The sequence below is a fragment of the Daucus carota genome, chromosome 1 (genome assembly GCF_001625215.2).
Source record: "Daucus carota subsp. sativus chromosome 1, DH1 v3.0, whole genome shotgun sequence".
Classification (NCBI taxonomy): domain Eukaryota; kingdom Viridiplantae; phylum Streptophyta; class Magnoliopsida; order Apiales; family Apiaceae; genus Daucus; species Daucus carota.
In genome coordinates this window covers 39,527,325-39,599,144 of record NC_030381.2, presented here as the reverse complement: position 1 = coordinate 39,599,144, position 71,820 = coordinate 39,527,325, and the positions used below count along the sequence as shown (strand labels likewise).

The following is a 71,820-nucleotide window of genomic DNA, read 5'->3' as shown; positions in this document are numbered from 1 at the left end:
AGTATCAGTCACAGTAGTAGGAACATCAATAGATTCTACTCTAACCTTATTATCAGATTTAAAGTTCTCAGTAGAATGACATCTATTGTTCTTGTTCTTACTATTAACAAAATTATTGGGCTTGTTGAATTTAGTTCTCTCAGAGTTGACACCTAAACCAGCTTTAGGCAACCTAACATTGCCTTTCACTTTAATTGGTTTCAGGTTTGTCAGAATCTCATCTCTCATCTCATTACTCTCTTTCATTTTAAGGTCTTCCTGTTTTAGTTCATATCTAATGACAACAGGAGTCTCTAAAAGAGGTTCAGCTTCTGAGGTTTTAAACAAAGGTTTAAGGGAATCTTTCAAAACAAAAGGAATCCCTCTCTCTTCAGCACTCTTCTTAAAAGGAGTAATGTTACTAGCCTTACCTACAGATTTGTTATAGTCAAAGCCTATTCCAACAGTTCTCTTGATCTCTTGTTTATCATTGAGTTCTTTGACTATCAAGGAGGCATCCTTAAAGGCTTTACATTTCACTTTCTCTTCGTCTAGCTGAAGTCTTAAAGCAATCTCACCTTTCTCTAGAACTTTGACTTTAGCACATTGTAATCCTAAGTCCATAGTCAATTGTTCTATTTTAGGTTTTAATACTTTCATCTCATTCATTTTATAAGCATGAATTTCTAAGACTAAAGTATCAATTTTAAGATTAGCAGCTTTCATCCTTTTAATAGCATCATCTCTTTCAAGTCCTAATTGCATAAACAGTTTAGGGCATGTAGGATCTACCTGAAAGCTTCCAGCAGGAGGAGGTGAAGATGATCCAGTAGTAGCCATGAAAGCAACATTCCCTAGCTGCTCCTCTTCATCACTATCTGTATCATCCCAGCTTTTGCCTTCTGCCAGATAAGACTTGCTTTTGAAACCTTGACTTCCAGAAGTACCATGATGCTTTCTAACCAGTGCATCATACTTCTGCTTCAGCTCATCATACGAATCTTTTCTTTTTCCTTGAACCTTGGGCTGTTTGCATTCAGTTGCAAAGTGTCCAGGTTCACCACAATTGAAGCATTTGAACTTGCTTCTGTCCACCATCCCAGTTTTATATCCTCCTTTACTTGTAGAAGATGAATAGCCTCCCTTCTGAAACTTACTAACAGTAGGTTTGTATTTATAGGAAGGGTTCTTCCGGAATCTCATGTTTCCAAACTTCTTGGCAAACAGTGATAGAGATTGATCTTCTAACTGTTCCAGCTCTTCCATTGTATAGAACTCTTCATCACCACTGGTAGAAGCAGTCTGACCCATCTCAGGTACAACAAATTCCTGAGTAGTCTCAGAAGGAACAACAACATCCTTCTTCTTTTCTTCCAGTACAGGTGACTCAACAACTAGAGCTCTCGAATGGTTCTGTGTTTTACCCCAGCCATATCTCTGTTTACTCTGAACTTGCTCCAGTTCATAAGTTTTCAAAACTCCGTAGAGTCTTTCCAGAGAAATCTCATTCAGGTCTCTGCTTTCCCTGATGGCAGTGATTCTGTGTTCCAGATGTTCAGGAAGGGTTAAGAGAAACTTCATGTTGACCTCTTTCTTGTCGTAGAATTTCCCATTCAGATTTAAATTATTTATCAAATTATTAAGTCTGATAAATACTTCTGAAATCCCTTCACCGGGATGAGAACCAAACTGTTCATACTGGGCCATCAGTATCTCTTTCTTGTTTTCCCTAACTTCCTCTGAGCCTTCATTGATAATCTCTAATGTATCCCAGATTTGCTTGGCGTTCGTACAATTTACAACAGCATTGTACATTACTGGGTTTAGAGATTCAACCAAGATTAGTTGAAGAGCATCATCTAAGTTCATCTGATCACTCTCTTCGTCTGTGTACTCAGAAAGTTCTTTCGGAATGACCTGATGAGGTATCAACACACCATCCTCTTCGTGTGCTAATATGACCTTCATCGGAGTAGTAACACCTTTGTCTAAAATCCCGATGTATTTTCTGTTCGCAGTTCGGAGGAATAAGAACATATGCCTTTTCCATAGGCCAAAGTGTTCCTGGCTGAACGGTGGGATTTTAATGCTACTGATCTTTTGCGTACTCATTTTTTAGGAATTTAAAGTGAATAGTGTTTGGAGAGATTTAGATTTTTGAAAGAAAAATATTTTTAATCAAAATTAATTTTTGGAATAAAATTAATTCGAATAAAAAATATTTGGACGTTACAGAGTGTGTATAGGATCTGATACGGAAAAATGGTATCAACCGCTCTGATGCCAATTGTTAGGTCCAGATATGATTGTAGAAGGGGGGGGTTGAATACAATCAGTACCAAATCGTCGCGGAAGTGAATCTGATTGAATATGATTTGTTAATCAGATTATAATTAATTAATATAACAATGTTTGAAGTCGTTATATAATTAATATGGTTCAGTTTTAATGTCCACTAAAGTTCGTAGAATAAATTCGACAGGGTATATTCTAGATTTAGTGATTAAAACAACCGGGTTATCAAAGCACAGAAAACTGTGGATATAACGAACAAGCAAGTTACTAACAACTTGAAAGCTTTACAAATGCTTTGAATACAAAGTGAATGAACACTTTCAAATGAAGAAACCAAGCCATATTTATAGGCAAGGCTTTGTACATGCAAGACAATCACTAGACAAGACAATTACAAGCTAGCAAAGACAATTACAAGAAGGGTAAGACAATCTAGGCTTGGGCAAGACAATAAGGGGCAAGGGAAGACAATCTCAGATTGTCTACCAAGCTTCAACCAAGTCAGTAAGACAATCAAAAGGGAAGGGAAGACAATTCCTTTGTCAGAAAGACAAACACTACAAACGGCAAGACAATGGAGGATTGTCTTGCACACCTTAAGCATTCGGCAAGACAAGACAAACAGATTGTCTTGCTGGAAGTGTGTCTCTCGGCAAGACAAGACAAACAGATTGTCTTGCAGACTTACACATGCCTTCGGCAAGACAATCTTCAAGGATTGTCTTGCACACCATTGAAATGAATCGGCAAGACAATTAGAGATTGTCTTGCTGATTCAATCAAGGCTAATGCAGACAATGAAGAATTGTCTTGGAAGCATGATGAATCCACTCGGCAAGACAATCCAGAATTGTCTTGCTGAGGTGATTTTTGTGATTAAATAAAGAAATAAAATGGTATATTAAAATAGAAAATTATTCACTTAATTAATTTAATCATATAAATTCATAAATTAAATTAATTCGAGAGTGAATTAATTTAATAAATAAATTACATAATTAATATAATTATTTGAGAAGTGAAATAATAGTCTATTAAAATATTTAATCACACAATCTTCAGTAGAACAACTTCCGGTCTTCTTTAAACTTGAATAATTTCTTCTTGATTTGTCGAACGAGCGAACTACCACTTCTGCTTGACTTCAAATATTTAATTTGGATAACTGATACATAGATGTACTGTCTGGTTCATCTGTATCTAGTTAAATCAAATATTCTTCGTCAAATAAACAATAAGAATTTGGTTAGTTCGTCGAGTCTTCGTCTTGTACGTACATCTTCATTAAATGGAATCTTCTGATGAAATAAAGTATAGAAACTTTATGTCTTCTGAATTCCTGGACGTGCCACAAAAGATTATTTGTGCACTGAGGCTTGAACATATTAATGAACTTCTTTCAGTGGCGTGCAGCAGCATCCTGGAACTTATCTGACATATGATTTCCATAAATCATTTGACGTTCTTCGTACTGATTCCGATGACTTGCTATTTACTGAGCTTTCTTATCTGAGTTGAGTTGTACCTCTTTAAATACAAATAGGCTGAACATATGCCTTTCACTTATAGCAAAAAAGTGGAGTAGAAGTGAGAAGTAAATAAGTTAAGAAAGTGTTTGGAAAAGAAGCAGAAGCTGTGAGAGAGAAGCTAGTATTCTCAGCTTCTTAAAAGTGCTTCTACTTCTTTACACAAACGGGTCAAGAAAAGCAGAAGCCAGAAGCAGCTTCTGCTTCTTCAATACAAACAGCCCAATTATTGGCTTGTAAGGGGCAATCATGTGCCACTTTGTTGGCTGCGATATGTGCCATTTTGTTGGCTGTAATTATGTGTCATTTCGTTGGCTTGTTAATAATTGTTACAGTATTTTATATTTTTGGTATATTATTTTTTTCCTTCGTGTCTCACCAAAGATCCATCTTTGGTTGGGACTTTAATTAATTTCCTTTTCACTACTTAAAAGGATATACACATGATTTTAATAATTATTATTTATTGGATATATTATCCTTTATTTTTTAATAATATATATATATATATATATAGGGTCTTACTCTGGTACAAACCACCTTAGCGTACAAACTACAAACTAAAATTAAAAAGTCTCTAAATCAAATCGAAATATAGCACATATGGTATGGAAATTGATCGTTGCGAGATGAACAAAAATACAGTGAAGTCGGATTTCAAAAAAAGTTCACCGATTAACGGGAAAATTCAAATTAAAAACGGAGGGGAATCTGCAGATCATGTGTGACAGGGTGTATATTAACTGGTGTGTGGTTGCCCCTGCGGGGCCATTGGATTAGATTCATCCAAGGGCTTATATTGAGTTTGTAGTTTGTACACTAACTTAGTTTGTATTTGAGCACTTCCCTATATATATATATATATATATATATATATATATATATATATATATATATATATATATATATATATATATAATCAGTCATATATGGACTTATATTCTCCCTGTTTCATTTGTTTATATTTTCAGGATGCTTGGAAGAAGACGGGTTTTTCTTTTCGGACATTAAAATTTTATTATCTAAATTTCCCCGGTCATCTTGTATGTCCGATGGTTTAGATGATAAACTTTCTTGAATGAAAGAATCATCACGGTGAATTGGCGAATCATATCGGTTGAGATTCATTCTCATTTTAAAAATAAATAAATAAATAAATTTAATTCTGAATAATGATCTTATTAATCATTTTGATTAATCGCCAATTTTCTGATTCCCGCTTTTTTATGACAGTGGATATTATTTATTTATTTATTAAATCATAATTATGAATAAAATATACAAATTTGTATATATAATAGATGCATAAATATGAAGTAATTTAATGTATATTAATGATTAGACATTAATGCCTAATCATTAACATACATTAAATTATGTCTAATAAATACATTGGTGTTAAAAGTCAATAATGACCTCTCTATATATTAAAATATGCATTTTAAATAAAGGGTAGTATGGTCATATTGAATTAAATTGATCAAAGTTCTTCTATTAGATATATAATAGATTAGATGAGTTATTTGACTTTTGATTTTGAGTACGTAACAATTCTAAAATTTATTTTTTTGTAAACGAAAATTTCATATTTAAACTTTTATTTGCAAAAATAAATTTTTTTAAAAAATTAATGTAGGTATGCGGTCAATGAATTTTAAAGTGTGTGCTCGAAGTCAACGAGCTCATCTAATTTGGGATGCATGGAGTAATGTCAATAGTTAGTTTCGTGTAACCTGAATCAATCTAATTTTAATCGCTGGAAAGAGGTATCGACAAGATTAAAATGAAAAAAAATGCTTGTTTCACTTTTCTGATAGCGGAAAATGATTGAATGCCTTCTGCATAGTGTGTACCTGGTTCCTCATAAATTAATGTATTTCTGAGTGAAAGAATATCGACTACAATACAGGAGCAGTGGAACCGATTTATGCTTTTGAATAATTTATCCTTTTTGATTTATGAGTTTGATATGCACTTAAACAGTTTGATATGTTTAATAAACTGCTGCTTCAGTGTGAAATCAAAAGATACCACTTAAAAGGATGGGTCAGTGAATGAGAAGACTGGGGTAGAAGACAATCTTGATATAGCAAATACGAACTTCGCAACCAAAACTGGACAAACCCGTAGTCATCCACCAAATGAGACTAAAGAAGCACATCTGCCCACTCTTATCTTACCAAAATAAGTACTTATTGAAAGAACAAGTTTTAAATTTATATATTAAATTTTGAAATCTAATTGGGTGTTTGGCTATCACTTTTAATTCAGGCTATTGGGTTTATAGGTTAGAAGCACTTATTCGTATTGTTTGCGTAAAAAGTCAAGGAGTATTTGAAAAAAATTGAGAATGCTAGCTTTTGTTTCAGGACTTCTACTTCTTTCTCAAACACTTTAACCACTTATAAGTCTTAACTTGCTTCTAATTTTTACTTCACTTATTTACTTTAAGTAATAAGCACTTATTTTAAATTCACCCAATATTTAATAGGTGTTTAATATTTGTTATTGTAAAGATAAATAATTATTTTCAATTTATGTACTTTTTAAGGAAATAAGTAACTTATTTTTGAAAAATAAGATAAACTAAACCGCACAGTCAAGAAAGAGTTATAGAAGGCTTTGCTTGGAGTACAAGCCCTTCTCAGAGTCAAGCCTTCCGTACGCAATTTCCTTGAAAGTTCACTCACTTATTAGTCGACATCATAAGAATCAGCAGAAATATATATATTATCATCATCTGGGATGTGGACTTGTTCCACTGCGTGACTGCGGCATCCAAAAAAATAAAAACATGCCAATACAAATTGATCGGTCATTTATCGTACTCGAACTCAGTCTTTGCAGTATGCAAACTGTTGAAATGTTCTTGCCGGATACACATTTTACTGTAATATTTTAGACATTGATCTGTCGACAGTTGAATAAATCATCAGTAATGTTAAAATGTCCTTCAAATTATGAATGACTGCTAATTTTCTGGATACAAACATGTAAAATGACATTAGCTCGCAGTAAACAAGTTACATATATGGACTATAATCCGAAATTTGAATATATTTAATGATCATTGCTTATGATCTATCATAACTTAGTCGCTGGTAAATCAATAAACAAATGTATGTGAAAATGATAAGCAATCTGCAGGAAATGAAGCTTGTGGAAGCTGTGACAGAAGCCTCAGTGGTTCACAAATCCGCATTTCTTTCTGATCTGTCCTTTCTTTCCGGTTAAGACGTCGAGGCTTCCGAGGTGCACCATGGCATCTGCAAAGTCCTGGATCCAAATTTCGGGATAAGCTATATATTTTTTCACAATTTTTGCTGTCATTGGATGATTTGCAAGGACTTGATCTGAAGTTAGCACTCCCATGTTCCTCTTTAAGTTCTTGTAGTACTGGTTGTCGAGGTGATTCGGGGTCACGGAATCAAGATTCACACTGTTGGTAGCATTTTGAGGGCACTTTTTCTTCAAGAAACTTGCGAACTTGGGGTCCAAGGTTGGATCTTGTGGATGCGTTTTGTTGAAGTTGTAGAGACGAGGCGAGACGAGTCTGCACTGAGCAAATCCAATGGAATGAGCTCCGGAAAGGGCTGTCATTTCTTTCACTGACATGCTTTTGTTGGTGAAAAACTGGAGCATTGGTGGAACATCGAGGAATGGGGGAGGGAGAGCGCTAACTTCAGATTCTATGGAAACAGTTCCGTCTCGACGGCCTGATGGAATGCTGTAGTAAATTCCACCAGCTTTGTAAGTGCTATCTCTAGCTGCAAATGCTATTATGTCAGCGCATGACACGATTCCAGGGCATACAGCTTCAACCTTGGCTTTGATCGAATCAATCAAATCGAGTCCTCTTAAACCCCTGTTTGCAAAATCTTCTAGCTCTGTTGGATTCTTTGAGGACGTTGTTTTCAGAAGTACAGAGGCATCACAACCCTAATGCACAAAACAGAATTATCAATTAACTGTTAACTAAAGCAATAGGCACATGAAGAGCCTAGGTCCCGATATCATAAAGAGACTGTTTAGTGAGGTTTGAAGCCACGGCTCAGTGGATACCAAGTAGAAACTTGACTACCACACCAAACACGACTTATACCAAAAAAAAAAGATTGTACTTAAGACTAGAGATTGATATCTTACCCTGACAAAGCAGTCGTGAAAGTAGAGACGAATGAGTCCAGCAGGGATAGTAGGATCTTTCCTTACTGCTGCACTCACAGCCTTCCAAACTATCTGTTCAGCAGACGGGCAAGACTTCCAATAATAACCTTCTGCCAAGGGTTGCCAGTGAGCTGCTAAAATCTCCAGTGGCGCCAGAATAGCCAAGGCCGAGAACAAAAGCGTGCAGATCATGAACATATTAGACATGTTGATCAAGCTTCTGAAATCTTCTTTGCTAAAGTCTTGATAGAAATGAGATATGCTTAACCTTTACCAAGTTCAGGTATTTATACAGACTAGTCCTGCAGCAAGTATATATCAGTTACAGCTGGCTACTAATTAAGTATTCATCTGTCATCCCAGAATACTTGATGCATAAATGTGTTTGATTGATACATGTTAATTGTATAGTACAAAAAATCAATATTTATATGTTTATGCATTTTATTATGTTTCTTCACGTGGATGCATGAAGTTACTCGTTATTATAGGAGTCGTCTGAGCGTTTCTATTTGCGCAACATATTTTAATTACAGAGCTTCTAGACATAAGAAAGAAGGCTTAGTTAATCTTAGTGTTGAAACAGGACAGACAAGGAATTGCCGTCTAACTCAGATGGAATTGATGCAGCCGGCTGGGACTAATTCAATCATTTGATTACTGTTTCTGGAACTAAAAGCTTATGTATGATAACTGAGCTCTTGTTAGGCTGGCAAATGACTAAAATCACGCGTAACTGAGAAATGCGTGTCCAAAATAAGAAGCTCCAGATCGCATCAAAAATGATGTCTTGTTCTGTGTTTTGTTGTTTGAGTTGTATTTGTGTTACTTGCATGTTGATTATGGCTAAGGTATTGCAGAGGAATGAGATGCCACAGGCAAAGAACATATGGCCTAGTTTACTGCATTCTGGAAAAGCTATGACCCTCTGTAGGTCGTTATGTATGACGTATACCAGTTCTAAAAATTGGTTTAGGTGCTAGGTGGTGCCGAAACATCATAGTCAGTCCGATGAATTAGGTGTATTCTTACAAAAATCGATCCAGATCGATAGTAAAGAGTCAACATCTGCCTAGGCGGTCAATAATAAAATAAATATATTTTATCACTTATACTTAACCTAATATCCTATAAAAAAAAAGATAATATTTATTTATGTTATCTTTACATCATTTGAAAGGAATGTGTTTGATATATATTTATTTGCTCATTGATCCTATATTGTATATATTAAATATGAAAAAATAGAAATGATTATTAAATTATGTATTATTATAATAATCTAAAATTGATATATGTTTCATTAGTATCTTGATTATTTCCTGATTTATCGATTAATCGCTAAAAAACACCTAACAAGTCCAAAGACTTTCAGAACACTGCGTTAAAGTGATTTTACCAAGTATATATCTTCCATGTAGTAAAACTCCTTATCCTTTCTTGGAATAAAAGATTGAGAGCTGAACCTTCTATATATCTACAGATTCAGACACGACTGTTCAAGTAAAGATTGAGACATAATTCCTGTGATTATACATTCTTTCCCTGTGTTCAGACTTAAGTTGCATTCTTCTGTTCTTGCCTAAGCCATGCACCATGCATTTTATGTTACCCCGTTTTGACCTCCGACAACTGATAAACAATACAAACGAGTAAAACTAAACTATACTTCGTACGATATATGTGCATAAATTATAGAATCTGACATCCATTACAAATGGTGAAGTGTACCTGACTACTTCACCTGACTAATCGTTCAATGTTTAATACAATCAGAAATGAGCATTAACAATAGGTGGGGGAACGTGGAGATTTCAAGGTTGCTTCTTCTCCATTGTAACCCTGCCATGTACAAGATTTGTTAGCATATACGAGTGACCATTAATTGACAGGAGAGCATACATTAGCAATAGAAAGGGGCTCTCACACATTTGTAACCAGTATGTTCGAGCTCTTTTCAAAAACAACCAGTTTTTTTTCGAGTTTTCCAAATTAACCGGTCTAAATGTTTCGAGTTTGGGCCACCCAAACGGGAAGGTGGGCAACAACATGGGGCGCCCCTGCCACGGGCAACCCCTGCTATATATTTTGGCAATATGGGTCGCCCTATACACACGGGCGACCCTGCCTTATATAAAAAAAAATTGAATATTAGTAATGTTTTAGCAATTGGCATATTTTTATATATTATTTATATTATTATATTTTATAATATTATAATATATAATGATATAATATTATAAAATTATTTTATATTAATTATATAATATAATATTATAGATTGTAATATTTAAATATTTAAGCTCATACAAGGTAATTAATTTTTACCTTTTGGTGCTTATTTTATTATTGTTAATCTGAAAACGTCATGTAAAATCTTGTTCCGAATGCATTTGACCAAACACAACAAAGTTTACTTATAAAGGATAGTAAAACAACGATAATACGGCTTAAACTAAAAATCAGAAAACAATCACGACGCTACTACAGACCACTTATTCGTCATCGGACATGACACTATCAGAATAATAATCCGGACTGGCAACCAATGCAAGGTATTGGAATCCCAGCTAGTGCACAACGTTCACTGCACACTTCAAGCGTACACACACGCCACTACCACTCATGCAACATGGTGGTAATCGACTCATGGGAGTAGCGTACATTAGGGTTTAAAGAGTACCTAAAGTCATCATCACACCACCATTTTCTACCCACGGCAACAAACAGATCACCTAGTGTGTAATTCATGATTTATGATGAACTATGTCTTGTGCGAGTTCTATGGTTGTGTGTGCATTGTGCATATTGTATGTGATCCTATTTATAGGCATAGCATAACATTGCAACGAAATAATGCTGATATTCACATGATCAACAGTATCTCATAATACAGAGGTTCACATGATCAACAATAGCTCATAATGCAGAGGTTCACATGATCAACAGTAGGTCATAAAGTAAAGCTTCACAAGACACTGCAAAAAGAAAGGCTGCATTAGAAATAAAGTTTTTCACTTTAAAGATTACTGACTCAGTATACAGAACCCACGTTTTCATACTGCCACTCTATAGATTAGACTACACACTGCCAAACTATAGCATGCATTTAAAAAAAAGATTCACATGAGCACAGTTAAAGGACTTGTCAATTCCAGAATTATTATTATATCCAAAAATAAATTCAGCTCAACAATAATCCATTGGCCTATAAATAGGTCATTCATTATGGTTGATACACATACATTCAACAAAACAAACACATAATTCATTCATCACTTAAGCTGAAAATGGATAAGGGCAAAGCAACAATGACCCCCGGCTACGAAAAACGCCTGAAACAGCAACAAGAGAGAAGACAGCCGGAGCTATTGTTGGGAGGGATGCGCAACAACCGAAACAACCAACAACCTGAAGCAGCTCCTAAAAGCAAACCACCACCGGTCGAGCAAAAAAAGCGTCGCACACCGTTGGGACGGATGCCCACGAATCAGCATCCAGGGGGCTCCAATGAGCCTGACAGAGGAGATCCTACAAGAGAAACGCTGCCAGGCTCAACATGACTATTATTAGTAGTGTAGGATGTACAAACAAGTAGTGGAGTTTACAGTTGTATTACAGCTGGTTTACAGCTGTCAATAACCACTTCTCCCGCCTAGATTAGTTAGTCAATTAGTTAGGCCACTTGTATATATATAGCTAGATACTGCTACTCTGTACTTACTTTTATTTTGCAATACAATTTAGTTCTTCACTTCTATAGAATATAACATGGTATCAGAGCTTGCTGGCGCATCCATGGCAGAAATCACATAAGCTTTCCGTCATCTTTACGCTCGCTCAGTTCTTTTCAGGTGTTTTCGTTCTTCATTCTCGATTACATTCTCGTTGTTAGTTTTTTCTCGTTGTTTTGTTCATATTAGTTCCGTACATATTAAGTCAGATCTGTTGCGATTTCTTTTCTCTTCAATTCCGTAGCAGTAGTTGTTCATCTAAGATCGATTTCTAAATCGATTCACTGTTTGTTCATCTGAGATCTGTTTGTTTGCGCTTCTGTGATTGTTTCAATTCTGTGACCTAATTGAACTCATGGCGACTTTACAACCTAATCAAGATCCATCTAGTGTCTATTACATTCATCCTTCCGATACGTTCACAACACAGTTAGTTTCGATCAAATTCAATGGCACAGGTTTTCACAACTGGAAACGCTCTATGATGCTTACGCTGTCTACTAAAAATAAGCTCGGTTTTGTTAATGGCACTATCTCTGCTCCTGATGTTGCTTCGAATGAGTATAAACATTGGGAAAGGTGCAATGACATGGTCATTTCTTGGCTGATTTTCAATCTTGATGAAGCAATAGCGAAAAGTGTCTTGTTCATGAAGACTGCTTGTGAAATCTGGACTGAGTTAGAGGAACGTTATGGATTTGCATCTGCTGCACAGACATATGCCTTGGAACAACAACTTTCAGATGCTGTTCAAGGCACTGACTCTGTCTCTGTGTTTTTCACTAAAATGAAGGCTCTATGGGATGGCTTGGCTGATGTCAGTCCCATACCTTCTTGTACTTGTCACAAGTGTGTTTGTAACATCAATCAAAGGCTGATTCAGAAACAACAAGAACACAAGGTGTTACAATTCATGATGAAATTGTCAGACACTTTCTCTACTATCAGAGGCAATGTTCTCATGATGCAACCTCTGCCAAACATTGCTCAGACTTACAGATTGTTTGTTCAAGAAGAGAGGCACAAGGAGATGTCTAATGCAACTCAAACTGAAGCTATGGCTTTCTATGCTGATAAGAGGAAGTTCCAGAATCAGGGAAAGTTTTCTGGTTCCAAACCAAATTTTAATGCTGGCAACAAGTCAAACTGGAACAATGCTGGTCCTAATGCCAAGAAGAACACCAAACCTAGCTATTTCTGCACTCACTGCAATATACCTGGACACAGCATTGAAAGGTGTTTCCGTATTCATGGATTTCCTCCAGGTTTTCAGGCAAAGCAACAGGAAAAGAAAGTGGCTGCTCTATCACAGTTTTCTGAGACAAACAATGCAACAGCTGGAAATGAAACTACTATACCCACAGATCAGTATAATCAACTCATGACCTTGTTTCACCAGACCAAGAATGTTCCTGATGCTGATCAAGATGATACCAAACATGCACTACTTGCAGGTATTTACTGTATGTTATCATCCAGTACACATGAGTGGCTCATAGATAGTGGTGCCACACATCATATATGTCCTCAACTGGAGAGTTTTACTCATTATGAACCTTCTTCATATAAGGACAATTTCATTACTATTCCTGATGGCACAAAAGTACAGGTTATGCATGTAGGTTCAGTACATCTAAGCAATGACATTATTCTTGAGAATGTCCTACATGTTCCACAGTTCCAGTTCAAGTTACTATCTGTCAACATACTATGCTCAGATTTGCATTGCAGCATTAATTTTACTAATGAATATTGTTATATTCAGGGCCTTTCTCAGAACAGGCCTCAGATTGTACTTGGTAAATTGTCAAATGGACTCTACAGTGTTCAAAACAACCAGTTGCAGACTAGTTCCAGAATAGAAGCTTCTTGTTTTGGTGCTGTGGAGGACACTCAAATGTGGCATCTCAGACTTGGTCATCTACCTTTCTCTCAAATGAAGCTGTTACTGCCAGAGTTGTCAATAAATGAATGTCAAAATTCTACTATATGTCAAGTTTGTCATGCTGCCAAACAAACTAAAAGGCCTTTTCAATCAAGTCATATTAAGTCTGTAAGTGCTTTCCAATTGATTCATGTTGACCTGTGGGGTCCTTATAGGACTAAAAGTACTTCTGGTTGTTCTCAATTTCTTACAATAGTAGATGACTTTACAAGATTTACATGGATTCACTTGCTGAAATTTAAGTCTGAAGTACCTGCTATTCTTGCTAATTTTCTGCAATATGTTGAGACACAATTCAAGAAGTCTGTGTTATGCATTAGAAGTGATAATGCTAAAGAATTTTGTGAAGGGGCATCCAAACAATTATTTTTGTCCAAAGGCATAGAACACCAAACAAGCTGTGCTTACACTCCACAACAAAATGGGGTTGTGGAGAGGAAGCACAGACATCTGTTAGAAACTGCTAGAGCTTTGTCTATTCATGCTAAGCTACCTGATAAGTTCTGGGGGGAATCTGTGATGTGTGCTGCATACTTGATAAATAGAATGCCTTTGAAGTCCATTGAGCACCAAACACCTTACTACAGATTATATGATACTGTTCCTTCTCTTGATCATCTTAAGACTTTTGGATGTCTATGTTATGTCTCTACTCTAGATGTCAATAGAAGTAAGTTTCAACCTAGAGCAACTGCACATGTGTTTGTAGGTTATTCTTCTTCACAGAAAGGATACAGGGTATATGATCTAAAAAATCATTCTACTTCAGTATCTAGAAATGTGATTTTTTATGAGAAAGTGTTCCCTTTTCATGTGATTGCATCACCACAGACTGATATATCCAAATTTCTTTCTGAGATATTTTTACCTAAGGCTACCACTCCTTATATTGATACTGATATTTCTTCTGAGCCAATTCTTGAAATTCCTTCAGAACAGACACACTCAAATGAGTCACAGACTCAGAATCCTACTCCTCCTACATCCAGTACCTCAAATCTGATGGATTTTAGCTCTACTGAGTCAACTGAGTCTACAATCCATACTGAGTCTCCACCACAACCAACTAGAATGTCTACTAGGTCTAAAAATTTTCCTGCCTATCTAAATGACTATCATTGTCAGATGTCATACACCAATACAGCATTGCCTTCTCATTGGTGTAATATTGTCCCTAACACATGTTTACCTGAGTCCTGTGTTAGTTTGATGGCTGCAAATTCTGTTATTACTGAGCCTTCATGTTATGAGGAGGCAGCTAAACATCCACTCTGGATTGAGGCAATGGACAAAGAACTAAAGGCCTTAGAGGCAAATCAGACTTGGGATCTTGTTGATTTACCAGATGGGAAGAAACCGATTGGTTGTAGGTGGGTTTTTAGAGTAAAACTACATGCAGATGGCTCACTAGAACGATGTAAGGCACGTCTAGTAGCTAAAGGTTTTACACAAAAGTTTGGTATTGATTATATGGAGACATTCTCACCAGTAGTGAAGATGAGCACTGTTCGATCTATCATTGCTTTAGCTGCTAACAGGAAGTGGACTATTCATCAGCTAGACGTTAATAATGCGTTTTTACATGGCGATTTGTTTGAGGAAGTCTACATGTATCCACCTCCTGGTTTTAATAACCCTGAGAATAAGGTTTGCAAATTACGGAAGTCCCTTTATGGTTTGAAACAGGCCTCCAGACAGTGGTCAGCCAAACTAGCTGTTGAGTTGGTTCAAAATGACTTTCAGCAGTCCAAAAATGACTATAGCCTATTCATTCATAAAGAAGGACCAGACACCACTATTATGGCTGTTTATGTAGATGATATTATCATCACAGGTAGTAATTCATCACACATTCAGTTCATCAAAGATCATCTGAATAATGTTTTTAGTATCAAAGATTTAGGAGTGCTGCATTACTTTCTTGGCATGGAAATTTCTTATCTTCCAGAAGGGACTGTTATTAGTCAAAAGAAATTTACAAAAGAGTTACTTGAGTGCTGTCCTGACCCCTTATTACCAAAGGCAGTTACTCCATTACCTTTGCATCTTAAACTCAGTAGTTCAGGAAGTCCTGCCTTGTCTAATCCAGAACTGTATAGATCTCTGGTTGGGAAACTAAATTTCTTGACAAATACTAGACCAGACTTAAGTTACTCAGTTCAAGTCTTAAGTCAGTTTATGCATTGTCCCTCCACAGCTCACTATGAGGCTTTGTTGCACACCCTTAGCTATATCAAGTATACTGCAGGTCAAGGAATACTTCTGCAAGGGGCGAATAATCTTACTTTGCAGGCGTATTCTGATTCAGATTGGGCCTCGTGTCCAGATACACGAAGGTCAGTTACTGGTTATGTGCTAATGTTTGGAAATTCTCCCATTGTCTGGAAGTCGAAGAAACAGACCACAGTTTCGAAATCCAGTTCTGAAGCAGAATACAGGGCGATGGCTTCTGCAGCATCTGAAGTCAGCTGGGCAGTTCGATTGCTACAAGAACTGGGGGTCAATGACTTATGTCCTGTAACTCTCCATTGTGATAATCAGTCAGCAATCCATATCGCTAAAAATCCAGTCTTTCACGAACGAACAAAGCACATAGAAGTGGATTGCCACTTTACTCGAGATAAAGTTTTGGAAGGTTTAATTCAGCTTACATATCTTCCGACTACACACCAGTTAGCTGATATTCTCACCAAAACAGTACCTTCTCCACAGTTGCAGAAGTTATCCTCCAAGTTGGGATTGTTTGATCCTAATAAACAACCAAGTCCCAACTTGAGGGAGGCTATTAGTAGTGTAGGATGTACAAACAAGTAGTGGAGTTTACAGTTGTATTACAGCTGGTTTACAGCTGTCAATAACCACTTCTCCCGCCTAGATTAGTTAGTCAATTAGTTAGGCCACTTGTATATATATAGCTAGATACTGCTACTCTGTACTTACTTTTATTTTGCAATACAATTTAGTTCTTCACTTCTATAGAATATAACAACTATGACGTGAAGAAGTGGAGGATTCACTTCCGCAAAATGCGCAAATATATTAATAGGAGAATTAGAGGGGCAAAGATTGGGTGCCGACGGAGGAGGTTGAAATCGAGAAGAAAAAATTTCCTGAAGTTTGCAAACTCTATTCTCGACAACATCGTGAAATGGGTATCCCATTTTGTGATGATCGCTAAGAATATTATGCAGATGAAATCGATAAGGAATGCGCCGAATTGCAGGCTAAACTTGAGGCACGTGAGGAAGCTGAATTTTGGGAGGAGTGGGGAGATGTGCCCAATATAAATTATAACTGCCGTCAAGTACAAATGCCTACCCCGTGGGCCGCTGATGATGATGAAGATGAAGGTGGTGGTGATGATGATGATGGTGGAGATGATGATGATGATGATGATGATGATGATGATGATGATGATGATGATGATGATGATGATGATGATGATGATGATGATGATGATGGAGATAATGATGAGTATTATATCGACATCACTCAGGATTGAGAACATTGATCAAATTGAACTTATGTCATGTTCTCATTTTAATCAAATGTAATTTTATTTGAAAATTTATGTAATGTTTGTGTTTCCTTTAAGTTTATGTAATGTTCTTTATGAATGAACTTTGTTGTGTTTTGTCAGTGGGAGAGAAGATATTAATTGACGAATTCGGATTAAGAATAATAAAAAACAAGCACTAAAAAGAAAAATACAGATTAACACCCCTAAATGGAAATTACACAGAGGGGTCAACATTGTACAATGGACACCTTCTGCTACGTCTAATGTACCCTTCTTGCTTGCAGCGGCCACATTTGTGACCTGTACGGGAACTGTCCATCTCCATTCGTTTTCTGACGGATTGACCCCTTTCTCCTCGTTTCTGCCTTCTCTTTCGCAAAGCCTCGTTGGGTACCACAGTTCCAAACATTCGCCACTACACTGGCAAATCAATATCCCAATACCCAGTCCCTAGTAATGGATATATCATTGGCTCCCACAAGTTCAACAAAGTGGAGTTGTAGTGGAACGGGCCAATCCACAGTCTCCAGTTTAAATGATTGTGGTTGCAAGCAGCAATCAAATGTGAACACGGCAGGCGGTGGCAAGCCCATTTCCCGCAAATGCATGTACGCTGAGTTATGTCAACCACCTGCGTGTTCCCGCCCTTATTAATCCCTTTAAACCTGTACATTTGCGTCTTTACGGAGAACAAACCGGTTCTTCGATTAAACGTTTCGACCCGGTGCCCGTTCGATTTGGTTGCAATCTTCTCCAACTGATTTCTCGTCCTGAGACAAAGTTCATGACCTTCGCTCATGCCCTCAAGCACTGCGTTCCTCTCCTTGTTGACCGTCCTAACAGTTTAATAAAACAGGAATTCAATCATTGCGGTCACGGGTAGGCAGCTCTAGGTTCATGAATAGTCAATGCCTGTGTTTGCAAATGCATGTTTCCCTCTCGGTCTTCATCGGAATCAGCCTACAAGAAATCTTCACTTTCCGCAACCTCCTCCTGTGAAAGTTTGCAGTCCGAATCATCACTGCTGCTTATGGCTCTTTCCGAGCCATAATCTTCATCTTCCTCCTCGTTCTTCAGTGCAAGAGCTATAGTTGCACCTCTTTTCGGCGTTTGACGACGCGGTGATGGCTGTCTTCCACTCAAATCGTCCTCCTCCACAACCTCTTCAACAACAAAACGACCCGTATTACTCGAGCCGCCACCAAACTCCCCAACCATCCCGTAGTTGTAGCTGCTAAACCACCCTGGCATGCCCCCGAACTCGCTTTGTCCATAGTTCCCCCCATAATCGCCTCTAAAACTCCCACCGTAGTTTTCAACATAATTTGCAATTTGACCAGCTGCAGCGGTTTGTCCGGATTGTTGGGTAAATGGCCCTCCATACTGTTGGCTCGGTTGAGCAATACTCTCAGCCTTGGTAAACAATGATACGTCTCCCCCCAAATGAAATCTCACGGGGATACTTAATATTCTACTAACATCGTCGTCCGATTTAACAGACTTGACAAAGAATCCCGAAACGAGGTTACCAACCCCGATTCGAGGATATTTGACATCCCAATGATGCCTACTTATATGCATCAACCCGAACACCATATCTCGTAATTCTTCAAGTGAGGTGCCCAATTTCACATACATCATTTCTTTCGGATCTAAGGTGTAGAGAACATCGTTATCTTGCTTTATGATTTCACCTCCCCAAAAGAAATTAACGTTTACGTATCCATCCATCTTTGTTTTGGGTTTTTTTGGTGGTTTTGGTTTTGGTGGTTTTGGTGTTCTGATAGATTGCCTATGAGATTTTCTTGAAGTGATGATGGTTTTGTGCATAGGCAACAACAAATGCTTCAGCTTTTAAAGACGCATTTCAAAATTAACCAATGTGCTTCCACTTATTATTGCCTCCACTTATTGGTTTGCAGTAAATCTATCACTGAGCAAGCTGCATAAATTGATATTATTGCATGCTGCACTATGTGTTAAATATGAGGGATTTGACCATACGAAAAAAGCTGTTGCACACTAATCAAAAAAATAATTGCATGACTTTAATGAAACTTGCAGAAATTTAACCCTTTAATGAATGATTAATTAATAATATATATATTAATTAATAATATTTAGATTATATTATTTAATCCTGAATTTAAATTATATTATTTAGATTATATTATTTAATCCTGAATATATATATATATATATATATTATTTAGATTATATTATTTAACCCTGAATTTAAAAAATATATATTATATTAATATATATATATATATATATTAATATTTTTTTTGAAGAGCCTGAGAAAAAAATAAAACGTATGGTCAAATCATCTCTTTGCAGCAGCTTTTTTCGTAGTGCAGCATGCAATATCAATTTATGCAGCTCAGCTTGTCCAGAGAATCATTCATTGAAGGGTTAAAATTTTTACAAACTTCATTAAAGTCATGCAATTATTTTTTTTGAAGAGTGTGCAGCAGCTTTTTTCGTATGGTCAAATCCCTCACATTTAACACATAGTGCAGCATGCAATAATATCAATTTATGCAGCTTGCTCAGTGATAGATTTATTGCAAACCAATAAGTGGAAGCAATAATAAGTGGAAGCACAGTGGTTAACTTTGAAATGCGTCCTTAAAAGCTGAAGCATTTGTTGTTGCCTATGCACAAAACCATCATCACTTCAATCAAAACCTCATAGGCAATCTATCAGAACACCAAAACCACCAAAACCACCAAAAAAACCCAAAACAAAAATGGATGGATACGTAAACATTAATTTCTTCTGGGGAGGTGAAATCATAAAGCAAGATAACGATGTTCTCTACACTTTAGATCCGAAAGAAATGATGTATGTGAAATTAAGCACCTCACTTGAAGAATTACGAGATATGGTGTTCGGGTTGATGCATATAAGTAGGCATCATTGAGAAGTCAAGCTTAGTGTCAAATATTCTCGAATCGGGGTTGGTAACCTCGTTTCGGGGTTCTTTGTCAAGTCTGTTAAATCGGACGACGATGTTAGTAGAATGTTAAGTATCCCCGTGAGATTTCACTTGGGGAGAGACGTATCATTGTTTACCGAGGCTGAGAGTATTGCTTAACCGAGCCAACACTATGGAGGGCCATTTACCCAACAATCCGGACAAACCGCTGCAGCTGGTCAAATTGCAAATTATATTGAAAACTACGGTGGGAGTTTTGGAGGCGATTATGGGGGGAACTATGGACAAAGCGAGTTCGGGGGCATGCCAGGGTGGTTTAGCGGCTACAACTACGGGACGGTTGGGAAGTTTGGTGGCGGCTCGAGTAATACGGGTCGTTTTGTTGTTGAAGAGGTTGTGGAGGAGGACGATTTGAGTGGAAGACAGCCATCACAGCGTCGTCAAACGCTGAAAAGAGGTGCAGCTATAGCTCTTGCACTGGAGAACGAGGAGGAAGATGAAGATTATGGCTCGGAAAGAGCTATAAGCAGCAGTGACGATTCGGACTGGAAACTGTCACAGGAGGAGGTTGCGGAAAGTGAAGATTTCTCGGAGGCTGATTCCGATGAAGACCGAGAGGGAAACATGCATTTGCAAACACAGGCATTGACTATTCACCTAGAGCTGCCTGGTTTGGATCCTACGAGCCTGTGATAGTGTCCAACACGGACGCACTTATGTCACTCAGGTTTGATCCCGCCACCGATGAGCTGACCGAAGAAGCTCTATTTGCTAGCAAGGAAGTGCTCATATCTGCTGTGAAACAGGCACACATAAGGACAGATCGGAACTACATCATGGAGAAAAGCACCCCGCAGGTCTACAAAGCAAAGTGTGTGGTTTCAAACTGCAAATGGAAGCTAGGGGCCGCGAAAAAGAAGTCTCACGGCCTTTTTCAAATAACTAAATGTCCATAGAATCACACATGCCTACTAGATAGGCCGACGCAGGACCACCGCAAAATTTCTGCAAAAATGATTGGCTATGTAATTGCTCCCTACGTAAGTCGTACAACCTTGAATATCATTATATGACTGACTATTTTCGTTTATTATTCATCGTTAATGTTAATATGTTTTGTTTCAACAGGTGTCCCAGACCCCTTAATTGAAGGTAAGCAACATCATCACAAAGGTCAATGATGAGTACCAGCATTTGGTCAGTTACATGAAAGCATGGAGGGGGAAGATGGCCGCCATGGAGAGCGTTTATGGTAGCCGGAAGACAACCTACAACGAGCTCCTTCGGTTCCTGAATGTCATGGCCTGTACAAATGTCGGAAGTGTAGTTGTGGTTGAGGTTGTTCCACATCATATCGAGAGGGGTACATCGACATTTGTTCGTGCATTTTGGTGCTTGAAAGCAAGCATTGATGGTTGGAAGAATGCACAGCCGGTTATTTCCATTGATGGTACATTTCTTAAGAGAACGTATAATGGGAAGTTGCTCGTAGCGGTGGGAGTCGACTCTAATAACCACCAATATCCCATAAGCTTCGCCCTTGTTGATGAGGAAACAACGAAAAATTGGTCTTGGTTTCTACGTCTTTTGCGAAGACATGTATGCCGAGATAGACTGGGGGTTTGTATTATATCTGACCGTGCCACGAGGATCCTTGCTGCAATGAATGACGAACGGAGTGGTTTTACCCCGCCTTTGGGCTTTCACAGTCTGCCTCCATCATGTTAGGAGCAACTTCTCAAAGGCATACCCTGGAAAGGAGCTGAAGATGTATATGTAGCTAGCCGGCAGTACGCCACAGATTAGGAAACATGATGCCTACATGAAAAAGACTGGGGAGATTTCTCCTCAAGGCTTGAGGTGGCTGCAAGGGATAAATCCTGCCCTCTGGACAATTTGTCATGACACGGGCCATGCTCGTTACGGCCAAGCCACCACAAACATGACGGAGAGCTTTAATGATAACGCGCGCGTGGCTCGGCACCTACCTGTGACCGCAATGATTGAATTCCTGTTTTATTAAACTGTTAGGACGGTCAACAAGAAGACGAACGCAGTGCTTGAGGGCATGAGCGAAGGTCATGAACTTTGTCTAAGGATGAGAAATCAGTTGGAGAAGATTGCAGCCAAATCGAACGGGCACCGGGTCGAAACGTTTAATCGAGGAACCGGTTTGTTCTTCGTAAAGACGCAAAGGTACAGGTTTAAAGGGATTAATAAGGGCGGGAACACACAGGTGGTTGACATAACTCAGCGTACATGCACTTGCGGGAAATGGGCTTGCCACCGCCTGCCGTGTTCACATTTGATTGCTGCTTGCAACCACAATCATTTAAACTGGAGACAGTGGATCGGCCCCTTCCACTACAACTCCACTTTGTTGAAATTGTGGGAGCCAATGATATATCCATTACCAGCGACTGGGTATTTGGATATTGATTTGCCAGTGGAGTGGCGAATGTTTGGAACTGTGGTACCGAACGAGGCTTTGCGAAAGAGAAGGCAGAAACGAGGAGAAAGGGGTCAATCCGTCAGAAAACGAACGGAGATGGACAGTTCCTGTACAGGTCACAAATGTGGCCGCTGCAAGAAAGAATGACACACTAGACGTAGCAGAAGGTCTCCATTGTACAATGTTGACCCCTCTGTGTAATTTCCATTTAGGGGTTTTAATCTGTATTTTTCTTTTTAGTGCTTGTTTTTTATTATTGTTAATCCGAATTCGTCAAATAATATCTTCTCTTCCACTGACAAAACACAACAAAGTTCATTCATAAAGGACATTACATAAACTTAAGGGAAACACAAACATTACATAAATTTTCAAATAAAATTAAATTTGATTAAAATGAGAACATGACATAAGTTCGATTTGATCAATGTTCTCAATCCTGAGTGATCTCGACATAATACTCATCATCATCATCTCCACCATCATCATCATCACCACCTTCATCTTCATCTTCATCATCATCAGCGGCCCACGGGATAGGCATTTGTACTTGACGGCAGTTATAATTTATATTGGGCACATCTCCCCACTCCTCCCAAAATTCAGCTTCCTCACGTGCCTCAAGTTTAGCCTGCAATTCGGCGCATTCCTTATCGATTTCATCTGCATAATATTCCCAGCGATCATCACAAAATGGGATACCCATCTCACGATGTCGTCGAGAATAGAGTTTGCAAACTTTAGGAATTTTTTTCTTCTGGATTTCAACCTCCTCCGTCGGCAGCCAATCTTTACCCCTTCTAATTCTCCTGTTAATATATACTTGCGCATTTTACGAAAGTGAATCTTCCACTTCTTCACGTCATAGGCATGTTGAGCCTGGCGGCGTTTCTCTTGTAGGATCTCCTCTCTCAGGCTCATTGGAGCCCTCTCTGGATGCTGATTCGTGGGCATCTGTCCCAACGGTGGGCGACGCTTTTGTTGCACGACCGGTGGTGGTTTGCTTTTAGGAGCTGCTTCAGGTTGTTGGTTGTTTCGGTTGTTGCGCATCCCTCCCAACAATAGCTCCGGCTGTCTTCTCTCTTGTTGCTGTTTGAGGCGTTTTTCGTAGCCGGGGGTCATTGGTGCTTTGCCCTTATCCATTTTCAGCTTAAGTGATGAATGAATTATGTGTTTGTTTGGTTGAATGTATGTGTATCAACCATAATGAATGACCTATTTATAGGCCAATGGATTATTGTTGAGCTGAATTTATTTGAGGATATGATAATAATTCTGGAATTGACAAGTCCTTTAACTGTGCTCATGTGAATCTTTTTTTTAAATGCATGCTATAGTTTGGCAGTGTGTAGTCTAATCTTTAGAGTGGCCGTATGAAAACGTGGGTTCCGTATACTGAGTCAGTAATCTTTAAAGTGAGAAACTTTATTTCTAATGCAGCCTTTCTTTTTGCAGTGTCTTGTGAAGCTTTACTTTATGACCTACTGTTGATCATGTGAACCTCTGCATTATGAGCTATTGTTGATCATGTGAGCCTCTGCATTATGAGATACTGTTGATCATGCGAATATCAGCATTATTTCGTTGCAATGTTATGCTATGCCTATAAATAGGTTCACATACAATATGCATAATGCACACACAACCATAGAACTCGCACAAGATATAGTTCATCATAAATCATGAATTACACACCAGGTGATCTGTTTGTTGCCATGGGTAGAAAATGGTGGTGTGATGATGATTTTAGGTACTCTTTAAACCCTAATTTAAGCTACTCCCCCGAGTCGATTACCACCATGTTGCATGAATGGGAGTGGCGTGTGCGTACGCTTGAAGTGTGCAGGGAACGTTGTGCACTAGCTGGGATTCCAATTCCTAAACAAAGGGCTCGTACTATGCCTCGAGAAACGCCGCACCAGATGGAGGCCGCGCTCTTCAGAGCGAGAGAAGAGGAGAATCGCATGAATCTGCAACTGCATCGTCAGAGTCTATACGATGATGCTAGGATGTTTCGAGAAGAAGGGGACTGGTTTAAGGAACAACAATACCTTGCATTGGTAGCCAGTCCAGATTATTATTCTGATAGTGTCATGTCCGATGACGAATAAGTGGTCTGTAGTAGCGTCGTGATTGTTTTCTGCTTTTTAGTTTAAGCCGTATTATCGTTGTTTTACCATCCTTTATGAATAAACTTTGTTGTGTTTGGTCAAATGCATTCGGAACAAGATTTTACATGACGTTTTCGGATTAACAATAATAAAATAAGCACCAAAAGGTAAAAATTAATTACCTTGTATGAGCTTAAATATTTAAATATTACAATCTATAATATTATATTTTATAATTAATATAAAATAATTTTATAATATTATATCATTATAATATTATAAAATATAATAATATAAATAATATATAAGAATATGCCGATTGCCAAAACATTACAAATATTTAATTTTTTTTTTTAAATAAGGCAGGGTCGCCTGTGTATAGGGCGACCCATATTGCCAAAATATATAGCAGGGGTCGCCCGTGGCAGGGACGCCTCATGCTGTTGCCCACCTTCCCGTTTGGGTCGCCCAAACTCGAAACATTTAGACTGGTTAGTTTTGAAAACTCGAAAAAAAACTGGTTGTTTTTTAAAAGAGCTCGAACATACTGGTTACAAATGTGAGGGAGCCTGAAAGAAAAGGAATGAGGTAGATAGTGTTTGTACTGTATATAACACTGATCATATTACTAGCAGAGTAACTAATTGTCACCTAATTAATCGTCTAGCTTCGGAGAGAGATGTGTTTCAAATCAGATATAAGGTAAATTTTAAAAGAGATTAAGAAATAGTAATATGTATAGAAAGTTTAAATTAGAGAGAGAGTTTTTAACATAACCTTAAAAATGCATGGGGGAAGATCCTTGAGAAAACAAAGTCTTTTGCTTTTACGAGGAGTGCATATAGTCCATAACAAGGAACATGAAACAGAGCCATACCAAAATACCTGCAGGGAGCAAATTTTAATCATAATAGTTTAGATGTTTGACAATATCTGGATTGATTTGGGGGTGGTGGGTGTGGGTGTGTGTGTGTGGGGGGGGGGGGGGGGTGTTACCAGGCAGGTGCCCATGGAGTATTTAGCTCGAGGAAAGGATAAGGCCACCTATGAGCGGAAATGATGCAAAATCAGTTTACAGATAATGAAAGGAGAAACAAAAAATTAAACACTATAAAGTCAAGTCATAATGTTTATTTGTAAGTTTTTATAACAGGGAAGTCCTTTTACCATGTAACTCCACAAGCATGAATTGTCCACTGAAAAATAATATAGGCGCCAGTCCACAGCACAAAATATGTGAATCGAGACCAAGGGAATGGCTGAAACGTCGACGCATACAGATTAGTAGTGCTTGAGAGTAGAAAAATGAGTTGGAAAGCAGTCTCGTATACTATATTAAAATTGATATGCGTTCGTCTTGTCATACAGTCATGGAAGTTGACTACTTACATGATTGTTGAAGGCTGAATCCAGGAGAAGGAAAACAACATTCACAGAATGCATTAGCCCAATTAACTGCCCATAAAAAAATGGTTAAGAGAGAAGCAGAATATCAGTATTAACAACTGAATCATCAGGACTATAAAAAGTAGTGTCATAGATGCAAATGGTTAAAAATATAATGCAAAAATAACTGCATTGCAGCATGATATTGTATTTATAAGTTGGTTTTTTGTTTGCCCGCAATACCATTTAAGTTGGCTGCTTAAGGATGCAACAGTAACTGCATGCTATTCTATAGGAAGCAACCAGAAGTTTACCATACATTATTTAGGAAACTCTTTGTAAATGATACACAATATCTATTTAGTCTAAATCTTGCAAGTTCATATGTAATGCTAGAAGCACACAAGTTGCAACAATGTCTGAAATAGGGAAACGGGGGGCTGAAAAATGATTGTTTGGTAAACTATAGAGCTCAAAGCAGTAAAACTACTAATAACCAAAGCTCGAAGTTTAGACTAGATCTGATGAACCTATGTTAAGAAAGAAGAAAGTAACAGCAGAACCCACCACGGTGAGTTTAAAATCTTTCCCTGACATCAATGGAACTAAAATGAACCAAAACACCAAGTCTGTTAGCACGACAGCACCAGCACATGCCTGTAAAACAGTAAAATCAACTTCAGCATAGAGCTATAAATCATATATCTTTGAGCTTAGAAAATGTCGTAGTTGCGCCATATCCTTATATGAACAAAGGTGATGTTATGATCTACGGGATTGCAGATATCTGTTAATCTATTTATGGCACTGTCTTTTACATCCTAGTCAATCCTACATGCTAATGGTTCTATTTTCTGTATTAGCTCTTGTGTACATAAAGGATGGATCACTCTTAGTCTAATATGTAGGAGGGGATCAAAAGCAATGGCAAACTACCAAACAGAAGTGATCAGTCCTATATGCGGTCCAGATACAGTACCTTGCAGCTAGTATGCTTAGATGAATTGTTTAAATCATTATTTGTAATTTATTGGGTCAAGTGAGGCATAATATAATGCTTGTTTTACGAAAAAAAGAACTGGAAAAGTTGAAACCAATAAATTGCATTGACTGACATGATATATAGAATGCATAAGAATTTCCAAAGCTCCTGCTTCTTGACCACTTAAGCTTTTTGTTTCTATGGCCTTGACATTTGTAGTAAAATTATTAGCCTTCTCATGGTGATCCTTCTTAGAGAGCGTATCTCCGTCAGCAACCTGAGTAGAAGGTTTCTTTGAGTACATCGAGCACCCACGGGAGGATACAATAATTCCAATCTGCACGAAAAATGAATTAGCATAGGAAGCGAAGTCTAAGTGCAAGCAACATGTATCTATAAGGATAAATAGAAGTAAATCCATTTCAAAAAACACCAGTGAAAACCAAAAGAAGGCATACCGCAAAGTAAAGCAGCACCAATGTAAAAGTCCACCTGCAAATCAGTTCGGCGAAGTAGATTTTAATAGATTTGTCACACACATTGAAGTTCATCATATGGACATGGCCAATTTAATCAAATTGTAATCTAATAAACTCCCAAAAAATCTAAAGATCACAGATAAATATTATAAACACACATTCCTATTACAGTACAATACATCCACTATGATTCTGGTAATACATCAGCCCACACTAGTTGGATGTCTGGCTGCATAGCTACGATTTGCAGATAAAGTTCTGCAAAGTAGCGCGCATAGAAAGACTCAAAGAATCAAATGAACAAAGTCAAATCACATCATTACCAACAATGACAATGCAAAAGCATTAGGCATAATCTCTGAAACTGATTGCTCAACCGAACAAACTCTCTTACTTTACCAATGCAATTACATAAGTAGACATGAACTCCTGTTCCAAAAAGAGTTAAGCAGCACAAGTGCAAAACTCACTGACAATATTCACCAAGAGTAAAGCTATATATTTCATTATTGCAAAATAGCAAATTAATGGAAAATCAATTAATTTCCCCACTAAACATACTATTAACAATTGAGTTAGTTATGAACAATGACACTGAAAAGGTAACAGTTAGTTAAGATATGTCCTACTAATTTTCAACAAAAAGAGATACTATTATACTAACAAAACATGCTACTATTTCTAATCATTTCCAACACTAAGTTATCAAGACCATAAATGACAAAAATTAAAGCAAATGAAAGAGTTTAAGCTAAGAGGAAACCATACTGTGTATAGAAATAGAAGACAAAAAGACCAAAAGAGGCCACAGTCTGATACAGCAAGAAAGCCATGGAGCAGAAAGCTATGACCCTGTATAGCAAAAGCCACTTGGGATGAAGATTTTTCCAACATGGTAGCCATAAATCACAAGACTTGAGCTGTTGATGACCATTTCCACTACTTCTGATGGTAATTTTAAGTGAAATTCCTAATGGGATTATGATAATTAAGGCACAAACAAGAACTTGCCACTGAAGCCAATAGTCTAATCCCACAGCATCACCTACTGTGTTTAAGGCCATTTGATTGATATCTTGCTAATTATGCAGTGTTGATATATACATGTAGTCTAAATTCTGAAGTGTTAGTCTTTTAGGAAGTCCCACTGAATTGGAAATCAAGAAAATGGAATGGGGTTTCTTGATTTGTGGGATTAGTTGGTGACATAAACAGAAAGAGAGTGAGGTGTGACTTGTGAGCTTGTGAGCAGATGATTTTTCTGACTGGTGAGTTGTGAGTTGAGTTGTTACTAGTGTATTACTACTGTTTTGGTCATGGTAGAATTTAATGATAGATCACAGAATTGAACTACTGTACTAGATAGCCTTAAAGATTGCGTGGTAAAAGCTGAGACACTGACACATGGTTGAATTTATTTACTAGGCTAAGAGCAATTCCCCTGGTGCCGAAAAGAGCGTTTATCCGACGGGATCGGCTAAAATTAGTTGGCTAAATTAGACATGGGTTATTATCGACATGTAATACACGTGTTTCGATTGTATTTGTTATATTGATTGGCTATAATTTAAAAATATTATATTATTAATATTTAAATTATTATAGATAGATTATGTCATTTCAATGTATAAATGATGTGAAATCTTCTTACAAACTCGTGTAAAAATTCGACAAATATTGTCATCCAAAAAATAATTATAGACAAGAGAAAACATACTTTGAGTGTAATATTTTTAAGTGATTATTTAAAAAAAATTCATGATTGGAGTTATTCTCAATAGTATTAGATATATAAAGCCGGAGTTTCTTACTAATTTTGACAGCGAATATTCCAAAACGCAGTTCAAAATAATAGATATGTAAGCAACAATTGTGACGTCCATCACTAAAATACTAGACCTTAAAATGACTTGTGAAAATGAAAAAGCTAAACATGAATGAAATGCCTAAACATGTACTCCCTCTGTCCCTCTCATTTCTTTACAGTTATTATTTTGAGATGTCCCTCTCATTTCTTTACGTTACTATAAATAGTAAGTTTTTCTCATCATTACACCCACTATTTACCCCCACTATCTCATATTTAACAATAAAAACTACTATTACACCCACTACTTTCCTCCACTATCTCAAATCTATTTTACACCCACTACTTTCCTCCACTATCTCAAATCTATTATTAAATATTGATAGGTCCCACCACTTTACCCACTTTTCATCCAACTTTACTCATTTTCCATACATTGTCTTGATCTCCGTGTCCTCCTCCAATGTAAACAATTGAGGGGGACGGAGAGAGTAGTACTCCACAAGAAGAGTAGCGTTAAACAAGCAAGGTAATGACTGTGATGACCAAGCCCACCTACCGAAAATGAATATTCATCGGTACCATTTAATTTTATACGTTTCTTTTTCACTGCTCGACACGCACTTTATAAAATATAATTTTATAAATTATTTTTAAAATTTTCTTTTTCTGAATAAAAATATAACATTCAAATTTTTATATAGAAAAGAAAAATCTTAAAAATAAGTTATAAAACTATACTTTACAGGAGTATTAAAGTCCGTGCCGCGTTTCCGTCCCCCAATGTATATAACTCTGAGGAACGGAGGGAGTAACAGTTAACAAGTCACATTATGCATCATGCATGCGTACTTACATAGAGTATCACATATTTCTTCGACACAAATAGCTTTCGTTTATTTTATAATCATTCCATTTCTATGGATTTATTTTTTTGACATTCCTGTTAATTTTCTATATCTTAAATTTTTTTCAAAAAATATTAAACATTTATAACAAATAAATAAATCTCCTCTATTATTTTCTTCCACTTTTCTGATCTATTAATTAGATATTAACAAATTATATCAATCTCCTCTATTAATTTCTTCCACTTTCTTGATCTATTAATTAAATATTAACAAATCTCACTATATTATTTGCTTTTTTGACTGTCAGTCAAAAATATAATTTCCCAACACCTTAATTACTATTAGGTCATCTCCAACTGTGGAACCACTTTTTGGCCTAAATCTTGGTCCAAATTTAGACCGAATCATCTTTCCATTCCAACAGTTTGGCCTAAATTTTGGTTCAAATTCATATATCAATATATTATTCTCCTAACTATTTGTATGTTATTATTCTAATCTTTTTTAACAATAATATAAGATTTCATAATAATATTAAACTTAATAAATTCATTAAATTAGAAAAAATCACATTTAAACAAAGAAAATAAAAAAAATTTAACATTTTACTTAATAAACTAAAATTTAACATTTAAGTAAACAAATATTATATATAATTTATAATTATATTAACATGTAATTATTTAATTAACTAAATATATAAAAGATAAAAGATTATTATTATATTACTAAAACAATTTTGGCGAGTGAATAGAATTTAGGCCGGTACTGTTCACCGGCTGAACAGACCTAAATTTGAACCAAATTTTAAGTTATTGTTGGAAGAATTTAGACCCAAATTTGGATCTTTAGGTCGATTTGCTTTTAGAACATCCGAAGCCTAACACTTATATATAGCGGACTAGCGGTAGTCTTTAATCCAAAGTGAAGCATGAGAAAATGTCTCAAATCGAATCCTAAATATTTTCGTTAATGTTATGAAGCGGTCTTTTATATATTTATAAAATCAAATTCAAAAAAAAAATAAGTTACTAAAATAATTAAATCTTTTAATTTTTCAAATTCAGATTTATAATCAGAAATACAAATCTATACTATACTATTAAAGCCGAAACATTAAAAGTTTGATCGGTCGGTACTTGCTATTAAAGCCCAAACATTAAAAATTTGGTCGGTCGGTACTTGGGCCAAAATACGGGCTTATCTATATAATCAATTATTATGGGTCTATCTATATAACTAATTACTATTATTTTTAATTTGGGTCAAAGTACGGGCCTATCTATATAACTGATTATTCCTTTTAATTTGGGTCAAAGTACGGGCCTATCTATATAATCAATTATTCTTTCTAATTGAAATATATTATTTTTTTATATTTCTGACTAAAAAACTCAATCTTCTAAAATAATATTGAGAAACATGGTAATTAGGGGTGCCCATGGGTTATCAAAACCCGCCCAAACCGATCTAACCGACCCAACCCGACTCTAAACCAACCCGAAAATATTTAACCCGAATTTTGATTGGGTTGAAAATTATTAAAACCGATTTAAATGGGTTGGTTTAGGGTTTTGCCTATAACCCGCCCATTCTAACCCGTCCCGCATATTTTATTTAATTTTCATATATTTTATTTGTTTTTACTGAAACAATTTTAGGTGCCTTTCTATCTAAACTAAAAATATATTACATATTACTTAAATTTATAATAAACGTGTGAAACAATTTCTAATTTGAACGAATCATGAGTTCCGCTTAATAAGAATTAAGTTATTGGCAAATAAACTTGATAATGAGCTCACCTTATCTCGAAAAAATCGTGAAATTACAAAACTAAGTGACCTTACCTCACACTCATTTTCTAATAACCTATTCTACCCAACCCAAACCGACCCAAACCGAAATAAATTCTAACCGACCCAACCCGATGAAATTTAAACCGATCTTTAGTTGGGTTGGAAATTAAAAAAACCGAACTAAATGGGTTGGGTTAGGGTTTAACCTATAATCCGCCCAACCCGACCCGCGGGCACCCCTAATGGTAATTACTTTTTTTTAACTAAAATATATTATCTTTTTATATATTTTCTAACTAAAAAATCAATCTTTTACAATTAATACGGACATGTGCGACATATTTATACCTAAAGATGTGTGTCAAAAATCTAAACGTCAAATCTATAATCTATACAATACTATTAAAGCCCAAACATTGAAAGTTTGGTCGGTCGGTATTTGGGTCAACTATACTATTAAAGCCGAAACATTGAAAGTTTGGTCGGTCGGTATTTGGGCCAGAACACGGGCCTATCTATATAACCATTTTTTTAAACTAAAATATATCATCTTTTTTTATATATTCTAAATTAAAAAAATTCAATCTTTCAAAATAACATCGAGCAACATAGTAATTACCTTTTTAACTAAAACACATTATCTTTTTTAGATTTTCAACTAAAAAGCCGAGTTTCTATAATCAACACGGGCTACATTAACATTATTTTAAAATATTTTAATGGTTTCATTTTAAAAGTAACATTATAAATCTATATTATACTATATATTATTAAACCCGAAATATGAAAAGTTCAGTTGGTCAATAGTTCGGCCGGTCACTCGAGTTTGATGAACCAGTTAGTATTCGACCCATGAACGTCTTTCATTAATAAAATATTATAATATATTTAACGCTTTTTAAAAGTAACATTTAACGGGAGCCACACTTTTAAAATCGGAGCTAAACTTTGGCCACCTTTCTGAGAATTTGAAACTCTGGCCAACTTTTTGAAAATCGGTGTAAATTTTGGCCACAACTCTGAAGTTTACTCTAATTATTAATAACGAAAATTAAAAGGTTGATAGGTTGGTTTAAATCCAAGTTTATAGGTATCCTTAAATTATAACATGTAAAAAAACATATTTTAAGATTCTTATAAAATATATATGTTCGATCTAATTTTTAGTCAAACCGAGCCGAGTCGAACACTGGAAGGCTCGGCTCGAGCTCGATAAAGAAGTTCAGGGTTCGAGCTCGAGTTCAAGTTCGATCAAGCCTTTAATTTCAAGTTCGAAGCTCGGTTCGTAAACAGTTCGATAGGCTCAAGTTCGGCTCGAAAGCTCGAATGGAGTAACCAAATATTGACAAAAACTCGAAATATGATCGGTTTGGCTCGAGTTCGATTCGACTAAATATATAAATTATAAATAAAATATTAAATATATATGTAAAAATATATTTATAATAAAAAAATTAAAAAAGAGTAGAGGCTCGATAAGGCTCGTGAACCTTATGAGCCGAGTAAATTGAAGCTCGAGCTTGGCTCGGTAAAACATCCAAATAATTCGAGCTCGAGCTCGAGCTCGGCTCGATTATTACCGAATCAAATTCGAATTTTTACAAGCCGAGCTCGAGTAGCTCATGAACAGTTTGGTTCGTTTACACCCCTAGGCTCAATTATTAAAAATTTATTCTGACTGTTAGATAAAAGATTTATTTAACCACATTATTCTATCATAATTTTATTTTCAAAATAAAAAATTAAATTTAAAATATATACAATAAAATAACAAATATTATAATCGTCCGTGCATTGCACGGGTTATAAGGTAGTATGTTATATAACTTAGAAGCTAAGAAGATCTGTTTAACATCTCAGCCAACACCACGATGAATTAGATTAAAAACAATTTAACTATATTCCGATCTAATAAAAAAATGAATCTAAATATTCGATCCTCGCAACCAAACACATTATGTGACTTATGTCAATAACAGCTCAGTTCTAACGTCACACTTTCATTTCAACCCATACCACCAGTCAAACGAAATGACCAGTTAAAAATATAGTTGATGTGGCAACTGCCAATAGACCGCACTTCTATTAATATGCAAAGCCCGTTAAAATGTTTTGATTATACTGGACCACTTTATCCTGCCTATTGCTAATCCATTTACCAATTTAACATTTGGGCCTGACTTATATGTACAGGCCATTAAGTAATGCGTTAAGCAACGTAGATATGATTTGCACGAAACATTTGACTTCAGATTTGGTCAGTACACTTCCAAGCAGATCTTAAGCCTCCTTGTCCCGCTTAAAAGTGTGACTTAAATTTGATCTAACTTTAAACACAAAAATATTTATTTATATAATATATTATAAATCAAATTCAAGTCAGAAATAAATCAGAAACCGACTTATAACCAGAAGTTAGTTTGAGTTACTTTTTTTGGTGAATTGATTTTTCTAAACTTTTTTAGATAAAATTACTCATAAAATATAAATTACCTATAAATTATTTTTATTTTTGTTATTATTATCATTATTTTTTTAATAACTCACAAGTGATTAATAAATCAAAATTATCCAAATAGATATTTTAAACTCCCAACGTATTAATAAATCACATTAAATCGTAAGGTATATTAAGTCATAAATCATATATATACTCAACCTAACAGACTGCTTGTTAGGTCATGCATCGCTTTTTATTCGTATTTTTAACATACATGCTATAAATGTGTAACAACTAGCTATATGCATATTCGTATTTTTAACATACATGCTATAAATGTGTAACAACTAGCTATATGCATATTTTACTTGCGTAGATATGTATGTATATGAAATTAGTAATTTTAGGTTATATTATAATTTGTAGAAATTTAATTCATAATTTATAATTTTGTGATTGCTAAAGAAATGGTATCTTAACTATCTTTACAATAAAGGTGTAACATTCTCTCGTATAATATAACTGCTCATGATACTTATGTATACGGTAATTGGTAAGTGATTTTTGATATTATAATTGCTAAACTAAATTGTGAAGTAGATAATTTTTATATAATCTGTGAGTTATAATACTTTGCAGTGGAATGTAATGTAAGAGGAAAAGATGGTAGGAGTGCCGCACAAGATCAACAGCATAATTACACGTTTGCGAAAGGAATAGATCGTTGCGGTTCGAAAAGTCAAATTATTATGATTCGATTCTAAACATCGTAATTTATCTCACAGTGATCGGATCCGGTTAGATCTCAAAATTATTTAAAATTTAACTTGCCTATCGATTTTAACTTGAACGCATATTCGAAAATTAGTTAATCTATGGAGTATTGTATAATTTGAAAGCAGGAAAATCAAAAAAATATTTATAGTTTCCCAGTTCTGCTTTGATAACAAGTAGCTGTTGATAGCTATTTTATCAAATTACATCAGCAATAATTAATTTAGATATTCAGGTAGTTGCATTATGAGATTCGTGGAGCGGCAGGCAATAGCCTTTCATTTTCTTCACATATATATATAATTAAACGTATTCACACACCCGTCTTATATTTGACGATATTCGAACTCTTGATTTCCCTAGCCAAGCAACAAGAAAGCAAAAAGGAGTTGACATATGAACAGTATTGACGTGGGAGTTCCATAATCTATATAAATAGTTGTAATATAAATAACAATTAACTAAATAGAGAAACTGACATCGAGGTACATAACAAATGTAGCAAATGCATTATATATAATCTGTCTCACATTCGCCATAACCTCGTGCTCTGAATTTTGTTTAACTTGAGCTTCTCAATTCTCAAGTTAACTATTTATAACTGCAGATCCAAGACCCCTTTTTCAAATTCGAGCAACCCATCAAATTCATCTATCCAATGTCTAAGCCAAGGCAAGTCCCCAGGCTCCTCCTCATAAAATTAAATTTTTTATTTTTTTTTATTTTTGTGATTTTCGATAACGAAAAATTTCGATTTTGCAGGTTGGAGGGCAAGGTAGCACTTGTTACTGGCGCAGCCAGTGGAATCGGTGAGCAGACGGTTCGATTATTCGCGGAAAATGGAGCATTTGTAGTTGTTGCAGATGTTCAGGATGATCTAGGCCATCAGGTTGTGGCATCAATAGGTTCCGAAAAGGTGAGTTATCAGCATTGTGATGTTAGAAATGAACAAGAAGTTGTGCAAACGATAAATTTTGCTATAGAAAAATACGGAAAATTGGACGTTTTATTCAGCAATGCTGCGATCATGGGGCCTATGACAAGCATTCTAGACCTCGACATGGAGGAATTCGACAACACTATGGCTACAAATGTCCGCGGTGTCGCGATAACAATCAAGCATGCTGCACGAATGATGGTCGCCAAGAAAACCCGCGGATCGATCATTTGCACAACTAGTGTTGCAGCAAATCTTGGAGGGGCTGGACCGCATGCCTACACAACGTCGAAGCATGCGTTGGTAGGCCTTGTGAGGGCCGCGTGCAGCGAGCTGGGAGCTCACGGGATCAGGGTGAATTCGATTTCACCATTCGGGGTAGCGACTCCTCTCTCGTGCAATGCTTATAATGTGGAGCCGAGTGAAGTTGAGGCCAATGGTTGTGCATTGGCTAATTTGAAAGGCATTGTGTTGAAAGCCAGACATATTGCAGATGCAGCTCTGTTTCTTGCATCTGATGAGTCTGCTTATATTAGTGGACATAATCTGGTTGTTGATGGGGGGTTCTCAGTGGTTAGTAATTCTTTTTCTTCCTTCTGATCAAAGTGTTTGATGAAGAATCGGGTCAGTTTTCGCGCAACTCGACTAATTTGAAGAATTATTAGCACACTCGTACCAACCGAACATGACAGCCCACTTGTTTCCGTGCCTCCAGTGAAATTAAACATGTGATCTTGGATGATAAGTGCCTAAAGTCACGATCTCTATCAACTGGGACATGGGTGGTGGGTTTGACGAAGAATCTTTACATGCATTCACTTGGAATTGTGACAGTGGTATTATAATTTTTATGAATTTTAATGTTTGTAAGTCAGAGTTTAATTTTGGATTTACCAGCAATTGGTCATGTGCTTTTTCTCCTTGTAATCCGCAATGCTATTATTTTGCTACCTTCCACTTAATGAGTTGATGAATCTTGTCTGCCCATGTCTCAAGCCTACTTCTAACTAGTCCACCACCATGTTACACTGCTGCTTACTAGATTATTGGTCTGTGCAGCACAAAAGACAGATTTCAGTTTGCATATTTTTCTTCCTGCCTTCGTTTTTGTTTATAACAGGGAGGTCAACCCCTTCTTACTTTCATCTGTCGTGAAAAAGAACTTCAAAAAACAGTAATGTTGTATTTGGTTAGATAGAATGGAATCGAGTGAAATGTAAAGAGTAAAATTATTTGAAACTAATAGAGATAAGAGTAAATTTGAAAGAAAAAATAAGTGAGTGTAAAATCGTTATCATAAAATTTGAGAAGAAATTGAGAGTAGGAGATAACAGAGCATTTTTCCTCAAATTGAGGGTGTAATCTCTAGCACATGACATAAGATATAAATTGGGGGAAAAATGATATCTCTTAACAATTATTCAATCCAATTATCATTCTATACATTCTGCAGTCATTAACCCCAACCAAAACAAATTCTCCTTATAATGTAGCGGAACAATGACAATTTGGATCTGTAGCTTTCCACAGGACCATAGATAGTCTTGACCTCGGATCGAACTACGAACACAAGTGAGCAGGTAGCCGGCAAGGGGGCTGCCGTTTTAAATCAATCTCTGACCACTCAGGGATGATGGCATTGCCCGTTAAACCGCCAAACTCGACTTCATAAATAATGTTCTAACTTTATAATCAGAGGGAAAATAATCGAATCGACTCCGTTCATTTACACTCAGGGAAAGCAAACATCTCAGAAACAGAAGTCCAGGAAAAGCGACTGAGGTCACATAAACGAGAACGGATCACAATCCTTGATAATTAGTTATCTCAACGGAGGCAAGTGCTCAAATAGTTGTACTTGCCTGATTGCATGAAAAGCCAAATACAAGTTCCATTGCGTTCTTATTGTAAGGAAATAATATATTATATCGAAATTGTTTTCTATACAAAAAATTGTTCCAGAAATGAATGCTGCAACGTGCATCAGAGAGTGCATATGTTGGTAAAATAATAATATCATTTCCTCTTGAAAAATAGTTGTCTCTGGCCCTCTGTCCTATTTTGCATACAGCAGACATTGATTAATAGGAGTATTCATAGATCGTAAATGTGTATAATGGGAAAAGAAAACATTTGCTTACTGTAAGAGCGCTCCACGAGCTGGCCATTTTTGTTTTAAGACGTGCACTCCACAACTCGATGCCATATTATATTCTAACACTACTATTTAGGGGCCGTTTGGGTGAGCTTAAAATAAGTGCTTCGGGCTTAAAATAAAAAAAGTGGAGTAGAAGTTAGAAGCAAATTACGACTTATAAGTGATTAAAGTGTTTGAGAAATAAGTAGAAATCCTGAAACAAAAGCTAGCATTCCTATATTTTCATAAGTGCTTCTTCACTTTTTAAACAAACAAACACTAAGAATAACTTATAAAGCCAGAAGTTGGGCTTTTAAACTGTACACAAGCACCCACTTGTTATTTAACATTCAGCTCTTTCTTAGACCGTTGAAAAAATTAATTTTTTGTAACCGTTGCATATAAACAGAAAACAGTTGTACCAAAAAAAAAGTTGTACCAAAAAAGATTATTGTAAGAGGGTCATGTTCAAAAGAGAACCATTGGAGAGAGAACCATAGAACCCTTACCTTATAAGCCAGGATTCTGCAACAGAACTTAAGTATGAGTTAGGGTTCTGCAGCAGAACTTCACATTCAAAAAATATCAATATCTATATATTAGATTTTAAAATTATTTTTGAACACACACAACGATGAAAAAATATGAAAAAAACATGTATTTAGATTTAGATCTTAAAAATTTATTTAAAATTTAGGGTTCCACATCAGAACCTTAGTGGTTCTATGGTTCTATTTTAAGGAAGGACTGGTTCTCTCTTGAGCGCGGCCCTATTATAAGATTGTTAGGATATCTCCGAAAAACTATTCAAATAAGTTTTTAATTTTAAATTTAGAATTTTCATTAATAAAACATCCTTTGCTCTCAAAAAAAAAAAGTTGTACCAAAAAAGATTATTGTAAGATTGTTAGGATATTTCCGAAAAACTATTCAAATAAGTTTTTAATTTTAAATTTAAAGAGGTGAAAATTTTGTATTTTAAAAGACTCTCACTCTCTCTCTTAATCTCTTCTCCTTTTTAAAGAGTATCTAGTGTTCTTAATTTATTATATTTAGTGATCTTATTTTCATTATATTCACTTCTCTGCGTTCTTTTTTCAACTTTTTTATGAAATAATAAGAAATATAAATAAAGAATAGTAGAGTTGGAGTTGTCACGATATTTAGATTTAGAATTATAATAATTTTTAAAATCTTAAATCTTGTTGGGAGCTCTCTTAAAAATGATTTAAAAATTTCATAGAAGATGTTCATATAATTATAATAAAAATAAGAGACGTTCCACCACAATATTTCATTTTTCTATAGCTGAAAGTGTTTTCACATAAAAATTTACTGAAGTTTTATATAATTCATCTATAGCAAAATGATTGCTAAAATAATCTCAGGATCCGACCCTATAAATAATAAAATCTCTATTATTTTTTTCTCCGATTTTTTAAATCAACCTATCTTCCGATGTATGGAGGGAACGAAGAATAAGAATCGAAACTCTTCATGTCGTTTGTTTAACGGAAGCTGTTTTCTAACTTCTATTTTTTTACCCGTTTTGTGTAAATAAATAAAGGTATTTTTAAGATTTTGAGAATACTAATTTTTCTATGGGAACTTATTCTTTTCCAAACACTTTAATAACTTATTTATTTCTCACTTCTAATCAACTTCTTTATTTTAAATAAATAATCACCTTTTCTTTATTTTAAATAAAGAGTAACTTTTTTTAAACTTGTCCGGTCGACCTCTTAATTTCATCTACCATCCAAGACTAGTAGGGTGGCTAGGGTCTACCACCATGATCAGGTAAGTCGCCTATGTGCAATCCTGATTCTTCCAACTTTACTTTCAGAGTTTCAGTCTGTTGCAGCTCTCAACTGATCCATACATCATGGATTACGTACTTCCATTTCTAAGATTAGACACAGTACAAGTGATCCAAATTCTGTTTTCATATCCTCTGCTCATAATATCAAGAATACTCGAAGTGCGCGCGCACACACACCTTATACGTTACAAACTTGGAGATATATACAGCCACAAATAAGTATTATAAACGTACGTTAGATAAAATTACTTATTAGAAAATATAATAGTACACAACAGACCTGAAAAATACTGATGAGTACACCACCTCCGCAAGCTTGCCAATCTATGTACATCCGCCAACAATTGATATCGCTAACACTACAACATTCCCTACAAAACTGCCCGCTCACAACTGCTGCTTCGGCTAATAATGAAGCAACCAAATACATTTGGAATGAGTTTGACTGTACATTCACTGGTTGACACCGCCATCCAACAAATTCCTCAGGCTACAGAGGGCTTCGGCAGAAAGGCTACAACATTTCAATCGCCTCTGAGGTGTTGGTGATGCTTCCCTGTGATCGAGGGAAGTGAAACAAACAATTATCACAGTGAGATTATCAAAAGTGTTGAGACGCAGAGCTTCCATGACCAGGTCTCTAGCACACTGCCCAGGGTCATCGTGACGCCTTAATCCCCGGCGCACAAGGCTGATTGCCTGCTGACTTGACAATACATCCCAAATTCCATCACAAGCGATAATGAGGAACTCATCATCCTCTGTCAGCACAATTTGCTTCACATCTGGCTCTGCAATGAGAGGCGATGGGTTGCCCCTTGATAATTTCAGGTCCCAATCACCCAAAGCCCGAGTAACTGATAGAACACCATTAAGATAACCATCATCAATAAACCCACCCAGCTCTTCAACTCGTTTCCTTTCCAATGCATGACTTGGTCTGTGGTCCTGTGACATTTCAATAGCCTCCCCTTTTCGGCATAGAACTGCTCTACAATCTCCAGCATTAGCCACCAATAGGCGACTGCAAGATAGAATATTAGTCATATTCTGATATAGCAAATCATGGGACATGGATATAATAGCCTCATGCACACGCAAGTCTTAATTCTTAATAATGCAGGGAATAAGCTATTACCTTCCTAATACAATAGCTGTCAGTGCTGTTGTCCCAGATGAAGTACTCACACTACAGTCATCAGCAAGAGCAGCATCAGCAAGAAGAAATGCTTGGCGAAGAGAACTCCCAACTGCTTCCAGAAATGCATCATCAACTTCAGACGATTGTGGAAAGTTGACATCCTCAAAAAAGAATTTGTTTACATTCTTCCGGACATAAGCTGCTGCCTCAGGTCCTCCATGACCATCAAAGACCTGTACCATAATTACTTGTATAAGTTTGCTCAGAAAGCGAGGAAGAAGTAGAATTATTAATACAGACACTCAAACAACCTACCCCGTAGAAAGCATTTGGCTTAGGAAATATGACATCTGAACCCAAATACATCGAGAGATCATCTATCTTTATGTGTTGATCTTCCATGTACCTCCTAGGCCCAATATCAGCAAATCCACCTGAGCGGATGGTAGGAAGATATTGCATTATCTCAGCTTCTGGAGATTTCATGACCTATAAAGTAAGGATTTTGGTCATGTTACCCGCATCAAAATATTAGTTATACCTCCTACTAAGTTTAATTGCAAGAAAAAAAACAATAAACCACCAAGAATGCTAGCAAAACAACAAGCATACTTCCTAGTGACAAAATACGAACCTTCCAAAATACAGATAGTAATCCTAACTCTGGGAGGGGAGAAATGATACTAGCAATGCCTTTAAAGCCTAGGAAGATTTTAAAAATAATTCCCTTATTAGTTATTACCATGAACTAGTACTGTACCACTAAAACCCAGAAGATACACAAATAAAGAGGTATCAGCCTCATCAACATTCAAATGCGCACAACTAATCTTAATCGACACATGTATAATGCATGACCTGTATAAACCATACTTTTGCATAACCTGGATAAACTACAGTTTAGGAGAACTAAAAGTAAATATTTAATTTATTATTTATTTTAAATAAAGGGAGGGACTTGACAGTTACTTTACTGTGACATCTCATCACACGTCATCGTATAAATCCCAAAATCATTTCAACCTTATTGATTGACAAAAGTATAACTCATAATGAAAAACCCTAAGACTTAATTCCTCTGACCTCCTAAAGATCATTCATGCACATAATAATATTAAACCAGTAACTTGGTATACTGTGTACTCCATCTTATTCACTCGTGTAACAAACCATTCCATTTTCGCGAATTGTTGATTCAGGAGTAACAATTTTAAGATGGAAATACTCAATTTATACCAAAAGTCGTGTAATAGTAAATGCAATTAACATACAGATATGGAATGTTAAACAGTAAGTTTGTTTGTCTGTTAAACTAAATGCAGCATATAGCAACCTCAACAAGAAATGATAACCACGTTACTTGAATATCTATAGACAAGTAGGAGCCACTAAGATCTATCATTTGTAAGATCACACTGAAGACCTATCAGTTGTGCATAATACGAGAGGATCCTACAGCATCACAAAACATTCACAACCCACTTATATGACACACAAACAACCATGCTTAGAAGACAAACTTTAAAAAAGCCAATAAACAGAAAACAAGAATCCCAAACAACAAAGATACATGATTCAATTGACCCTGTCCACTTGCAGTCGAAGTTTGAAAGTTTCCAAAAACCTGACAACTTAACAAAACTCACGTAATACCATACATCTCAGAGGTCAACCCATCTACCCCTAACATGCTCTAATCATTTATTTAACCCCGGGGTCGATCCGGTGTTTGTAACCAAATCCCGAAACAGAGTGTTAATCAAGACTCAAGAGCCATCTTGACATATAAAGATGACCCCCCCCCCCCCCCCCCCCAAATTTTTTTTGGGAAACTTGGCCATCGAAGGAGTACAAGCCATCGGGTTAATATCCAAACTTATCCAAATATCCTCCAAAATTTAATCTATACAACAAGCTTAAAGATTGTCCTAAAGATCTACCAACAACTTATTTATTGATAATCGGCAACTTAACAAACAAAGAGCTAGATTTTTAATAAACCCTTGATCAAACTTTAACATTTTTAGCTAAAACAAACATTTGCAATTCTCCTAACTAGTATTCATCCAGCTCAGATCAAAACTAGAGCTAAGCTTTCACCAAATCAAGCAAACCCCTCCGGCCTCCACTTCAAAACAAAACAAATTACTTCATCTTAAGACCTAACCATCCAACTCAAATCCGATACACAAAAAAGTCAAAACATACATACGAAAAACACAAAAATTCAATCATACCAAAACCCCAGCTAGATCATATAACTATAACCAACATATACATACAATAACCAAATCTTTTCAATCATACCAAACAAACCCAACTAAATCACATAGTCCTCTCTCTCTCTCTCTCAAAATCAATCATACAAAACAAACCCAACTAAATCATAGAGCTGTCTCTCTCTATCTCTCTCCCTCTCTCTCTCTCTCTCACACACACAGACAATAAAAGTACAAGAAAACGGGTAAACTTACCGGAGGAGAGAGAGCTGTGAGCGACCCGGATGGAGAAACCGGGTCACAATTAAAACCCGGATCAGAAACACCAACTAAATCATTTATCTCTCTCAAGTTACTACTGGATCGTGATCCATACTGCACTGTGGGGATTATAATCTGCTGTATTATCACCTCTGCTTCAGCACCCATCTAACCAATTTCAATCTGTATCTATATATCTCAATTTATATGTATACGTGTGTGTATAGTTAAGAATCTTTTAAAAATGGAGTTTTGTGAGAGAGAAGAGCTTCAAGTTGTTATTTATACATGGGGGTTGGTGAAGGGGAAGATACCGGCTGTAGCCAGTTGTGATTAGCTGATGACAGACAGGTGTCGGGTTTTTGGAGGCAGATGACGTGGATCAAGGAAATAACACGCAATGCGAAAAGAGGTCACGCGGCATGCACGTGACGTATTTTGAGGTGCAGCGAGAGGGTTTTCAGTTTAAATGACGGAACTAGCCAGTTGACTTTGCATCAACTTTGGTTAGGGCTGTAAAATTATGGAGCGATACCGGTACCCCTCTGCTCAATTATCTGATCATATAATTTTTAGCTTGTCCAGATTTGAGTTCGTGACATAATTTTGATATAAATGATCCTGGGTATCTAAGATCCGGATCTAAACCGAATATGATCCAGTACCGTATTATAATATTATAAAGTATAATAATTTATAATTATAACTTATAATTATACATTATTATATATCATTTATTAAATATATATATGAAGATATAAACTTAAATAAGATATTAAAATTTTATAAAATGATGACTATTTTATTACAAATGTGATGGATTTAAAATATGATATGTATACGAGTTCGAATCGAATATGAACCGTGGATCATATTCAGGTATTCGGGTCGGATCATATTATGAAAAATTATATGAGACTGAATCTGAGCGGGTATAGGCGTGCTCATATCCGAGATCATATATTATACGGGTTTAATTTTTCCGCCAGATTTGGATCGTTTACAAAACAGATATATGAGACATATATCGTATTTTCGAACCGGATATAAGCCGAGCCACCAGATAGTCCGTACCGATTTAGAGGCCTAGCTTTGGTGGTTGCTACTTGGCTACTTGCTAATGAGTTTTTCTTCCGAGAAAAGTAAAACTACGTGAAATAAAAAGTGAATTTTGAACTGAAATTATATGAAAATTATATTTATGTTATTTTTTTAGAAAATTAATGAAGATCAATAGAATTAATATTTATATTATTTTGGCAAAAAAATATAATTATATTATTTATCATTTTTTATTTGTTTTTATTTTTATTCAAAATTAAGGAGAAGAATGTTAATGCACAAAGAGCGATCATAGTTAATCGAATTATGCTGCTCTATTCGGAGAATATTTTGTTCTTTTTAAAATTTTGAATAATTTTTAAAATTATTAAGAGTTTTCTCTATGCAGCAAACCCACGCAATAAAAGGATATATGCCTATATATTTATAAAATAAGTAGTCTTTTGTTTTGGAGAGCCTATCTTTGAAAATTTAAGTATTTATATTTTTTAAAATATATAATTTTTATAATAATTTTTTGTATAAATATTAAAAAAAGTGTTTTACTTTTTATTTAATAAAAAGAATAAGGCTAATTTACAACTCTTTTGGGTAAGGCGACAAAAACGAACGACCAGGGCACCAGTGTCCCATGGACACCAAAATTCACACACATGTAGTATATAATGATAAATCTATACATTTGATTTAATTGTATTAATCTTAAAACCATGTTTTTTTTTTAAATAAAAACCATGTTTTTATTATGTTATTATATATTAATTTGGATATATGAAATTTTTTCCTTTAGGACCTTAAAAATAGAGACATCATTTTCAAACATCATCTAGGGCACCCGGATCTTTGGGGTCGGCCTTGTCTGAAGACTGAAATATAAGTTTAAATGAAGATTTTATATTTCTATCAAATAAAAAATAACCTCTAAATATTAACTCCAGAAACAATACAAAAAGAATATTTTTTATATAAAGGTTAAGTACTTATCTATTTATAAGAAGGTATTCGAAAGTTCACTTTCATTCTAAGCACTCCATTATTAGTTGTCAACTATATAATATACTATAAAATGTAGTCGGTTTACGTAACAGTCATGCTGATTAATAATTTTTTGCTAAGCTTTGTGTCCGAAACTAATAGCCGTCTCTTGGCAAAACAGGAAGTTATGCAAAATTCATAAAAAGCAAAAAAAGTAATAATTGTCTTTCACTTATCCTCAAGATAAATTAAAGGTCAATGGTTCATCAAGTTGCTAGTATATAGTTTTTTGAGGTAAGATCATTCATAATCATAGATACCCCAATTTGAATTCAGTAGCATGTATAGTTGAAGCTGTGGAGGTGTCTTATTACAGTAGGTATATGCGAGTGCATAATTCATCACTCAACGCAAATTATATAAGCGAAGCAACGTGACATGTATATAGGTGTCAATCGCAGTATGGTGCCCCCTCTTTGCGTTTGTAGATTTTGAGCTACTCATCACATTCCCTGTACGCCTCTTTCACCATCTACTTGAACAATCAGTTGGCCCCATTTTCTGCTAATCCACGAGCTTCGTTCAAAATTGTTGGATGTTGACGATATATATATATGTTTGAGGGTGTTAACCCGGATCATAAATGGAAAAATAAATAAATTGGATTTTACTATAGGCGGACAAACAATTATATTAGTAAAAATTGAATTTTACTATAGGCGGAGTATTTGAGAGAAGTTAAAAAACAAATTTGTGCGGCTTGATTAAGGACGGACTATATTATATTAATCCGGAGTTAATGGGTATTGCTCTGGTGACGAGAAGAATAAATTATAAGTTTAATTATTTTTGGATGACATGATCGTCTTGAATGTAAGAATATAATGTTGAATGAACTTCAAGTTAATAGAATCATTTCTTTTTCTTCAAAAATATTAGGAATGTGGACTCATTTGTGTTTTTTTTAAATCTTTTTGACATTTAATCAGTGTGTTGTATTTACGGACATTTGTGATCACATGGGGAGGAATTTGTTATCCACCTATCTTAGGAAAGAAGACCATTATTTCTTTGTGGTTTCAACAGGTGTAAAGAGAAGAGTTGAAAAGTAAAACCGTCAAGTATATACTATTATGCAAATTATAGTTGTTTGGCCGAAACAACTGCTCTGACCTTTCTAGAAATGAAATTATACATTGTCAACATAATTTTAGCAGGGTTTGACTATTCGTTCACACCGTTGACCTAGTATAACCAAACTTTTACTTGTTCTTACTCGTCACGGAACATGTATTTAATTGTATTTGTTTTGTTTCGTACACACCTGATTCATGTTTTTTATGAAAGAATAGGATATATATCAATTATTGGAGTTCGGCTGGTTTGGTTAAAATCCCGATTCGTGATATGTAAGTAAATATATCAACATGCAATTAAGTATAAAAATATGCTCACATGCAATATAAATAATAATGGGTGTAGAAAAAGTAGGGTTTGGGTGCTGAAACCACTAATTTCTTGGTTTTATTTGTCGTCGGGCAGGTTAACAAGCCCTTCTCGATACCTTGATTTTAAAGACTTCGGTCATTTTGCAGACCATGCCAGTTGAACTTTAAAGAAAAGCTCTACCTTCTCCCACGCCATAGTTTTTTTGACACTCACTCTGTCTCTGTCCCGGGAGCTTCACAAAATATAGTTTACAAAATATTTTTAAAATTTATTTCCCTCGATAAAAAATTGATATTTAAATTTTAAGAAAAAACAAAATTTAAAAAAAATTATGCAATTATATTTTATTGAAACCTCAAAATGTCCGTAAACATTGAGCGGAAACAACCTGCTGCTAAGACGGAGAGGGTATAAATTTTATATTGTTTTAATATCAAAATTACATCATTTTTAAAATACATTTCAATCTATTGACATTATAATTTATATTAAAAAGTTCTTTTTATAACATAAATTTGTTTTTGACATATTGAAGATATGACATAAGTTTAACAAATATGTTTCATTAATAAATATAATGACATTGTTGGAATTACAAATAAAAAATATGGTGAGACAAAAAGGATGTGTGGGACAAAAAGGTAAGAAAAAATGGAAGGAGTTTTTTTCCCGAAGGAGTTGGTTATTAGTTTCATATTTAACTAGTTTTAGGTGGTTGTGTCGGTATTATAATATTTGACAATTTCAGGTTTTTTAAAGATCAGTTTTGTACCATTTTACAAAAACCTGCTAATTTTTTTTTTCTTCATGTTTTTTTAGTGGGCTGCTCTTTGCATGGTTGTCTTGTTTCCGTGACTTTTTGCAGGAAATAATTGGTATTCTGTATGGGCCAGCGGCCAGCCCGATGAATATTCATGAAACAACTTATTGCACTAAAATATAGGGATTTTTTTCCTGAAAATCCGAAGTCTAAAATTTTGTTTGCGAAGATATTATATTTTTTCAAATATTTTGTGAAAAGTATCAAAATTTTAAAAATATCTATAATAATATTGTATGTATACATACAAATCATAGTTTTAACCCCTACATGACAAATTAATTGAATTGCATGTAGTTGCATTTTAAATACTTAAATTCATAATTAGGATTAGTTTATAATATTTCTACCTAATTATTTTAATTAAAACAGATCTTCAATAATTTAATTATGACTTTTTAATTTTAAGGCTTATATTAATAAAATTAAATATTAAAATTTATTTCAATGAAGTTAATTATATTAAATATAATATATATTTAAAGTAAAACACATGTAACATGTAACTTTGCAGTAGTAATTTAAGACAAGTAATTGGAGTATTTATTAATTTTAATATAGAACTTAGAATATGTTATTTTTTTATTTTTGAATAAATCAATAATCAATAAACTAATAAAAACAAAAGATGAAAATCGATTATTATAAATGGTGGCGTGGTTTACTTTTAATTAAAACACATACTGGCATATTTAAGTAATAAAAAATTTTAATGCTCAAGTAAAATTTAAGATTTTCCTGTGAAGTTGGTTTAGTAATTATCCTCAAAATATGGTGACCCAAGGTCGTACCCAATAAAAGTAATTTTTTCTCAAATAAATAAATAGGTGATGTGAAAATTCATAACTGAAATTGCACCTAAAAAAGTATATAAACATATTAATAAATAATTACAATATGTAATATATAATATAATAATCGGGTCGGGGATCGGGCCGACAATCGGGAAAAATCGGGTCGGGGATCGGGGATCAGGCCGGAGAATGTTAAAAACAGTACGTGACCCGATCCCCGATTTTTTTTCCAAAGTCGTCCCCGACTCCCCATTCCTCGACTCGTATCTAAAAAAATCCCCGAATCCCCGAAACATTCGGTGCGGAAATCGGGTCGGCATCGGGCGAGTCGAGATTAATGCTCATTCCTAAAAAATTACTCATAAGTTACTCACAAAACACTTTTATTTTTAATATTCCACAATTCATTAATAAGTTAAAATTACTAACACATATAACACATATTTTACGAATGATAAGTTAAGAGAGGTGTATTGTATTGAGATTTTAAAGCATTTTTTTGCATTCATGAAATCCGAGGGTATTTGATTGGGATTGTTTGAAATCCATTAAAATCTTGAGGTATTAATTGGGATTTTAAATTATGCTACAAAATCCGGTGGTATTCAATTGAGATTTTAAATTATGCTTTAAAATCCGATGGTATTCAATTGAGATTTTTTAAAATCCATTAAAATCTAATGATATTCAAATGCTGATGGATTTTTTTGCATTTCATAAAATGATGGATTTTGTGACATTTTTCAGTATATTTTAAATTTTTTGAAATCCCAGTAAAATCGATGGGATTTTGAAGCATTGTGCTTAAATCCTATAAACTTTACAATATTTTATCAAGAATCCACACAAAATCAAAATCAAACACAATCTATTAAAATTCATAGACTAAAAACAATCCATTAAAATCTCAATCGAATACACCCCGATAAATCATGTACTCAAAACACCCCGATAAATCATGTACTCAATGTTTTAGTTCTTTCTTTGACTGTTATCAACCCACAGCAGCAAAATAAAGAAAAAAGAACAAATCCGAAGCAAACTACTTGTCCCCTCTTTACATCTCTCTCTCCCCTCTCTCAGTTTGTGGTTGAAATCTCAATAACCCATCATGTTCAACTAGCAGTACTTCAAGTCTTGGCTTTTATTACTATGATCAGATGTTCTATTTACAAACCCCCCCCTCTCATTTTGACCTTTTATTGGTAAATTTCTTTTCTTTTCTTGTTTTACTTGTAAAGTTTGGATTTTTATCATGTTTACGGTTGTGTAACATGTGTGTTTGTGTGTCTGGATCTTTCTTGTTTTGGGGTGGTTTTGATTTTGTAGATCTTTGTTAAAAAAATTTTCTGCTTATGGGTTTCTAGTTATATTGCAATCTGTTTGTAAGATCTTTAGTTTGAAGGTCGTGTTATCATCTGAAGCGGACCATATAAATGTATGTGTTTGTGTAAATGTGTATAAATTGATAAAAAGGCTATTTTGTTTTAATTAAAAATTTCCCCCATTTTTTAGCTTCTTGAGTGTTACATATGAGAATGTTGATAGATGATATGCATTAGAGTCTGGCTTTGATTACATGTTTGTAATTGAAAGTACACGTAAATGGGTTAGTCTCGATAAGTGACTTTTCTTTGGCACTTGTGACTTCCAAGTGGCTGTGAAAAAATTATGCTAACACCGTGTATGAAGTGCGTATCTTTGGTAGGTCTGAGCTGTGAACAGATATTGGAATAGCATTTATTAATGCATTGATGGTTTTCCGCTTATAGATCATTATATATACTTTTGAACACTTGGGGGTTGGGAAGAATTCTTGTTCTATTTTTTTGTAGCAGCTTGTTTATAACTAGGGATAGTGTTGTGGCTTTTTTTTATGCAATGAAACAAGTGCTGCTTAAGTTGGAAAGCTTCTTATGGTATACGCCTATACGGTCTTTGGGACTAATTCTAGATAAGGAAGACATGTTATGATCCATAATTTTTAGTCTTGATTTCCATTTTGGATTGGGTAGATGAACCAACATTTGCTAATTGTAGGTCATGTTGATTTTGTTTCTACAGTTAAAGTAGGATTTGGAAAGCATCCTGTTCTATATAATCAATCTGAGCAGTGCTGCCAATGGCTTCAGCAAGTGTAGTTCCCACATTGGGAACAAAAGAACCTACCGAAAACAGTGCTGGTGTTGATAGGTTGCCCGAAGAGATGAATGATATGAAAATTAGGGATGACAAGGTATCTGGGAGCAATATATATATATATTTGTGTGCACACTTCAAAATCTTGCCATCGTTGCTTTAGTATTATATTATTATGTCTTTAAGTAATATATTGATTATTAATGTTGCTGTTCCAGGAAATGGAACCAGCTATAGTTGATGGCAATGGGACGGAAACTGGGCATATTATCGTGACAACTATTGGTGGTAGAAATGGCCAACCAAAACAGGTATATATTGACAATTCATAAATTTTACGTTTACTACCAAGTCAAATTATAGTTGTCGGGGATTGTAGTGTGAATTTGATTAATCTGGTGATCCAGACAATTAGCTATATGGCTGAACGAGTTGTTGGGCAAGGATCATTTGGAGTAGTATTCCAGGTTTGTTTCCACTTTCCAATGTTGACTTTTGTATTACTAAGTTTCCCTGTTAACAAGGGGTGCTCCTTCATCGTTTATTTTACTTGGTTAATAATAGTACAAACTACATTTTGCTGTTTTAGGCAAAGTGTCTAGAGACTGGTGAAGCTGTTGCTATCAAAAAAGTTCTTCAGGACAAGAGGTACAAAAACAGGGAGCTTCAAACCATGCGTGTTCTTGATCACCCGAATGTGGTCTCTCTTAAGCATTGCTTCTTTTCAACAACGGAAAAGGAAGAACTCTATCTTAACCTTGTATTAGAATTCGTCCCAGAGACAGTTCACCGTGTGATCAGACATTACAACAAGATGAATCAAAGGATGCCTATGATCTACGTGAAACTTTATAGCTACCAGGTGTGCTTTATACAGCATCAACAAGACGCCCCCCCCCCCCCCCCCCCCCACACCCCCCCCACCCCCACAAAAGCAAACAGGCACACACACACAAAATGCATATAATATATAAAAATGAAAATCTCTTACTCCTTAATTATGTGTTTAAAATGATGTTAAAATGTGTGCTGTCGCTTTTACGGTGAATATGTTGTACTTACTTGTTTAGTAAATTTCCATTTCCTTATAAATTCAGGAACTCTCTAGATTGATTAGCATTTCTATATATGATGTCCTATGCAGATTTTGAGAGCACTGGCTTATATTCATGGCAGTATTGGAGTATGCCACCGAGACATTAAACCTCAAAACTTGCTGGTAAGACTACTGATGTAAATTTTTAAAAACTGTTTGATCAAAACAGACTATTAGTCCATCATATAGCCTCACCAACTAATAGTGATATTATCCCCATGATGGCCTTTTTACATGGGTACTCGACTGAATGAGCTTATAGTTGACATAATCTAAGCATTCCTGAGATTCACTGCATCATGTAATGAGAACAGTGAACGATAGTGTTTCAGTTTAATCTGACATATTTATGCTTGTACTAAATGGAATCTACATCACAGGTAAACCCACACACACACCAAGTGAAACTATGTGACTTTGGAAGTGCAAAAGTACTGGTTAGTATCGATACATCCTGCAATGGTAGATTATTTTTCTCATCGAATTTCCAAAGTAATTTTAATGAATGTTGTCAAATTGTGCACAGGTAAAAGGAGAGCCGAACATTTCCTACATCTGTTCTAGATACTACCGAGCCCCAGAACTTATATTTGGTGCAACGGAGTACACTACAGCAATAGACATCTGGTCTGCCGGGTGTGTTTTGGCCGAATTGCTGCTTGGACAGGTAGATAAGATCAACAGTATGTATTGTTTCTTTGCCTATTTGGGACCTCGTTATATTTGATTCTCTGAATAATGCTTTGGTAATCTCAGCCCCTCTTTCCTGGTGAGAGTGGAGTGGACCAGCTTGTGGAAATCATCAAGGTTAGTTGTCACCTGGAGCTACAAGTATTTTATACGTCATGACATACTTTTCCCGCATATCTTATGGGCTTATGTAGGTTTCCTGTCATCTCAGCCTATAACTAAAATTTGCTGAATCATATTTTGATCTTTGATGTTGTCCACATTCTATAGTAACTGACCAACTTCCCTAATATATCGTATATACCATCATACCTGATTGGGAGGCTGTCTAATTTGTTGAGAAGGGACCTGAGTACGTCTATTTTTGCAGGTTTTGGGCACCCCTACAAGAGAGGAAATTAAATGCATGAATCCCAACTACACCGAATTTAAATTTCCTCAGATAAAAGCGCATCCATGGCACAAGGTCTGAATAACATACTCTATTGGAGTTTCTTGATTTTTTTTTCTTTTGAATGTGTGATGCTCATTAATGTGTTGGTGCACAGATATTCCACAAGCGCATGCCTCCAGAAGCAGTGGATCTCGTGTCACGGCTACTGCAATATTCTCCGAATCTTAGGAGTACAGCTGTAAGCTTATACTGTCAAACTATGACATGTTCTCTTTACGGATAGATTGCCTGTGTTCGGTTTTCTTATTTATTCTATGCCTTGTTTTCTGAAACTATGTTGGATATCTATTATTTTCACAAGTGAACATCTTTGTCTTATTCTGTACTCTTTTTTTTTTTTGCCCCATTGCAGTTGGATGCCTTAATGCATCCCTTTTATGATGAGCTTCGTGACCCAAACACCCGCCTGCCAAATGGACGATTTCTTCCTCCGCTGTTTAACTTCAAGTCTCACGGTAAGGTCTTCGGAGACTGTTATATATGATCCATTTTTTGTTGCATATTTTAACTAATTGTTATCTTTTTTCTGCTACAATTCTTTAGAGCTGAAGCATGTGTCGCCTGAGATGCTGGGAAAGCTGATCCCGGAGCATGCGAGAAAGCAAAGTGCGTCGATCAGTTCATGAGCATTCGTCATTATCTATGTATCAATGTACTGTAGTTGTAGACAAAACATAAAGCTTATGCTCAATATGCCATCATGTGGGGGTATTCCGACTCGCGACAGAGTTGTAATAGTTACCGGTATGCAAAGTTTTATAGTATCTTTAATTAGAACATCATGTTTATCCTTATTTGAAACTAGGGATTGTTTCGGAGTTGCATCTCAATATCTTTTAGATTTTTACGCACCTATGTTCTTGCAAGTTTAATGTCCGTGTTGTAGGCAATCGATGTACAGGGCAATATATGATCAATCAGTTCTGTTGGAAGAGCCTATATGCTTTGCTTTTATATGCAGTGGTGGTGTATGTCTTAGAAGTTTGGAAAAGTTAATGGAAATAATAGTGGAGAACATGATTACTTTTCAGTACATGCTTCAAAACTTTATATACCCATGCGCAGTTTGTTTTTCCTTTACTTTTTGGGTTCGAAAACACTTGAAATGGGTCGGTTGCAAGAGCATATAGGAAATGTATTGAGAAAGCTACGGAGGTTAGGCCATTTATGAGAAAATAGCAAGCTGAAGTCCCCTATTTACAGGTGCATAATAGTTGAATATTTGAACATATTATATGTCATCACCATAGCGCTGAAATATCTGATATTGGATCCTTGTGTTCGTAAACATGTCAAATATCTGATTTTGGATCCTTGATCCTTGTGTTCGTAAACTTGTCAAATATCTGATTTTGCATCCTTGATCCTTGTGTTCGTAAACTTGTCAATTTTGTTATTTTTGATTTTGGATTCTTGTGTTTGTAAAAGTGTCAATTTTGTTGTTCGAGTTTATCATACATAGCGTCATAGCGAGATTCGAAACGAAATTCATCCCACCAATTCAGAATAGGATCCACAGAGAATGACATCTACCTCATTCCATTGAAACGAATAATAATATCCTACGGAATCGAAATGATATTAGAACTTGTTATACAGTCACTCGACTCACTCTCACTCCGTCATACATTGTCACCCTTGTGGGTTAATGGAGAATCACACATAGTATTTTCCCACGAAAACCAAATCATATAAAATATGCGCTATACATCATCATTTCTTATCATGTTAGTTCAAGTTGTGTAGTGATTTTTCAGTACTTTACAAAGAGAAACATGTTTAACTCGCTAATTAGGGTAAGATCTATGAAGAGTTTCTTATAGCTAAATATAGGAATTTGGAACTTGGCTATCTGCCTTTGGTAGGATCTCTGAACGGTTCAGTTCAAATGTAAAATTTAGGCACCGTTTGACATTCTCGTTACAAATAACAACTTTTTTATTAAAATATACGTGAAAAATTGTTTGATAAATTTAAAAATAATTTTTGAACAACAATCTTTAGCTCAAATGTCGCTTTGACGAAAAGATGGACCTCCATATTTTTTAAGCGATGGTCCTCCAATATTTTTAAGCTTTTACAAGATGCTACCAAAATTTATTATCAAACTTCATCAAAAATATTACTATATTATCCAAATATGCAAATACCAAAAAGTTAACAACAAGCTATCTTATTTCTATGACAACACTTTTTAACCGGCACTTTTTATCATAATAGAGCGATTTTTACCGGAATTTGTGAGAACGATACTTTTTAATTAAGAAATCATTAATAAAAAAACATTTATGTTCTCGAAATATTTTCTCAAAACCAAGTTTAGAGAAAATGGGTACTTATCATTACAATTGAGTTCTCGAAAATTCGAAGAGCACTAAGAATTTAACGACACAATCATTTAAGTTATTGAATTAGGGTAGTATCCATAGGATGATTTCTAACAAATTCCACTAAGATGGAATATATAAATCCACGAAAACGGAATGCTACTAGAACGTGAAGTACATCATCACTTTGATCACCCAACGTCAAGTGACTCAAGTTGTGTAGGAGTAAAAAATATCCTATTACACTAAAAACAAGATATGTATATACACAAGAGATAAGTAAAATCAATTGAATCTTTCACATCTCACAAAAATTACTCAATTAGGATAGGAATTTGGATGCATATAGGGTGACATCGAGTATATTCCACTGAAGAATATCTGGATATAGGCTTGAGGGTGATGGAGTAAATGGCTGTTGAGCATCGTGTTGATTATTTTTGTGCATATTTCTCTGGTAACGACAATGACATGCAACTCAGTTGTGTCCTGATATAGCCCAACTCAATTCAGTCGGTAATGTACTATGCAATCTGCACACTTGGTTCAGCAACCGGTACTGTCGTTCCCTCTTAGTGGTCTCAATTTTTCCAATCTATTGTGATCAGGGATAAACATCAGGTCACTTCATGTGCGAAGGAGCATAGCTGATCATAAGAGTGCATAGTTTTTGTTTAATCAACTTTTTAACCAAGTGACTTGAATAAAATAAATAAGTAATGTTAGCTGTTTTTATAAAAATTTCGATGTATTGAAAAATTCATGATTAATTCTTTAAAAGTAAATACTTTACTGATTTATCAAGTACACTATGATTTGACTGAAAATCATTGATTTATCGAAAAATTCTCTGACAAATTTACGGTTAATCTTGAATCGGTAGATAAATTGATAAGTTACGATTCCAATTTTTATAATTATGGACGTTTCAGAAAAATAAATACATACACTGATACACATCAGTTTGTAATCCATCTAAGAAAAACATCTAATCTTTCATATTAAACCTCACAAAAACAAAGTCTAGCTTGGTAATATACTATCATAAATTCCAGTGTCTCCCAACACCAAACTGCAGCAAACTTTACATGATCATCTTGCTAAATGGCCATGCTGCATAAAAAAAAGTTCCCTGATAACTAATGATTAAATATTAAGGTCCAAGTAGAGTCTACAGGTAAGAATCTTACGACATGTATATCTGGAAAAATATGCTAATTGAGGAGAAGAGGAATGTAAATAAAAGAGTTATGGGGAAAGAACATGGCGGGTCTTAAAAATTCCCCACATAACCGATACATTTGTAGTGTTACGCCATCCTCCTTTTTCTACATTCCGTGCAAAAAGAATTTAGGTGATGTTGATTTGCGAAGTTGGTCGGTTCTGTGGACGGTCACATAGGTGCACATAACCAAACTTTAAAGTCCCTCAACAATATATTATTTTTTCAAGTTCGCCACACCAATGACAGATTCGAATAAAATATCGATAAATATTGAACAAGCCGAGCGGAGTTAGAATTCGATTTCTTTTAAACTAATCAGACTAAATCAAAATTTAGAACCAAATGATATTAAAATATGATAATAAAAAGCTGAAGATGTATTACTCGGGGACACTTTAGTTTAACTTAAAAAGTGGTATATTGATTATTAGTAAAATTTTATTTATAAAGTAATTTTTAATTTATGTGGTTAGATAATTTTTTTTTTATATTTATAACTTATCAGATATAAAAACTATTAATATAATAATAAATTATTATAAATTATATAACTTAAAAAGTGGTGTATTGATTATTAGTAAAATCATGTCCAACTACAAAAATGGATCGTAATGTTTGAAGAAGACCTCGATTAAAAAACCAATAAATTAAATGAGATTGAACTCGATTTTCATATGCAAACTATAGGATTCATTTACTGGCCTAGACATCTGAACTCATCACTCTTACACGACAGGCTTATCATCTTGTGATGACATCAATCTCCGCTAAATAAAATGGCATACGCCACTCGACCGTCCTCCTCCTCCCTTGTGTATCATTTTTTAAACAAATCATACCAGCTCCTCGAAATCTTACTACATTTTACGATATGACAAAAACTTCACCGTATAAGTGAGTCAATCAAACGTGTCGACATTCATTTGCTCGAACTCGTTGCATAAGATATTTGAATTTAGATTGGCACAATAATCAAGTCGAACTCGACCTGAAATTATCCAAATATTTTATTTTATTGAGCGAGCATTAAATTATTCGGTTTTATTATTTATAAATAATAAATATATTACTATATAAATATTTAATACATATAATCATTTTATTTATTAAATTGAGTCCGATTAGAGTTGAACAATTCGAGTTTTTATAAATTAAAATCAGTTCGAACTTCAAAGTTGAGTTCATGCTCATTATACTTCTTTTTATTGAGACGGACTTCGAACTTCAAAGTTCAAATCATGATTTTATCGAACTCAATTTCAAATACCGGTTATTTAGTCGATTTGAAAGTGTTCGACTCAACTCGGCTAGGTTATACTAGAGTAAGAAACCGGGGATCATTTTCCTGCCAGGTTCATCTCTTTGCAAATTTATCGAAAAGAAGAGAGACCAAGGTTCTATCTTCTGCTCTCACTTGCTTGGCTCTTCTTTCACCTCTATTTTTTTTTCTCGAAATATATCATCCTATCCAAGCTAATCAAACAGCATATAATATTCTCTAAGGTACAAGTTCACTTTGTTAGCCCAAGGCGTGACCACAATCGAAATACACACTATTATTGTATGGTGCACATAATATTGGAATAGACTTCAACCACCACATCTTACTATATATACATGACTTCACCAGCTGAGATATTGCATGCAATTGCAAGTACCTCTGCAAACTAAACTTAAGTTACTTAACCAATTAAGTTGACCTTTTGCAACTTCCCTTGCCCTCAGGACTCATAAAGCCTTATAGCATCTAAAAAATCCACATTTCATTTTCTCTGATCACTGTCAAAAACTTCAGCTTCTTGTCTATTCAAATTATGGCATCTATGCGCTTAACACTGCTGCTTTTATTCTTCACACTCAATTTTGTGATGTTTCACAGCCAAGCTAGATATCATTATCATAAAAAGCGCAAGCATTCGCCTCCAACGTCGCAAATTTCTCAGCCTCCGTCTGGTGCACCAGCAGCGGGAGCACCAGGACCATCTAATCAGCCTCCGAAGGCTGATCCTAATGTAAATCCTGGTGTTTTTGACGTCAGAAATTTTGGTGCTGTCGGAGATGGCATGACTGATGACACAGAGGCATTCAAGGCAGCTTGGGACGCCGCGTGCCAATTTGAATCCGGAGTTCTTCTTGTTCCTAAGAGTTACTCTTTTATGATTCAGTCCACAATTTTCACTGGCCCTTGTAAAGGTGGTCTTGTTTTCAAGGTAGACATTGTTTGTATTATTGATTAATTAATTGTCCTGTTTGTAACAGCTTTGCCACTTCTGCACAGAAAGTTAATAATTTTTTTAACTTAATTGAAAGGTTGATGGCACAGTAATGCCACCAGATGGACCTGAATTATGGCCATCAAAGAATAGCAAACATCAGTGGCTGGTCTTTTACAGACTCGACGAGATGTCGTTGCAAGGCGGTGGTGAGATTAATGGAAGAGGCGAAAAATGGTGGAACCTCCCCTGCAAGCCTCATAGGGTGTGTATCTCTTTTGATTCATCAAACTGCAAATTTGGAAGATAAAATTGTCGTAATAACAATATAAACCTTATCTGCAGGGACCTAACGGAAGCACATTGCCAGGACCATGTGACAGCCCAGTTGTAAGTAAAAAGTTCACCTCACAATATCTACATATTTCATATAGAATTTGGCTTATGGAATTTCTTATCTTATAGGCTATCAGGTTCTTCATGAGCAACAATTTGACAGTGCAAGGACTTAAAATCATCGACAGCCCTCAGTTCAACTTCAGATTTGATAAATGCACCAATGTCCATGTCGAATCAATTCACATTACAGCTCCAGCTCTGAGTCCAAACACTGATGGGATTCATATAGAAAACGCCAACAATGTCCGGATATATGATTCCACAATATCTAATGGTAGCTCAAGTACTTTCTACGTCATTTACCAATCATTATTTTGGCTAATAATATTCTTCTTTTTACAAATTTATACTAATAGTTTGATGATTGATTCTTTTGCAGGGGACGACTGTGTATCAATTGGATCGGGATGTTATGATGTAGACATAAGAAACATTACATGTGGACCTGGCCACGGAATTAGGTACATTTAAAACTACTTGCTACAAAGTTTCTTGATGTTTGTGGACTCAAAATTTATAGAATTATCTTTTGTTTAATGTAGCATTGGGAGTTTAGGCAACCACAATTCGCGAGCCTGTGTTTCAAACATCACGGTCAGGGACTCGGTGATAAAGAACACAGACAACGGAGTTAGGATCAAGACATGGCAAGGAGGTTCTGGCGCAGTATCTGGAATCACATTCGACAACCTTCACATGGAAAATGTTAGAAATCCAATTATGATTGACCAATTCTATTGCCTCACCAAAGACTGTAAAAACGGAAGCTCAGCTGTCCTCGTGTCCGACATTCAGTACTCGGGTATCAAAGGAACCTATGATATCAGAAGCCCTCCTATGCATTTTGCCTGCAGTGATTCAGTTCCATGCACAAATATAACACTTTCTGATGTGGAACTCCTTCCTGCAAAAGGAGAGATGGTTCTTGATCCGTTTTGTTGGAATGCTTATGGAGATTTCGAAGCACTAACCATACCACCAGTGTCCTGTTTGTTGGCGGGAAATCCTCGTTCAATCTTGGAAAATTCATTAGGCCTTTGCTAATTAACTACCTATATATTGTACAGATTTTGCATCAATGTGTTGATCATGTAATACTTTTTCCTTTTTCAGATTAACCAATCATGATTTCCTGTAATGTATATGTAATCTGTGAAGAGGGATCTTATTATTAAACCCTTCACATCATTATGAGTGTGACTTACATATATAAATGAAAGCTTTCGGTTTTAATTATTAACTTATTTGTCGGTCGATATGTCCTGCAACTGATCTGCACTCCACAAATGATGGCCATTCAGCAAACTTCTCGGAGCTAGCGAGAGTCGAACCCGGACGTCTTTGGATAATGCAGGATAAACTCATCACTTAGACTATCCAATCACGCTCGTCGCCACAAGAATTTTATTGATGAATAATGTTGAGTAATGTAACTAATAAGAAGAATTCAATCATATGTATTATGAATATTTTCAAAGATTATGTTCACTTGTATGGAATGTAATGGAACGAGGGGAGAATAGAATGGAATTTGTATTATAAATTACGAGTGATTAATGAAATTGTTTATAATGTTCATTCCTTCAATCATTCCATTTTAACTATTTCAACTAAAAATCTAATCCACATATTTGAAAGGAATGTTCATTCTATATATTCATCATTTTTTCTTATCATCTTCTTGATGAAAAGTTTGAACTCATTCATATTTAATTATTATTGTCTAATATTTTCTTCTTTCTCCATACAACTTGCTTATATATATTCGTTACATTCTATCCAAATGAACATAACCTAAGGATCATGAAACATTCGTGGAATGATGTGTGAATCATAAACGCAACATTACCAAATTCTGAAGTTGGTGACTGGCCACACAAATAGACAACTCCTTAATTAAATCTATCCCAAGTGATTGTCTATATTATAACTATGATCATAAAACGATAACATCACTACTTATCTGTAATATATTGTATTCGTGTGCCCGTTCATCATCTATACATCAGTTGAACAAATTGACAAAGTGCAGCAGTACGGATTAGTTTAATGCTCAAGGTTAGGCTAGCTAAAGGCTATACTCCATTACGCTATAGATATATTGTAAACTTTCTCATGCGTGCGTATCAATGTAGACCAAATTTTAGTACACACACAAGACTACAAGGGAAATGATTCTCGTCTGCCGTTCTTATTCATAGTGTAAATCTACGAGCACCGCAGTTATGCAGATGAGCAGATATAATAGGTAACTCATCATAATTGTTTTTCCATATTTTTGTATTAACAGAAATTCGGAAATCACTGGAATAATAGAGATAAAGTTCTAAATAATGAATATTGTAATTGACTGTCAATGTAATAGGTTTGTTGCCTGTTTAAATTAAGAGATATAACCATTATAACTGTTGTTTTATATTTTCATATTAACAGTAATTCGAAAATCGTTGAAATAATAGAGATAAAGTTCTGAATAATTAATATTGTTATTGACTGTCAATCTAATAGGCTTGTTGCCTATTTAAATCAAGAGATATTTGGTTCAACTTATAAGTCAGAAACTATTCATATTGTTTGCGTAAATATATTATAAGTTAAATTTTGATTTTTAAGTCATAATTTGAAGTTAAAAATCCTCACTTCTTCCATGACTTATTTTGTATTTTTGAAATTTGATTTACAAAAATGTCAAGAATCACTTTAAAAGATTCTATAATTATTTATTATTATATTAATAATTTTTATACCCCATAAGTTGTTAACACCAAAATTTTTTATCCAAACACATCAATTAGAAATCACAACTAACTTCTTATCTGTAAGAAATAAACACTTCTTTTAACTTAAAACCAAATTACCCCAAATTTTATATATCTTTCGACATTTTATCAGGGCGTCCTTCTATCTCATAATTTTGAGCAAAGCGGTGCCTGAATTTTTAAAATTCTGGCAGCAGTCACTATTCGGATGACAAAAAAACGGCATCTTGTGAAATGTTGCTTTATCTACTTTTATAAAGTGTTAAATTTGAGAACACACATGTATTTGTGTAGGGTTCGGAAGGGTAGGAAAAGGAATAAGAAAGCTAAAAGGAGGAATAATCTATGGAAGTGAGCGAAATCGAAATCGACAAGATTGGTAGTCCCATAAGTGCACTACGGTGAACACTATTCTATTTACATTTCGGGGACCATGCACACATTTCTACGGATTATGCATTTAGAGCTGATCATGAAAGCAATACATGATCGAAAGATGAACGAACTTGGGTTCGTTAGGTGGTCTGTAAAAAACTCAGGGCGGTCGGCGCATGAGCAAACTACCAAATTTTAATTGGCACCACCGAATATCACCAAGCCTTTTTCTTCTCCACCGAGAGTTTTTTATGTTTACACTTATACTAGCTAGACATTCTCTGAGTTCGACTTGAGCTTAAGGGCCCGGAGTGCATTTCAACAACTTTAGCTTTTCGTTTTTGTCCATGCCATGCTTCCTTTTGAGTGTTGTAATTCTAAAAACACGTACATCTAAAATTTTAAGTTGTCAGTCCAAATGGATCTTATACTGTATTTCAACATTCCTCGCTCGAAATCTTATTTTTATTATGAGAATATTGAGGGTGATTGAGAATCGAACTTAAGATCTCTGTCATTCCTAAACTCTGATACCATGTTGAGAACTGATCCATATAAAATTTTAAAGTGTTAGAGGAAAACACGAAATAGGTCCTATGATATAATTCAACAAGTTCATTTTCCCGAACCAAAAGCCAAGAGAAAAAAGTTTTTGTTAAAGCTTTTTAGTTAGTTTATGTATTGTTGTAAAAAGTATTCTAGCTCCTTCTATGTCCATTGTAAGTGGGAATTGCGGTGGTAAGTTGAACATTTTACGATCACACATCGCATATGCATGAGCTGCATGAACCCTATACTGTGGTTCAGTCACTTTAGCGAGGAGCCAGCCCGAATCTTAAAAGAGATTTACTGGAATCAGCACCAAAGATTCGCCAAAAAGATGAAATGGATCATGTAAGGAAGATGAAATCAATAATTTAAGTATGTACATTTTTCATTTTCAGATATCGAGACTCGGGGAGAGGTGATACCAGAATCGAACCCGAGATCATTAGTTTCATCAAAACCCTGTGATTTAGGTCTTGAGAAATAAATTAAGGTTTTGTTGGCTAGCCTATAGAGTGGAAGGAAGCATTTGTTATTTTTGTTTGGGAAGAAATAAATGGAGGGGTGACTGTTTATAATGATAGTAAGAGTAGTGTAATATTACTAAAACAAAAGCTGCAAAAAGTTGATACCAGGAAAAGCAAGAACGTTGTACCAAAAAGAACACAAACATTCTAACACCTACCCACTACAATTAATTAATCAATCATATCTATATTCTTCTTCTATGATTACTATAGCTTGTGTGTGCGTTCCTTATTTTCTGTAGGATAATTGTACAAGTCAAAAAATGTGAATCATTAGAGAAACAGGAAAATTATAAGCTTTTCTAGGGGTATCTGAATTAGCGGATTAGGGAGCATGGTAGGCGTATGTTAGTAGTTGAGACTTGAGAGCAATGGGCGAAAGAACGCACATAATCTATCTTATATTTTGAAGTTAGAAACCGTAAAATTAAAAGAAATTAAAGCATATCCAACCCTCCAGAAATATTGGCTAAAATTCAATAAATTATATAATATATAAGAATCATGAATAATTATGTTGAATTTTGTTCAATTCAACCTGTATTACTCTAGTCTAAAAATATAATCAATTTATTGATATGGGCTATATCTGACCCGACTCTACATATAACAAGATTTCATATCATCAAATATTATATTAAAATGACATATTTTATTAATAATAATTAAAAATGATAATAACATATCATTTTAGAAATATAAACAATCAATATAGTCATTTTTATCGAACCAAGATGTTCCAGAGATTGAGATACTCTCACAAAGTTCAAACAGTTTATAATATATAGACCATAGAATGAGAATGACATACTTGTAAACATACGCTCCACCCCCGTCATTCGGAAAAGGAAAAAAAATCAGTAGACCCGACCCAACCCAACATTAAGCCCATGTCGTCTCTTCATTACAAAAGTGTCACCATATAGATAAAATTTTCGATACATTTATTGGGCCACGGCCAATTTATCCTTGATAATTGTAATAGCCCACATGAAACCCACGGGAAGATCTAGAACTCGCAAGAATTTACTATAAATATTAGCCACTTTTTTTGGTAATTATTTATTTCCACGTAAAAAAATATAAAGTAACAATTTTCGTTAGGAGTTTTTCATTTAATTGAAAGATATGCAAAAATTTAAGTTCTTGCTAAATGTTGATGACGAAATACATTTCAAATAGAGATATTCATGTTGTAATTTCTTGATTATTAATATAATACCTTTTCAATTCCGCAATTATTCTATTATACTATTATTGCGTTCCATCAACATTTTGTTTGTTGTCCATGAACTCGTATACGGTACGAATAAAAGTCATTGAAATAATAGTAAATTTTTATAAAAGTATAGAGACGAAGCAAACTTGATAAATGTATGGGCAAAGATGAGAGTACCAATAATTTCCATATCTGCATAATGAAAATTGCTTTTGCGAAACGTAAATTACAATACAAGAAGTCGGTGGATGGAATCATCGAGCAGGGCATCTAAAGAGGCAAGAGCAGCCCAACTTGGCTGTAAAATGTACCTAATATAGAACAACCATTTCATATCTTACTTTTCTCAATTAGGGGTAACCATTTTCGACATCTTTACCTTCCAAACCCAATTCATAATGAGGATGGCTTTTAGTGCTTATTGCCTCTCCTTTTGCCTTTTTATAATCTTATTGATTTGACCACTTGCATTAATAGACTATTATACTGAGAATTTATTTCAATTTTTCACATTTGAGTTAGGCATTCAGTTCAAAGCTAAATGTACAAAATAATAAAAATTAAGGGTTGGTTTGGTTGAAGAGGGGGTATGGGGTTGGAATTAGGAATCATGTTAAAGTGGTATGGAGCTGAGGTATCATTTCTGACATCATGACATCATGTGTTTGGTTGAGTGCTGGAATGAATATGGTTGAATTAAAATATGTTATGAATTATTAATTATAATTAATTTAAAATATTATTAAATTAATACATATATATATTTTTGAGTTATAAATTTATTTTGTATTAATTATTTACATGAAATAATATAAATATAGATGAAAATAAAAGGAAAATATTTGATTCCTGATACCCATGTCTCATACCCACCTTCCTATTAGAGTATGAAAATCTCATATCTCGTGGGTATGAGGAATGGGTTTGATCATTGATGGAATAAAATTTGCGACCAAACGTATGAGTTTGGAATGAACAAAACCCATACCTGATATCAGAAAAACTCGAACCAAACGACCTCTAAGAAAATCGACAAATCGTAACGTCGATCAAGTTTTATTGCTTAAGTGACTTTATCACTGAGTCTAAAATCAATCATATAAGTTGATCGGTTTACTTTTTAAAACCGACCGTTTCAAACTGTAACCCGACCATATTTGTCGGTTAGTTTAATCAACTCTTTTTAGTAATTTGTTAATATTTTATTAATAAATTGTGAGGAATGATGTAATTTGAAAGTAGTGGGTGCGAGCATTTTTTATATTATAAAAATTAATTATTCTTAAAAAGTTTAGAAATGTAAAAAACTGAGAGAAACAATTCAAAAATAAAAATGTAAAAAAATAAATGAGACGGAGGTAACAGTTCTTAATGGTTTATCTATTTATTTTTACAAAAAAATAATATTAATACTAAAAATATAATGACCAATTCACGATTATGCTTGTTCGTTAAAATATAATTGCTATTTTAATTGGAAGATAAAATTGCATTTTCATATACTGCTTATATCATTAATCCCTCCGTTCCATTGAATTTTATACATTAATTTTTTGACACGTTTTTTAAAACGTCTTTAAAGTATATTTTCACAATATTTTTTAAAAATACTTATTTATTTGAATAAAAATTTGATGTTCAAATTTTTATTAAAAAGAAAAAATTATCGTGGAACTAAAGTCTCAAAATGCATTAACTAAGGCATTTGTTTGTAAATAGACTATTACGTATATGAATCCAAAATCAGTTACTGGAGTTTGTTTTATTGACGCAATAGAACCGTCATGATATTAACGTAAGCCTCATCACAATCTCAACTACAGAATAACCTTTCCATATAATATTCGCAGAGGCCCTATTTGTCATCCATAACAGCAAAACAATTATTTTCTACCAAGCAGAAACATGAGCACAGAGAAGAGCCCTGAGGAAGATCACGAAGCAAAAGACATGGAAAAATTCTTTGCTTTGATTAAAAATTATCGCGAAGCACGCGACCGCAGAGTCCAAGAACTTGATGCTATGAACAAGAAGAGGAAATGCAGCGGTACTGATAAAATTACTGGCTGGATGCCTTCGTTCGAGTGGGAGGATTTTAGGCATGAAAATGCGGAGATTTTGCGAAAGTCTATTCGAATGGTTCCTCCTCCGGCTGCTGCGACTCGTAATGCGAGTCCTAATTGTGCTACTAATGGTAGTAGTGTTAGTGATACGCAAGGAGAGAAAGAAGAAGATGGTCTAGACTTAGACCTAAAGCTTTGCCTTTAGTGTTTTTCAGTCTTTGTTTATGTTAATAAATAATAATGCTGAATTTGTTTGCTTTACTTCTTGTTTATTAGTAATCTATAATGTGATCTATGATGTAATTAACAATTAATCCGTTTTGTATTTGTGTGTGCATGCGCTAGATGTATGCTCGCGTTTTAGTATCGAACTCATGACAGGAACTTTTGTAAATTGATTCCTGTAGTATATTTCTCCGTAGTCTGAAATGGGTTGGTTCGGCTCGAATTTAAACAATCACCGGGAATTAAGTGAGATACAATTAACAATTGCAGAAAAATATACGCCTTTCTCACCGACTTGCAAAATTATTTACAGAAATTGTGGCGCTGGTTAAGCAACTAAACCAGCTCATGACCTTTTTATGTGATAATAAAAAAGAATTCTATAAATTTCGATATCTTCGCAATGAGATGCGAAGACATACGCGTCTTGTAATTGAGTACCGGTATGGCCAGCCGGGGAGCCATGTTTTTTCCTATGCATAAAAAAATTGTGTTACTGTAATCAGCTTACAGCTATGTGTAATGCTCCTTGATTGTTGAGGATGAAAAGAAGCGTAAATGGCGAACAAAATTAGATAGAAAGTCAGAAAGAACAAGTGAATTAAAATATTTGGCACATTTGGTCATGACATCGGGCAAGGAATTTTTATCCAGAAAACATGACGAAAGCTCATTTTTTGTCGAGAGTGGATCACGGGCACCTTTCTTTCGACATAACTTTGCCTTTAAATCCATAACTAAATATGAGAATATTGAGGGTTGCAGGGAGTCGAACATTTTAAGTGACCGATTCTCTATAAAATTCGAGACTAGGAGGTAAGAAGGAGGTGCTTACGAGGATCATATAAACGAGCCTCAATCGTCCCTCTGCTGCTATTATTGTGTGAAGGTTGATTATTTCATCCTCAAGCGCAATGCCTCTCGTGCTATTTGTCACTCTTTCAAAATCCCAACCTATGAAATGCCCTGCTTTTGCAGTTCTTAGCAAGAGGGAATTTCATGATTCATGACTGGCCTACAATTTCTGAGTCTTGTGAATTGAACTCAGGAACACGAGCACACTAAGACCTTTTACAATAATGGCATTACTAATGTCTGACTCTTTTGAGAATGTTATGCAGGAACAGCATGGTGTGGAGGTTGATAATGGTATCTGCTCAGAATATGCATCCCACCTCCTTTACCTGTCTTTGAACAGATAGTGCATTATTCTATGTCAAATTTGTATTGATTCTTCTGATCACGTACTCATCTAAATCAGGTAAGCATAATGACTTTTTCAATATATATACGGAGAAAATATTAATGTAATAAAAAAAATTTGGATCTAATAATTATGGATTAAAATTGCTTTGTGCTACTTATTTAGGTCAATTGTCTAATTACTTATTTAGGAGCACTTTTTCCATTTGTTTACCACACTAATTTGGTTTTGATTTAGACTAGTTCCGGTTTTGCAATGTTCATGAACCATAATTTTGAATGTTCAACTTTACTCATAGTCTCCTACAGTCCTACTCCTCTGTTGGGGGTAGAATCACGCACTTAATTTGTATACTTTTTTATTACTTCCTCCGTCCCATTTTAACTGCTTTTGACTTTTTTACACGTATTTTAAAGTGTTAAGAAAATCACACCTAAATATAATTATTTTTTATAAAATTTATATCAAATAAAAGTTTAGAATCTAAACTTTTATTTGATGTAAGAATTGAAATTTTTCATCAGAGTGTAGATATTAGTTTTTTACATCTCAATATACGTGTTAAAAAGTCAAACATCAGTTAAAATGGGACAGAGGGAGTAAATTATTTGTTTAACGAAAACAAAAGTGTGACCTCGTCGCTCACCACTTATATTACATATTTACAGTAATCGTGGCGCTAGTTAAGCAGCCAAACCGGCTCATGAGATTTTCTTTGTAATAAAATACTACAGCAGCATAGATTAAGAAAATCGATAACTTCTCAACGAGTTAAAAAGGCAAACGCGTCTTTTAATTAAGCAAATTTATGGGCCTGCTGGGGAGCCATGTGTTTCCTTTGCTGAAAGAGTTTTTGTAATGATCATATATCTCATATCTGCATTTGATAACCTGCTATATACATAATGCTTCTTGATTGTCGAGAATGAAATGAACTATCATGAAGATTATGGATGAAATTTTGCCTTTTGGTGCATAAACTTAATTCAATTTTTTGTTAAGTGGTGCAGAAAATTTTCATAGTAAGGTTTGGAAAAAGGAAGCAAAATGAAAATCAAAGTTATTCATAGTTTTCAAATCTAAATTGAGCATGTTTGGATAAACTTATTATATTAAATATATTATTTTATTAATTCAAATACTAAAAAAATATTTTTTTTATTTACATAAATACCTTTTTTTCTAAATATTGTTTATAAATCTTTTCTAAAACAGAAGTTACTTAATTTCTGAGATATGAGGCAACCAAACGAATATAGTCCGCAGCAGCAATACTTACAACTGGGAGAGTGGGTAGTTGTATTCATAAGCCATACATCAGGATTCAACCGCACTCCGTTGTAGTCTAGTTGGTCAGGATATTCGGCTCTCACCCGAAAGACCCGGGTTCAAGTCCCGGCAACGGAATTATTTTTTTCAGATTTTAGTTTAAATTTCCTTTCCTTACCATATCGTCGTGTATTTCATTCTTGGTACTTCCTATTAGGTAGGCACGCCCCACCACGTGATTTCGGAGTTTGAATAAAAGACATAAGAGAGTACTGCACTAGACTCGGCAATTTCAATTTTCTACCCAACGTTAGGAATATATGGACTACGCAAATGACGTTGCCGCACTTGCGTCACGGAACATGATCATCACAAAATTCCACATTGACTATAACCACAATGGCTCGATTCGTCTTTCGAATTCACACAAAATTCCTTTTCTTAAACTCTCGTAATATTATATATAAATCACCATTCCATGACCGAATCATACCACAAGCACTACCACATTTTAAACTCGAAACTCTCCCGAAAAATATGAAAAATTTCGTGGAAACTCCGGAGAAAATTCGGGAGCTGAATGAAGAAGAAGAAGAAGAAGAAGTGATCGACGACGATGATGATGAGAAAGAAGAAGAAAAAATTGAGACGTTCTTTGCGCTGGTTAGAGGGTACCAAGAGGCGCGAAACCGTCGAAGAAATGAGCTCAAGGAACTCGAGACGAGGAACACGAAGAAAATAAAAAACGATTCGGGTTGGGTTCCGGCGTTTCGGTGGGAAGATTTTACGCATGAGAACGAGAGAAAGTGTCCTCTAGCGTTTCAGATAGGCCGTGCTGGTTTGGTTAGTGGAATTGATAAGAAAAAAGAGAAGGTGGAAGATGAATATAATGAAGACGAGCTAGACTTGACGCTTGCTCTTTGATTTCATGTTGTTTAGCATTTTAGCTAATTAGTACGTGTTGATCGATTTATTTTGGTACGTACTGGATGTTTAATAGAGTATGGTTGTTTCTGCAATACATCTTTAATTAATTATGATTTGCCGCGGTATGAACTATGAACCGTGACACAGCATACCATAATATGAACCTCACGCTCCATTTTGCAGACAGCATTTCTTAATGATTCAAGGGTTAAAGTAGTTAGACTTGTTTGTTTTAATGAAATCGGAGTTTGGTTTTTATTTTGTGCAATTTATAAACAGAAGATAATTTTATTGCAATGGAGAATACCTGCATATAATGAAGCAATTAAGCAAACAGATTCTGGCCAATTCATGAGCTATTTTGTTTCTTGCGTTCGAATATGTAAAACTTGAACCTAGACTGTAATATATTTTCTCATAAACTCGATTAGTACAAAACCAAACAGTGACGGTTTAACTTAACATAAAAAAGTTCTTGTTAATAGCAAGTGAGATTTTACCTATAAGTAAAATGTAATTTTTAATATATATTTCAATTTTCTTTTATAATTACAACTTATAACTTATCGATAAAGATAGGAAAATTATTAATTTAATAATAAAAATATTATATATCATCTTATAGAGTAATAATATAAATTTTCTTGAAATCAAATTTGAAAAATAAAAATAAACCAAGGATTTATCGGCTCTTCCGACTCATACTAGAAATCAAGGGTTTTAAGCATATCCAAAAAGGCAATATATATTTCTGAAAACTGTATTATATATATTCATTGAAAAATATTTTTCGATCACCCCTATGCGTACGAAAAAATCTACTCCCTCTGTCCCATTTTAACTGATTTTTGACTTTTTAACACGTATATTGAGGCGTAAAAAAACAATAGCTACACTCAATAAAAAAGTTCAATTCTTATATCAAATAAAAGTTTAGATTCCAAATTTTAATTTGATATAAATTTTATAAAGAATAACTATGTTTAGATATGATTTTTTTAACATCTTAAAATACGTGTAAAAAAATCAAAAGCAGTTAAAATGGGACGGAGGGAGTAACATTTTGTTGATTAAGTTGTTTGTAAACATCGGAACACAGTAGGTGCAATAGTTGAGCGCAGAGGACGACCCGAAGACAAGTCATCGTTATTAAACACCACCTGTCTTGGGTGGTCGTGGTTTAGTTGCTCTGGTGTGGTAATGACTTTTGTCTGCAGATAAAATGCTCATCTTCCTCGTTGAAGTTTCGTGTGGAATTCCACCACTCTGTTTTTCTATAAATAGTATAAAGTGTTTATCGCGGAAAATGGCATGAAAAATAATACTTATCCATTTTATGTTCTTGTAAAATATAATT

The 71,820-nt window shown here is 35.0% G+C and overlaps 8 protein-coding genes and 1 non-coding gene across 10 annotated transcripts; 6 read left to right on the top strand and 3 right to left on the bottom strand.

The window, feature by feature from the left end:
* Nucleotides 1–6,832: 6,832 nt before the first annotated feature.
* LOC108197896 (peroxidase 5) lies at nt 6,833–8,259 on the bottom strand. Its single transcript, XM_017365639.2, has 2 exons — nt 7,947–8,259; nt 6,833–7,739 (listed from the first exon to the last, which is right to left on the bottom strand). The coding sequence occupies exons 1-2, from the start codon at nt 8,172–8,174 to the stop codon at nt 6,981–6,983; spliced, it is 987 nt and encodes a 328-aa protein (XP_017221128.1). The 5' UTR covers nt 8,175–8,259; the 3' UTR covers nt 6,833–6,980.
* Nucleotides 8,260–9,620: 1,361 nt separating this feature from the next.
* On the bottom strand, nt 9,621–28,816 carry LOC108222523 (uncharacterized). 2 transcript variants are annotated; one of them, XM_064083605.1, is made up of 9 exons: nt 28,287–28,816; nt 27,498–27,531; nt 27,173–27,376; nt 26,625–26,714; nt 26,061–26,126; nt 25,839–25,930; nt 25,668–25,715; nt 25,449–25,556; nt 9,621–9,809 (listed from the first exon to the last, which is right to left on the bottom strand). In XM_064083605.1, the coding sequence occupies exons 1-9, from the start codon at nt 28,580–28,582 to the stop codon at nt 9,782–9,784; spliced, it is 966 nt and encodes a 321-aa protein (XP_063939675.1). In that variant the 5' UTR covers nt 28,583–28,816; the 3' UTR covers nt 9,621–9,781. The 2 variants fall into 2 exon arrangements, with proteins under 2 accessions (XP_063939675.1, XP_063939669.1); XM_064083599.1 differs by lacking the exon at nt 9,621–9,809 and adding an exon at nt 11,263–11,498 and having other exon boundaries at nt 28,287–28,734.
* A 6,842-nt stretch (nt 28,817–35,658) lies between these two features.
* Nucleotides 35,659–37,019, top strand: LOC108197589 (short-chain dehydrogenase reductase 3b). Its single transcript, XM_017365246.2, has 2 exons — nt 35,659–35,861; nt 35,952–37,019. Exons 1-2 carry the CDS (start codon nt 35,848–35,850, stop codon nt 36,724–36,726), a joined length of 789 nt encoding a protein of 262 aa, XP_017220735.1. The 5' UTR covers nt 35,659–35,847; the 3' UTR covers nt 36,727–37,019.
* Nucleotides 37,020–40,305: 3,286 nt separating this feature from the next.
* Nucleotides 40,306–43,971, bottom strand: LOC108220397 (probable protein phosphatase 2C 49). Its single transcript, XM_017394189.2, has 4 exons — nt 43,701–43,971; nt 41,542–41,715; nt 41,224–41,459; nt 40,306–41,109 (listed from the first exon to the last, which is right to left on the bottom strand). The coding sequence occupies exons 1-4, from the start codon at nt 43,872–43,874 to the stop codon at nt 40,539–40,541; spliced, it is 1,155 nt and encodes a 384-aa protein (XP_017249678.1). The 5' UTR covers nt 43,875–43,971; the 3' UTR covers nt 40,306–40,538.
* Nucleotides 43,972–49,743: 5,772 nt separating this feature from the next.
* On the top strand, nt 49,744–54,009 carry LOC108204510 (glycogen synthase kinase-3 homolog MsK-3). Its single transcript, XM_017373991.2, has 13 exons — nt 49,744–50,011; nt 50,871–51,042; nt 51,164–51,256; nt 51,353–51,412; nt 51,535–51,807; nt 52,090–52,164; nt 52,422–52,478; nt 52,568–52,708; nt 52,798–52,848; nt 53,102–53,197; nt 53,280–53,363; nt 53,538–53,640; nt 53,729–54,009. The coding sequence occupies exons 2-13, from the start codon at nt 50,929–50,931 to the stop codon at nt 53,809–53,811; spliced, it is 1,230 nt and encodes a 409-aa protein (XP_017229480.1). The 5' UTR covers nt 49,744–50,011; nt 50,871–50,928; the 3' UTR covers nt 53,812–54,009.
* A 4,357-nt stretch (nt 54,010–58,366) lies between these two features.
* Nucleotides 58,367–60,589, top strand: LOC108204509 (polygalacturonase At1g48100). The gene is made up of 6 exons (XM_017373990.2): nt 58,367–58,947; nt 59,048–59,215; nt 59,296–59,340; nt 59,416–59,623; nt 59,729–59,810; nt 59,892–60,589. The coding sequence occupies exons 1-6, from the start codon at nt 58,552–58,554 to the stop codon at nt 60,391–60,393; spliced, it is 1,401 nt and encodes a 466-aa protein (XP_017229479.1). The 5' UTR covers nt 58,367–58,551; the 3' UTR covers nt 60,394–60,589.
* Nucleotides 60,590–66,680: 6,091 nt separating this feature from the next.
* LOC108222511 (protein NIM1-INTERACTING 1) lies at nt 66,681–67,043 on the top strand. Its single transcript, XM_017396434.1, has one exon. The coding sequence runs from the start codon at nt 66,681–66,683 to the stop codon at nt 67,041–67,043; it is 363 nt and encodes a 120-aa protein (XP_017251923.1).
* Nucleotides 67,044–69,601: 2,558 nt separating this feature from the next.
* Nucleotides 69,602–69,674, top strand: TRNAE-CUC (transfer RNA glutamic acid (anticodon CUC)). Its single transcript has one exon. It is a non-coding gene; the product is annotated as a tRNA-Glu (tRNA).
* A 248-nt stretch (nt 69,675–69,922) lies between these two features.
* Nucleotides 69,923–70,555, top strand: LOC108194871 (protein NIM1-INTERACTING 1). Its single transcript, XM_017361812.2, has one exon. It carries the CDS (start codon nt 69,936–69,938, stop codon nt 70,458–70,460), a length of 525 nt encoding a protein of 174 aa, XP_017217301.1. The 5' UTR covers nt 69,923–69,935; the 3' UTR covers nt 70,461–70,555.
* The last annotated feature ends 1,265 nt before the right edge of the window (nt 70,556–71,820 follow it).

Bases quoted from the DNA above. Each gene is read 5' to 3' on its own strand.
- LOC108197896 (XM_017365639.2), bottom strand. From the start codon at position 8,174: ATGTCTAATATGTTCATGATCTGCACGCTTTTGTTCTCGGCCTTGGCT. The intron at 7,740-7,946 runs GTAAGATATCAA...TTTGTGCATTAG, and splicing joins TTCACGACTGCTTTGTCAGG to GGTTGTGATGCCTCTGTACT.
- LOC108222523 (XM_064083599.1), bottom strand. From the start codon at position 28,582: ATGGCCTTAAACACAGTAGGTGATGCTGTGGGATTAGACTATTGGCTT. The intron at 27,532-28,286 runs GTATGGTTTCCT...ACTGATTTGCAG, and splicing joins GTCTTCTATTTCTATACACA to GTGGACTTTTACATTGGTGC. The intron at 25,557-25,667 runs GTAACACCCCCC...TGCTCCCTGCAG, and splicing joins ACTCCATGGGCACCTGCCTG to GTATTTTGGTATGGCTCTGT.
- LOC108220397 (XM_017394189.2), bottom strand. From the start codon at position 43,874: ATGGGTGCTGAAGCAGAGGTGATAATACAGCAGATTATAATCCCCACA. The intron at 41,716-43,700 runs GTAAGTTTACCC...CTTACTTTATAG, and splicing joins TCACAGCTCTCTCTCCTCCG to GTCATGAAATCTCCAGAAGC. The intron at 41,110-41,223 runs GTAATAGCTTAT...TCTATCTTGCAG, and splicing joins ACAGCTATTGTATTAGGAAG to TCGCCTATTGGTGGCTAATG.
- LOC108204510 (XM_017373991.2), top strand. From the start codon at position 50,929: ATGGCTTCAGCAAGTGTAGTTCCCACATTGGGAACAAAAGAACCTACC. The intron at 51,043-51,163 runs GTATCTGGGAGC...TTGCTGTTCCAG, and splicing joins TGAAAATTAGGGATGACAAG to GAAATGGAACCAGCTATAGT. The intron at 53,641-53,728 runs GTAAGGTCTTCG...ACAATTCTTTAG, and splicing joins GTTTAACTTCAAGTCTCACG to AGCTGAAGCATGTGTCGCCT.
- LOC108204509 (XM_017373990.2), top strand. From the start codon at position 58,552: ATGGCATCTATGCGCTTAACACTGCTGCTTTTATTCTTCACACTCAAT. The intron at 58,948-59,047 runs GTAGACATTGTT...CTTAATTGAAAG, and splicing joins AAGGTGGTCTTGTTTTCAAG to GTTGATGGCACAGTAATGCC. The intron at 59,811-59,891 runs GTACATTTAAAA...TGTTTAATGTAG, and splicing joins GGACCTGGCCACGGAATTAG to CATTGGGAGTTTAGGCAACC.
- LOC108222511 (XM_017396434.1), top strand. From the start codon at position 66,681: ATGAGCACAGAGAAGAGCCCTGAGGAAGATCACGAAGCAAAAGACATG.
- LOC108194871 (XM_017361812.2), top strand. From the start codon at position 69,936: ATGGCTCGATTCGTCTTTCGAATTCACACAAAATTCCTTTTCTTAAAC.